The 72,089-nt window shown below is 34.7% G+C and overlaps 7 protein-coding genes and 1 long non-coding RNA gene across 8 annotated transcripts; 4 read left to right on the top strand and 4 right to left on the bottom strand.

Moving 5' to 3' along the window:
- The first annotated feature begins 5,634 nt into the window (after positions 1-5,634).
- Positions 5,635-8,922, top strand: LOC131804219 (luciferin sulfotransferase-like). Its single transcript, XM_059126731.1, has 3 exons — positions 5,635-6,256; positions 8,077-8,191; positions 8,253-8,922. The coding sequence occupies exons 1-3, from the start codon at positions 5,922-5,924 to the stop codon at positions 8,793-8,795; spliced, it is 993 nt and encodes a 330-aa protein (XP_058982714.1). The 5' UTR covers positions 5,635-5,921; the 3' UTR covers positions 8,796-8,922.
- Positions 8,923-16,480: 7,558 nt separating this feature from the next.
- caspase-1 (caspase) lies at positions 16,481-17,763 on the top strand. Its single transcript, NM_001309059.1, is given in 1 exon segment — positions 16,481-17,763. A coding segment is annotated over 1 exon segment (870 nt). The 5' UTR covers positions 16,481-16,640; the 3' UTR covers positions 17,511-17,763.
- Positions 17,764-26,463: 8,700 nt separating this feature from the next.
- On the bottom strand, positions 26,464-27,618 carry LOC131804230 (electron transfer flavoprotein subunit beta-like). Its single transcript, XM_059126797.1, has 2 exons — positions 27,445-27,618; positions 26,464-27,321 (listed from the first exon to the last, which is right to left on the bottom strand). The coding sequence occupies exons 1-2, from the start codon at positions 27,493-27,495 to the stop codon at positions 26,611-26,613; spliced, it is 762 nt and encodes a 253-aa protein (XP_058982780.1). The 5' UTR covers positions 27,496-27,618; the 3' UTR covers positions 26,464-26,610.
- Positions 27,619-34,602: 6,984 nt separating this feature from the next.
- On the top strand, positions 34,603-35,745 carry LOC101889594 (3'(2'),5'-bisphosphate nucleotidase 1). The gene is made up of 2 exons (XM_011295361.3): positions 34,603-34,822; positions 34,880-35,745. Exons 1-2 carry the CDS (start codon positions 34,709-34,711, stop codon positions 35,684-35,686), a joined length of 921 nt encoding a protein of 306 aa, XP_011293663.1. The 5' UTR covers positions 34,603-34,708; the 3' UTR covers positions 35,687-35,745.
- Positions 35,746-37,020: 1,275 nt separating this feature from the next.
- On the bottom strand, positions 37,021-39,799 carry LOC101891358 (protein claret segregational). Its single transcript, XM_005186241.4, has 3 exons — positions 39,440-39,799; positions 38,714-39,378; positions 37,021-38,658 (listed from the first exon to the last, which is right to left on the bottom strand). The coding sequence occupies exons 1-3, from the start codon at positions 39,654-39,656 to the stop codon at positions 37,435-37,437; spliced, it is 2,106 nt and encodes a 701-aa protein (XP_005186298.1). The 5' UTR covers positions 39,657-39,799; the 3' UTR covers positions 37,021-37,434.
- A 9,899-nt stretch (positions 39,800-49,698) lies between these two features.
- Positions 49,699-55,789, bottom strand: LOC131804215 (uncharacterized). Its single transcript, XR_009342964.1, has 3 exons — positions 55,672-55,789; positions 55,383-55,595; positions 49,699-51,361 (listed from the first exon to the last, which is right to left on the bottom strand). It is a non-coding gene; the product is annotated as an uncharacterized LOC131804215 (long non-coding RNA).
- Positions 55,790-65,371: 9,582 nt separating this feature from the next.
- On the top strand, positions 65,372-66,353 carry LOC101889764 (vesicle transport through interaction with t-SNAREs homolog 1B). Its single transcript, XM_005186231.4, has 2 exons — positions 65,372-65,613; positions 65,676-66,353. Exons 1-2 carry the CDS (start codon positions 65,497-65,499, stop codon positions 65,883-65,885), a joined length of 327 nt encoding a protein of 108 aa, XP_005186288.1. The 5' UTR covers positions 65,372-65,496; the 3' UTR covers positions 65,886-66,353.
- Positions 66,354-68,428: 2,075 nt separating this feature from the next.
- LOC101889935 (WD repeat-containing protein 37) lies at positions 68,429-70,977 on the bottom strand. Its single transcript, XM_005186232.4, has 5 exons — positions 70,648-70,977; positions 70,037-70,592; positions 68,998-69,372; positions 68,688-68,934; positions 68,429-68,639 (listed from the first exon to the last, which is right to left on the bottom strand). Exons 1-5 carry the CDS (start codon positions 70,784-70,786, stop codon positions 68,514-68,516), a joined length of 1,443 nt encoding a protein of 480 aa, XP_005186289.1. The 5' UTR covers positions 70,787-70,977; the 3' UTR covers positions 68,429-68,513.
- Positions 70,978-72,089: the final 1,112 nt, after the last annotated feature.

Raw genomic sequence — 72,089 nt, 5'->3', positions numbered from 1 at the left:
GCATATGGTATGTGTACCAAGAGTACTATGTAAATGTGCAGGAATAGAACTGGATCACTGTGAATGTGATTTGTTTATATAAGGTGGCAAATTTAAAAATGCGTATTATAACATATACGAAAAGTACTAATAGCCTGTTCGCAGAACTTTTGTTTAAGGCAGACAAGCAACTGCTACCTAGGCAATCAAGTTTTTATTTCAATTCATTTATTTCTTTCGTCTGGGAATAAAGGCTCATTTCACCTATTGTCCTGCTGTCAAAAATTTGTTTATGTTTCCAAAAAGAACATTTCTTTATTATTTTTGTTTAATGATTGCGTCCATAATCATAAGCCCCACGGACATACTCCCCATTGCAATTATGGGGATTATGTCCGGGTTGTTTCTGGTCATAACCCCAATAATAATGTGAGGATTATGTCCGCTTCCAAAACGGACACAACCCTCATGGGGAGTATGACCGTTGGTTGTGTGGACTACTTACAGAAATAATTAATTTTAGAAATCTTTGATTCGCATACTCAGAGAAGAAAATCTCAAGCTCCGCCCAAGGCCGGATATTTACAAAAATTATGAAATGTAAGTGCAGGACATACCCAGAGTAGAAAATCTCAATTTTTTTCGCACACCCAATCGTTTTGGGCATACCGGCATGGGATTATGTCCGCAACTTTCTGGGGATTATGACCGAACCCCCATAATGGAATGGGGATTATGTGCAAGAAAAAAACGGTCACTAACCCCAGAAAGTAGCGGACATAACTCCCATAATAATGGGTCCAAAGGCTTTTTCATCTGGGTATGTCCGGCACCGGCTAACGTGAACTCAAGTTAACTACATTTAAAAATTTTTGTAAGTAGCCCCCACAGCAAACGTTCATACTCCCCACTTTATTATGGGTTATTATTGTAATTTGGGTTAGTTCCGGGTTCCGGTTTTGGCTTTTCCATTTTAAATAAAAGTGTAAATGGGGGTGGCGGAAATATCAACCTAATCAATGAAAGGATGCTACAAACCTCGAAATATTGGTCCTAGACCCACTATTTTACATATGTATCTACCAATCTTGCCGAACTGGGTCGAATAAGCTATGTGTGTCAGTCTGTCCATTTCTATTTGTAATCACGCTACAGGTGACAATTAGGGTTAGGATCAGAATAAAAACTTTTAGGCCTTGAGATGGGCCAACAAAAAATTTTTCTGATTTAGTAGTTTCTCAGGTCATAATTATATACCAACTGGCACCTAATTTTGCGAGGGGTTAGAGTTTAGAAAAGAAGCGCACCTTTTGGGATCGACACAACACAGCGGATTAAATTGACCATACCTTTTGTGTGAAATATCCATTTTCAAACACAATATTTTATTTTGTTTAAATTTTGAGAATGAACGATTGATATTTTTGATTCTCTATTTTGGCATTTCGTTTTGTTTGTGTTGGAGTTAGATGAACCAGAATTTGCCCATATGGAAAAAAGCTCTTTTTGTTTACCTTCGTACGAAAACCAAAAATTCTATTTGTCTGCCATTTTCCTTGCAATTGAAAGAAAAATAAGTTTGCTGAACAGGCTATGAATGGTACTCAATATGGTATTGAGTGTAGGAAAAATAGCTTAAAATGGGAATAACGTTTAGAAAAGAAGATAAATTTGGAATGTCGACTTCAACATTTACGAAAAGTACTAAATTTGATTTTATCGTATCGTCCTAGATTTTATACCATTCGTTTAGAACGACCGGCTATAGCTGCGATTGTGTGCCTACAACGTTGGTTAGTACAACCATAATGATGTACAAAAGGGGTTCTAAACAAGTAAAAAAACATTAAGTTCGGCCGGGCCAAACTTTTAATACCCTCCACCTTAGAGTAAAGGAAACATTAGAAGAAATGTGGCAAAAACCATTAAAATGCTGAATATCGGGAGGTACCGTTATATAGGGGCTATACCAAATCGTGGACCTACACATGCAATGTTTCGCCAAAGGAGCTAGAACCCATTCTGGCCCACAAATACCATTTTTAAGACAAATCAATGAAAAAATGTGGTAAAAACCATCAAAATACCGAATATCGGGAGGTACCGTTATATGGGGGCTATACCAAATCGTGGACCTATGCATGCAATGTTTCGCTACACGAACTAGGGCCCATTATGATCTACAACTACCAATTTTTAGACATATCCGTGAAGAAATGTGTCAAAAATCATCAAAATACCGAACATTGGGAGATACCGTTATGTGGGGACTATAGCAAAACGTTGACATACACATACAATGTTTCGCCACACGAAGTAGGACCCATTCTGGCCCACAAATACCATTTTTAAGACAAATTATTGAAAAAATATGGTAAAAACCATAAAAATACCGAATATCGGGAGGTACCGTTATATGGGGGATATACCAAATCGTGGACCCATACATGCAATATTTCGCCACCGGAGCTGGAACCCATTATGACCAACAAATACCAATTTTTAGACAAATCCGTGAAAAATGTGGCAAAAATAATCAAAATACCGAATATCGGGATGTACCTTTATATGGGGGCTATACCAAAACGTGAACCTATGCATGCAATGTTTTGCCACACGCACAGGAACTCGTTATGACCTACAAATACCAATTTTCAGACAAATCCGTGAAAAAATGTGGCATAAATCATCAAAATACCCAATATCGGGAAGTACCGTTATATGGGGACTATACCAGAACGTGGACCGATATATCTCATTTTCAATATATATATATATATATATATATATATATATATATATATATATATATATATATATATATATATATAGGTAATCTAGTAAAAAGTTTTACACTCTTGCAGTTCTGTACCAAAGCAATTGAATTCATACATTTATATAGGGAGACCACATACGTCTGGCATTGATTCGAGGATTTGTTATCTATATCCGTTTGCAATAGTTTAAATATTACGTTCACCAACATCATATCATCACTCAGGACGTCCAATAAACAGATTTTACATATTTAGCAGTGTGTCTTTATCTTAATTATTTTGATTTTACTATATGTCCGGTCTAGCTGCTCCCTTTTTCTCGAAGAAAAATAATATTCCTTTAAAATCATTAAAAGTTTAATTTTAATATCTTAACATGGCAAAACGAAAGATGTAGAATCATTTCCTAAATCGATTAAGTCATTTTTAAAGTACTCAACATTGTCGATTTTCAAATAAAATTTGTTTTCATTTCTGAAATAATGACCTGTGACGAGTGGCTATTTTACAAAAATAATATATAATGTATTACTTCCGACTGAAAAACGACAACGACAAAATCTTCGCAATACATGTTATATGGATTCGTAATAAAATTATATCTTAGGCTGACAATTTTCTGCAATGGAATTAAGGTCAATTTGACTGAAAATTTGGGACGATAATTTCTACCAGTATTATAGCAAAATAATCGATATTGCCGTGCATCATACATGTCCTAACTGTCGCAAAATGATATTTTGAAACAAAATTCGACCATTCTATAATCATGTAAAAAGACTTACAAGACTTATGGGGCTAATATTTTAGATTTTGTTGTGTAGCCTATAAAATAAATAACAAAATATTTGCTTGGAAATAAATTAAAAAAAAATATTAAAAAAATGGTAATCACATAATTTTACCTTGGTAATTGAGTCATAATATTGAATACAAAGCTGCAGCTTTTATTTTTGAGGTGCCTTTGATGAAAAAACTGCAACAAACTTCGGCAAATATTGAAAAATGAGATCGGGGTAAAGCCATTGAAATTCCAACAAATGCAAGAACTTACACAGCAACAGAAGGAAAATAAACTCAAAAGAGCTAAAGAGTTGCTTCGCTTGGCAGAGAGTGGTGAACTGTCGAATATGGGCAGTGTTTTCTCTGATGAGAAAAAATTCGTTGTCCAGCAATTTATTAACAAACAAAATGATCGTGTTTACTTGCCAAAGAAGTCAGCTGAAAATGTGCATCTTCGGTTGGCCACCAGAACTCAAGCGCCGGCCATAGTGATGGTGTGGGCCGCCATAACAGCCTATGGTCGCTCTCCGCTCGTATTAATCCACCGTGGCATCAGAATGAATGCCGAATATTATCGCGAAAATATTCTGGAGAGTGTATTTAAGACTTGGGCACGCAAACATTTTGGCCGCAGACCTTGGACATTCCAACCGGACTCAGCACCATCAGCAATCCGTTGGACTATTGTATATGGAGTATTTTGGAAAGCAAGGTTGGCACTAAAAAATACCAAAGTGTCGATCACCTCAAGCAAGCGCTTTGTCGGGATGGGCCAAAATACCGCAGAGCAACATTCAGGCAGCGTATGACAGTTTTATTGGCCATAATTCGTGCCAAAGGTGACCAATTCGAAAAAATGTAAACTTATTCTTAAATTTTATGCTATTTCCGACATTTTTTGCTTTCATTCAATAAAATTAAAAAAAAAAAGCGTAAAAATAATGGCGTTTGACTTTGTTGCAGTTTTTTTTTAGCGACGGCTGAGTTCTTGTGGCTGTAACACCTGACCAAGGTTTTAATACACCCTCCAGAATATTTTCGCGATAATATTCGGCATTTATTTTGATGCCACGGTCGATTAATAGGAGCGGAGAGCGACCATCGTCTGTTGTTGTGGGTCGCCATAACAGCCGATGGTCGCTCTCGGCTTGAATTCCATCACGAATAACTTTTTTTCTGGAAAATTCTCATCAAAATGCTTTTGTACGCTTGTAAACAATATAATGAGCTGTCACTGGCATAATTTTAACAGCTGTCGGACGAGTGGGTTAGAAATGACAACAGTCTGAAGTTGGTTGCAGTTTTTTCATCTCACCCTGTATAGCTCCCATATATATATCCTCAACCGATTTCCGCTTAATTGTGCACCAAATAGCCAATATCAAATCCAAGTGACCTGAATTTTGGCATATCCGACCGAATTCAGTCTAGTCAGCAAGTACATTAAATTTGTTGAAAATCGATTCAGATATAGCTTTAGCTCCCATATATATGTTTCATCTGATTTGGTGTTTAAGCCCCGCACATTCGTAACATGAATTCGACAACAAAGATATTTTCTCCCAATTATCTTATAAAGCTCGGTAATACCTTTCCCAGATTTTATCGAACATATATCCCATAAATATCCCTAATCCGATTTCAGGTTTATTGTGCAAATAATGGCTAATCTCAGCCCACATGAAGTGAATTTCGGTACGTACGTTTGGTATCGCGAGTATTTACTTGAAATAAATTCTTTTGTTACGGTAGCTCCACTAAATATGCATAGTGGTGTAGGGTATCATATAGTCGGCCCGCCCGACTTTTGACTTTTCCTTACTGGTTTTGATTTTTATTTGTTATAGTTTACCTTTTATAAGTTCAACCATGCTCTATTATTGAAAAATATTTTCCAACTTCATTTCACTAAATACACTTCTTGATTCGAAAGCATGTGGATTTGGCTGAGTGCCTTTAAAAAATAAACCAGTAGCGTAACCTTAGACCCACCATCAAAGCACCGAAGACCATATATCATAATAAAAAGGTGTATTGGTTTTGCATATCTATTCGTTCATATGCCAGTGCAAAATAGAATAAAACTATAATTACACAAAATTATTTGTTGGTTTTGAGTGAAGTATTTATGACAGGACCAAACCGGTGGCCAATCCAACATTCCAGTTTTTTCTGTTGCTAATGCTTTCAACAACTGGAAATTCAAACTTTCACTGAACGATATGAAAGCGTGTGGTCATACTGAAGTTACCCAGCAATAGCCAAGGCGGACGATGTAGTTTTCCGCACATCGTTCACATAAACGGTTGTTTGCTGTAAAGCTGCTCTCAGATAAACATTGAAGGAGAAATAAACTACAACTACGTACAAAATCTATAAAATATGTCGTTGATTTTCAAAGAATTGGAAACAGAAATTGCGAAGCGTGTAGATGCATTCTATGTCGATAAAAATTGTTTTATTGAGGTGTTACCGGGGAATGTTATAGTGCCAAGAAAGTTTAAAGATATCGGAGAATCAATAAGACACTTGAAGACGTATCCCGATGACGTTTGGCTAGTGTCATATCCTAGGACTGGATCCACATGGGCCCAAGAAATGATCTGGCTGTTGGGCAATCGTTTGGACTTTGAAGGAGCCAAGCAAATGCAACAGATACGATCCCCCATAGTAGAGCTCTCTGCTCTATTCAGTGTTGATCATCACGAATGGGTTTCGTAAGTATATACATACGTGATTAGACCCATGGTACAATAAAAAGATATTGTAGAGGTACCAGCTGATTACAATAGTTTCGAATTTTTACCGAATGCGAAAGAAACAGGAAAATGCAACTCTGTAGTGGAATCTTATTCTGTCATGTCTGAAATGTTAAGTTCTTTTTCGAAAATTAAATGTCTGATGAGAGGAATTATGACACCAGGAATATAAGCTAGTGTAAACTTGACTACTGCGTAAAAAATGTAATCTGACTTAGTCATAGTTAAGAAATAGTAACAATTCGGTTTGTTTGTTAAGCTAGGAATACATAAAGCGCTTATCTGGCTTGGCCGGCTTCTTCGAAAATGAACAAAGTAGCCTAGGGCCAAAATCGAGCTAAGTCAACCTTAAACTCCTTTGTTCATCTACGAAGAAGTCAGCCCAAGCCAGATAAGCGCTTTATGTATTCCAGCCAAGTATGCTCTTTATCTATAAAAAAATGTAACTAGGACCATCAAAATACCGAATATCGGGAGGTTACGATATAAGGGGACTATAAAAAACGTAGACCTTTACATACAATGTTTCGCCACCGGAGCTAGGACCCATTATGACCTAAAAATACCAATTTTTAGACAAGTCCGTGAAATAAATGTGGCGAAAATCATCAAAATGCCAAATATCAGAGGTACCGTTATATGGCATCTATACCAAAACCAACCATCCTAGACACAATGCCAAATTTTGAAGCTCTACGTCAAATAATGTGGGCTGCATCGTGCTTTCAACAGACGGACGAACGTCGTCAAATCGACATAGAATTTTATGCTAATCATGAATATATACACTTTATGGGGTCTACGACGAATATTTAGGATTGTTAAAAACGGAATGACAAAATTAATATACCCTCCTTTTCAAAAGCAGCAAATACGGCCGTACTTTTAATACCCTCCACCATTGGGAAGGAACTTTAAAAATTAAAAAAATACATTTTAAATGAAAACCGTTATAAGTTAGCTATACGAAGACTTGGACCTGTACAAGTAATTTGCCATAAGCTCTTGTATCAATTCCGAAATTCAAATTCTGGTCTATAATGTCGCTAAAATTCTCAAAATACTGAAGTTTGAAGGATTGAACTACAATTCTGAAAATACAGGGTAGGATGAAAAAACTTCAACCAACTTCAGACTGCTGTCATTTCTAAGACACTCGTCCGACAGCTGTTAAAATTATTCCAGTGACAGTTCATTATATTGTTTACAAGCAAACGAAAGCATTTTGGTGAGAATTTTCCAGAAAAAGATTTATTCGTGATGGAATTCAAGCGTGAAAGTGTGATTTCTCTATATTTGGCTGGAAACCCTCATGTGGCTATCGTTAGAGCACTCCAGCATTTAAATGTGAATAAATCTTTTGTGTCTCGTGCCATCACTCGTTACCGTGATACTGGTAGCGTTGCCCGACGTCGAGGAAGTGGACGGAAGAAAACAGCAACATCAGCAGAAATGGTTCGAAAAGTAAAGAAGCGACTTGATCGAAGCCCGCGTCGCAATTGCGGAAAAATGGCTCGTGAGCTGACAATATCGTAATATTCCATTCGGCATATTGAAAAATAGGCTCGGGGTAAAACCACCGAAGTTCCAAAAATTGGAAGAACTTACACCGCAACAAAAAGAAAATAGACTCAAAAGAGCTAAAGAGTTGCTTCGCTTTTCATGTTATGTATGTTTTTGCTCAAGTTTGAGATTTTTATTATTTGATGCGCTCAGAGGTCAGTAAGCTAAACACATCAAATAATAAAATGTTTTTCTTTTCTCCTTCTCCTGGACAGGAATACTCTGGGAAGCACTGTTGAAACGGTACACAACTTGCCGCGACCCCGGTTTGCACGTTCACACTTGCCATGGCATTTATTGCCACAAGATTTGGAGGAATCCAATGCCAAGGTTGGTTAAATTTATTGCTATTCAAAATTCTTTTTAAATACTATAATTTAACCCTTTTCAGATTGTATATACTTCCCGAAATCCTAAAGATCTTTGCGTCTCATTTTATCACTACTGTAAACTAATGCACGGCTTACAGGGCTCTTTCGAGGAGTTTTTAGAATTATTTATCGATGAACTAACACCAATTGGTTCTTATTGGAAACATGTGTTGCCCTTTTGGGAGCGAAGACTTAATCCAAATGTCCTATTTCTAAAATATGAGGATATGAAGCGCGATTTGCCAGCAACAATTCGAAAATGTGCTGCGTTCTTAAATGTCGATTATGAACTAACAGAGGAAGATATGAAGAAAATATGTGAACATCTTAAATTTGATAAAATGCAATCAAATCCAGCAGTTAATTTGGATGCAATTCTAAACAACTTCGATTCGAATGGCAATCCAAGCACTGAAGATAAATCAAATGATCAAATAAAATTTATTCGTAAGGGCCAAATTGGCGATTGGAAAAATTACATATCAAACGAAATGTCCGAAAATTTTGATGAATGGATAGTAAAAAATTCCAGTGGCACGGGACTGTTATTTGAATATGAATAATCCGGATATAGAAACTTGTTACTCCCGGCATTTAATAATGGTATTACATAAAATATGTAACCATGTGCCGCGGTATTTATTAGTTACATAATATACATGTATGTTCAATAAAAAAGAATTGTTTAACACATAATTGCTCTATTCCAGAACCGCAAGAATCTAAATCTTTTTATAACCGATTTTTTTCTTTATGGTATCGAAAATTGTTGCAACACTAATAGATTCTTGCAGGTTTTGGAAAAAAGTAATGTTTTATTTAATAATGTAAGCAAAAGACTAGCAAACCGAATGAAAAGGTCAACTTTTCAAACTCATGTTCTACAAGGTGAGATAAAAAAACTGCAACAAAGTCATACATTTGACATTTTTTTAAAATTTTATTGAATAAAAGCAAAAAAATATCGGAAATGGCATCAAATTTTAGAATAAGTTTAGATTTGTTCGAATTGGTCACCTTTGGAACGAATTATGGCCATCAAACGACCAATGAAACCGTCACACGCTGCCCGAATGTTGCTCTGCGGTATTTTGATCCATTCCCGGCGAAGCGCTTGCTTGAGGCAACTTTGCTTTCCAAAACACTCCAGACATAATATTCCAACGGATTGGTATCCGGAGATTTTGGTGGTCATTGTGCGCTGGAAATGAAGCGCCGAACCTCATTTTGTAACCATTCCTGGGTGGCACGTGCTGAGAGCGATGGTGCTGAGTCCTGTTGGAATGTCCAACGTCTGCGGCCAAAGTGTTTGCGAATATTTTCACGATAATATTCGGCATTTATTTTGATACCACTGTCCATTAATACTAGCGGAGAGCGACCATTGGCTGTTATAACGGCCCACACCATCACCATGGCCGGCGCTTGAGTTTTGGTGGCCAAGCGTAGGTGCACGTTTTCAACTGCCCTCTTTGGCAAGTAAACACGATAATTTTGCTTGTTTACAAACTGCGGGATAACAAATGTTTTATCATCGGAGAAAACCAAATTCGGCAATTCACCACTTTCGGCCAAGCGAAGCAACTCTTTAGCTCTTTTGAGTCTATTTTTTTTTCTGTTGCGATGTAGGTTCTTGCACTTTTTGGAATTTCAATGGCTTTACCTCGAGTTCATCTTTCAATATATACCGAATGGAATATTGCTATATGTTCAGCTCACGAGCCATTTTTGAGCTCTCACTGGAATAATTTTAACAACTGTCGGACGAGTGGCTTGGAAATTACAGCAGTCTGAAGTTGGTTGCAGTTTTTTCATCTCACCCTGTAGAAAATTTGAGGCAAATTGTTTTGCACCTATCAGATCATTTCATTTTGAAATATTTAATAATTTTGTTATGTTATTATTTACATTTAAAAAATATCTATATTTGCAAGGAATTTCGACATGTAGAGTAACTGGAAAATAAGGAAAATTTTCAGTTTTTATACATTTTAACGAACGGACGGACGGCCATACCTAGCTTGATCGACTCAGCTCGGCGAGAGAGTAAGATCCATATATACTTTCCTATGTGAGAAATCAATATTTCGAGATTTTACATTATTTTTGGCCCAATCAAGCTTATAATACCCCCAACACATAGTGTTGTAGGGTATAAAAATATTTATGGTTTCCCAACAAATAAAATCCAACACTGTTTCAGTTACTTTTCCATTTATAAAGTGCCTTATATGGCAGTGCATGTAGATAGAAATTTGAACAACGCCAAATACAGATTAACTTACTATTTTTCATTTGTTTTTTGTTCGCCTCAATGTCAACGTGATTCATTTATGGAAAATAAATTTTCCAGGTATGGTATTCATCAACGATACATTCTGACATATATTATTCGCTTTATTGCGTTGAAAGAACTATTCAATAAATACCCAAATAAATATATATGTACTTTTATTCTTAGATTCTTCAATACTAGATAAATGTGCGTATATAAAGCGAGGACAACATCAATTGTTGTTCATTATATTTGGCTATGGGACATACTTTTCAAAAGACTACAACCATGGTAGAAATACCAGGTAGCAACATAGGCGAAAATTACAACAAAGCAACTTTTTTGGAAACTTGATATGTCAAAGTTGTAAACAGGGTGAATTGATTTGAAGTACAAAATTTGGGGCAAATTGTTTTATAAATTCAAAATATTTAATTAAAAATGTTCAAAAATTTTTTTCTTTTAAAAATTAAAACATTTGAAACTTCCTACTTGATTTTTGCACGTTTAATACAACATTACTGAAAATCGTAGAGACTGGAAATGGAGTGGTCACCCACAATGCGTAGTATCAAGCGTGCCAACGAGAGACATTTGCGATAATAGATGTCCAATCGTTGTTATCTCTTCATCAGTATGCAGTCTTGGTAACGTTGATTTCATATTTAACAGCTAAAAAATTTATTACAAGAAGATATCCGACCAATTAGTTTTGATGCTTTAAAATTTGGTTTGTGGTGGTTCTGTGGTATGCCATTTTTTTCTTTTGCTAAATCGTCAGCATTCTTGTTTTTTTTCAGTAATATAGTGACCTGCTACCTAAAAGGTACTTTATGTTTTTTTTACTCCACAGGCTTACTTAAGATTTGGATCAAAGATTGAAGAAGATACAGGGGCTGAGACTACTGTGAGTCCAGGCATATTGTTTGCTCAGCTATGAAATGTATAGTAGACTTGCAGGAAGTCGTTTATATATAGATAACTTTTATACATTTGGACATTGAGGTCAGTACGGGATGAATGTTTTGTTCCCCAAAGCAATCCAATGCTGTATAGTATAACATAGCTAAAAATCCGAACAAATAAGATGATGAAATTCCATGTATCGGTTTATCTCCTTTATGAAATTGCTTCCACGAGTTTTAGATATCTATATTACCTATGCCTACCATATGTTGAATATACACTTTTTCCCTCATACTCTATAGAAACGCAACATCTCGATTTTCTATTAATTGAATTGTTAAATTTTGAAATCATGCAACAACTTTTTTATGTGTAAATGAAAGACGAATTCAAATTACAACAATTTTTGACATATCAAATTAATACCAGCTGGCCTGAAAGGGCTACCTTGTTATTCTACCATGACTACAACAGTTTAGAAATAAAACAGGATAAAAATACAACAAACAAAAAAAAATGTTTTTATTTGTTGTTTGTTGTTTTATACTATTTGGTTGTGCTTCCTCCTCAGTGTCAAAGGGAGATCTATGTATATGCCCGGTTATACTCTAAGATTTTCAAAATGGTGCTAAGTGTATAAGTTTTGGCTTCCCAGCCAAAACAACAAAAGGGAGGTTGTACTACAAAATAACTCCAACAACTACTAAATTTTTACTAGGTATCCTCTGTGGCAGAGTATAAGCACAAGCCTATACAATAACTATTAACGATATCTTGGCCTAAGTGTAGCGGCTTTATAAATCTGTACAAAAAATAAACTAGATACAGGATTAGAAAGGACATGACAAACTATGAAAAATACAATTCTGTACTAGATCTTATTATCGCGCATTTAGATAAATAAAAATACCCGGCTTAACCCACATTATCAGATTTTAATTCTTAATTCGAATTTGTGCGACCAGATTTACCATACATCTCACGACCGAATTTATTTATTATCCGGTGTACAATCTACTAACAAAAAGCATATTTACAGAAAAACTTAACATTTTATTTGCTCATGAAAATACACATGGAAGAATTAAAAAATTAAAGTAAGGCAATTACAAAATTTTCATTTGACAAAATCTCATGGTCAAAATTTATATTTATAAATCCATTGTATATACACAAATAAGAAATGGAAACCTATTTTCTATGAAGTAAAATTTGACAAGGAAAATTACAGAAAATGCAGAGATGGATACGCTTCTTTGAAATGACTTCACCTTATTAATTTTACCATGATAATACATTGGAAGATACATTATTTTCCTTGCAAAAGTTGAATAAACACTTATTTTCCAACATTAATTGTCTCTGTATTAGATTTTTGATACATCATTTTGGCTATTTTTGCCTTCTCTTTTGGTTGTGTATGGATACGTAAACAAGTAAAAAAACTTTAAGTACGGACGAATTTCTAATACCCTCCAGCATTAGGAAAAAAAACATTTCTTAATAAAAGTTTATGGATTCAACAGTTTTTTTATATTTAATCTACAAATACTGGTGGGATCGGTTGGGAAATACAATTAAAGGACCAGGCTAGGACCATCAAAATATCGAATATCTGTATGCACCCTTATATGGAAACCTTGGACGAATATGGACAATGTGTTGACACCTGTCGTAAAACCTTTAATAAACTACAAATGCCGAACTTTAAATAAATCCGATATGTACCATTATATGGGTGCTATAGTAAAAACCAATATAGACAATGCTTAGCCACAGAAGGTAGAACCCGCTACAAATTTGGAACAAGTCCTCGGAAAATGGGTCTAATATAATTAAAATACCAATTATCGGGAGCTGCTTTATATGGGGGTCATAGGAAAACCGACACCGACACATTCAATCTTCTGGCACCGAGGCTAGAACCCATTACAAAACTAGAAAAAAATGTAGCTAAGACAATCAAAATACCGAATATTGGGAGGTACCGTTATATTGGGGCTAAACCAAAACGTGGGCCGATATACCGCATTTTCAATAATAATCATCTTAGAAACAATAAAAACTATTGAGCCAAATTTTAAAGCTTTACGCCAATAACCGCTAAGTCTACTTAGAATTTTGGAAGTTACCGTTATATGGGGGCTATACCAAAACGTGGAACGATATACCTCATTTTCAATACTAACCATCTTAGACACACTACAAACTAGCTTTACGTCAACAACCGCTAAGTCTACTTAGAATTGATCATGAATATATATACCTCATTTTCAATACTAACCATCTTAGACACAATACAAACTAGCTTTACGTCAATAACAGCTAAGTCTACTTAGAATAGAATAGAGTAGCATAGAATAGAATAGAACAGAATAGAATAGTATAGAATAGAATAGAAAGGTTGTTCAACTTCAACGAAACTAGAAAAATACGACTCTGTGCTGGAGTCTTATAGTGTCAAATAGACTTTTAAATATGCTACAGATGGTTTGGTTTATGTTGGGGTCATAGGAAAACCTACACCGACACATTCAATCTTCTGGCACCGAGGCTAGAACCCATTACAAAACTAGAAAAAAAAAATGTAGCTAAAACAATCAAAATACCGAGTATTGGGAGGTAATCAATAACCGCTAAGTCTACTTAGAATTGATCATGAATATATATACCTTGTGGTATCTAGAACGAATTTTTAGAGGTGTTACAAACGGAATGACACATTTAATTCTATGGTGATGGGTATAAAAATAAGTATGAATTGAGCGAGGACATTTGTGCCCTTTTTGAAGCCCTACAAGTTCCTAAAATACAAACCCAAATGAATTCTTTTTTCAGTTGAAGCCATTAAAAATAGAATAGAATATAATAGAAAAGAATAGAATAGCATAGAATAGAATAGAATAAAATAAAATAGAATAGAATATAATAGAAAGGTTGTTAAACTTCAACGAAACTAGAAAAATACGACTCTGTGCTGGAGTCTTATAGTGTCAAATAGACTTTTAAATATGCTACAGATGGTTTGGTTTATGTTTCATTTTTAACAAAATTCTTAAATTGGGGAAAATACGCGAAAAAAGAAGGGAATTTTGGGGTTATTCCTCAAGATTAAATCTAAATAGCAGGACAATAAAATTTTATGTGAAAATTTTAAAATGTGGGCGTCGAAAATTAAATTAAAAAAATACACACATTTTGCGTAAGTGTGTGTATTGTCTTGAATAAAAAATACAATAATTTGAAATTATTTCAAATTTGGTTGCAAATTAATGGAAATTTTCGATGAAATGTGCAACAAATTGTACAATTTTGTGATAAAACTGTAACTGTATTTAGATTCAATCTTGTGAAATATCCCTGAAATTCCATTCTTGTTTCACGGGTTTTTTCCAATATAAGAAAAGATCAGAAAATATCATTCTCTTGAATGATTTTGGCCCTAATCTCTCCACACTTCAAGCAATTGCTAGAAATCGTGGAAAAGGCAATGTCCCTTTCAAGTTGAAACCAAACAACATACATACAAAAAGTATTCTACATTTTGCAATTTTAGGAAACATGAAATATACGAATATGTTATCCAACGTGGTGTCGCTGCTCCTTAATCGCAAAAAAAAGTTTCAGAACCATCGCCTTTGGCGTTTTGTTTAGTACAGGCAATTTTTTCTATTATTAGACAAAAAAATGTGTTCACATTGCCCTGCAGTTAAATTTTATATCAAAAATGGGTATACCCATGGTACAATAAGGAGGTAGGACAGCTTCGTAAAACTACAAAAATACAGCCCTGAGGCTATGTCCGCTTACTGTCAGACTCATTCAAAATTATTGTTTTAATTTTTCCAAGCGCGAAGAATGAATGAAATTACTGGATTTTTCTCTCAAAAATATGATCCTAACCATTCAATTTCATGGCTATATTGGTCAATAGCTTTAATGCGCGAGCCGCAATTTATGTGTCTTCCAATCATTGCTTGGGAAAATATTTTTTTTTCATTTTTCAAAACAATAAATACATACACAAAATTGGCAGAAGTCGGGCACACTTAGAAAAAAATTGTAATCAGCTGGTAGCTCTACCTTACCTTTTTTATTGTACCATGGGTATACCTATTGTATATCAAGAAATGGAATTAAATAACAAAACGTCTGAATGAGAAAAGAAAACCAAATGAATGGTTTGGCTGTTGATTCAATTCTAATTTTATTATGAAAATATTTTTCTTAAGTACTACTGTACAGTACATTTTGATTGTTTATTGCTAGTTTTTGCCTCAACCGCACTCAAAAGTATGTACAAAGTAATTTGTACAACGTCATATCGAGTTTGACACTAGTATTACTATAGAGTCAAATCAGGTGGGACTTCCTGTTAACTGTAATAATTATACCATGGTTCTCAACTAATAAACAAACGTTGCCTGACCATATAACATTGATATGTCAAAATTTTTGAAATGTTGTATCAAAATTAAGTAGATTATTAAATTTTTTTTTTTTTTTTTTTTTTGATACGATGCAAATTTGAGGTTGTTATAATCGGTTTGACAGTTCATTGTCCCAGCAGCTTTTTCGATGCGACTACCTGTATTCTTCTACCATGGAGTAGCTTTGTTCTACCTTTTGTAAGTGTGCCATTTTTCTGTTGATGGAGAGCAAATAAAAAGAAAAAATGAATGTAAAATAATTATTAAAATTGTCCTTAAAAATGAATTAATAATAAATTATTTTCTTTAATATTTTTATCAATCCTGTGTTTCTTTTAATAATATATTGTTTCATGCAATTCCATTTCTTATTTTGTTTAAATGCTTTTCCAGCCGATTAAGTTTTCAAGTGACACCTCTTATATTTGCAAACCTGTTAAAGCAAAGAAGAGCCGCCGATTGATATAAAAGTTGACGGCGCTCACATTCTACTGCAGCGACATTATGGCTTGATCGAGAACAAAACAATCAACGCAAAATAAATTCACGACAAACGCGTATTTCAAACGGACAAAAGTGCACAAAGGAACAAAGATATTGAGTGCAATTTCCAAAAACAGAAAACTCTAGATATATTATATTGCATTAAAAAAATGGCTCAATCGGAGGAACAAACTGGAGATTTTGTTAATCGCTCTACTAACACAGAGGATTTTCCCGATGCATTCGGATCATTGGGTTCAACATCGACAAGCTATTATGGTGGCGGCTATAACAATGCTGGAAATCAACACCAGATGCAGCAGGGTGCAATAGCCCAATTAGCGAACAAAGGTTTCGGTACATCGTCTACATCAAATTATACTGCCAGGATGCCGACTGACCGTCATGCAGTTGAGTACAATATGCGTCATAAAAACCGGGGGCTTGCCATGATTTTTAATCATGAACATTTCACTGTGCAATCACTCAAATCAAGATCAGGCACAAACGTCGATTGTGATAATTTGGCTCGATGTCTCAAACAACTAGATTTTGATGTTCAGATTTATAAAGATTTTACACTAAAAGAACTTATGCGTCAGGTTGAATGGGCAGCTAGCCAGGATCACACCAATAACGATTGTATTTTGGTGACCATTCTTTCGCACGGAGAATTGGGCTATATTTATGCTAAAGATACGCAGTACAAATTGGACAGTATTTGGAGTTATTTCACAGCACAACACTGTCCCACATTAGCTGGAAAGCCAAAATTATTCTTTATTCAAGCTTGTCAAGGTGATCGTTTGGACCCCGGTGTCACTATGAAACGTGCAGTGACTCAAACTGATGGTGAGTCATCAATGAGTTATAAAATACCGGTGCATGCAGATTTCCTTATTGCATACTCAACGATACCAGGGTTTTACTCATGGCGTAATACAACCAGAGGATCCTGGTTTATGCAATCTTTGTGTGCTGAGCTAACTGCCAACGGTAAACGGTACGATATACTTACATTGCTTACGTTTGTTTGTCAACGTGTTGCCGTTGATTTTGAGTCATGTACCCCAGATACACCAGATATGCACCAACAGAAGCAGATTCCATGTATAACGACAATGCTTACGCGAATACTACGTTTTTCTGAAAAGAATCAATTACCACCAGCAGCAAGAGTTTAAATCCACCGTATACCAGAAATAAAAGTGTGGATTCATTCTGGTAAATGTGATAGAATAGACAACAGTTTTGAAACTCTGGTTTTTATATCATAAAATTTCTTATTACTCATATTTATAACCAAATTTAAAAATTCGCATGTTTTTTATAAATCATAATATTCGTAGGTATATAACATCTTGTGAAATTGTATGACTGATGTCCCACTTTACAAATATCCAATAAATCTTACTTTCTTAAATTATTTCATTTAAATAAACGCTTCCATCCATATCTCTAAAATTCTCAAATTGTGGTACTCGATAAATCTATGCATTCTTTAGAGATCATAACCAATGTATATGTGTTAGACTCTCAATAATTGAAGAATTAGTGTGATAAATCACTAAATATCTATATGCTATTATATTCTTATATTAGTTTCACTTAAAAAAAATAAATAGTTTTTATTAAAATCTATAAAGTTTAATATCCAATTTTTTTTTGTCTTTTAAAATACTTATTATCATAGCCACATATAATGAACCACAAATCATGCTGCCATGTTTTTATATGCGAATCTTTTTTAGTATTGAAGCAATTATAGACTATATGCGCAAATATGTATTAATTTTGGTACTTATGGAATATTTTTACAATACAATAAATAAAATAATATGTATCCCAAAATACCAAATTGTTTATCCTCAATGAGTACCATATATGGAAAATGTAGTTTCCTTTAATGACTCAAGTTGACATTGCGACGATGAAAAAGTTGAATGCAACTAAGGTTATCAGTATTTGGATTTTACATTTTTCATTATCCATATAAGGTCTGTAAGGTGGACAACTAAAACAAAAACAGTGTTAGCATTTATTCTGTTGTGTCAAATTAATCAGGCTAGATATCATTGTTGTTGTTGTTTTAAAACAAATTGTATTTAGTAGCGCAACGCTGCAAATTTGTTAGAAGAGGAACCAAAGGAATTTCTTTGGTATTTCGTCTAAATATTTGACAATTGTCCATTTTCATCCACTATTATTCTTTTGTTGTATAAACCATATTAGCATAACATGCATGTTGGGTTTGTTTGTTACAACAAAATAAATAAACTTCATTGGCGGCGTCTTGTCTGTAAATAGAACAATTTTGACATTTAGGAACCTGCAAGACTAACAGTTTTGCAATTTTTCGGTAAAATGAATGAAAAATCAGTTATCCTGCCGGTTCTGGAACTAAGTATTTGATATTTCAGGCTAATACCACTTTTGTTGTTCTTATAAAAACAATTCTTATCTATTTGTGGAGAAAAATGGCTTCTCTGTTCTATGGAAAGGAAAGGCAACAACAAAGAAGAGTTTTGTTGTAACAAATAATAACTTCTATTACAAAAAACATTTTTTACCCAAGTGACGAGATCGTAAGCTCAATAGAAGAGGAACCAAAGAATTAAATAAAACTAACATTCTTTTGGAAAGTCTTCTAAATCGTACAACCGCACTTATAAACATTTACATCTTTCTCCACTTGTTATGCTTTCGTTCAACCTGAACGAAGTAGCATAACCATGTAAGTTGGTTTTGTCTGTTACAACAAAAACCACTTCGTCGACCGTGGCTTGTCTATTAATAGAACAGTGTTGGTTGTTTGTTCGGGATACCGCAGTATTTTGTTGTTGCAAAATGGTCAGGCTTTATCCCTTTATTGTTGTTTTTATAAAACAACGTTTGTTTATTAGTGGAGAACGATGGTAATGTCTACCAGGTGGTGAAAAATTTTTTTTGTAATAGAAGTTATTTTTTAAAATAATTTGATGGATCCAAAATTAAATTTTAAATAATCATGTAAAAACAATGATAAATAAAGCAAATGGTGTTTTAAGTTCTGTAAAACGAATAGCCAAAGAATTTTCTGATCTATATATAACAAAACATTTATGTTTCTTGTTAGACCTATATTATATCAGTGTAAAAACAATTTTTGCTTTGAGAGATCTGCAATGGTTTAGCTATTTTCTTTTGCCTTCTTATAATAGCAGGCTAAAGTTAGTCAGATTGTCTACACTAAAAAACAGACGTATTATGTTGAACTCAATGAATATTAGAATTAATGTTCGTTTTAGATCTAGTACAGGGTTGCCTATATTCGACGGACCCATGTTTTGTTATGCGACTTGTGTGCGGTGGAGCGCCGTCTTGTTTAAACCAAAACTGCCTCATACGCTTTCGACGAATAATTGGCATCACAAAATTGGTCATCATGTCGCGATAACGCTCCTGATTGATGGTAACAGCATGGCCATTTTCATTTTGGAAAAAAACGGCCCAATGACCGTTTTCGCACTAACGCCGCACGAAACTGTGACTTTTTCGTCATGAAGAGGCACTTCTTGAATCTCCTGAGGATTTTCAGTGGCGTAAAAACGGCAATTTTGCTTATTTACGGTCCCTTAGAAGGCTCACTTCTCACATTTTTTAATGTTTTAAAAGCACGTTGAGTTTTCACAATTGACTTCTTCTGTTGAATGTAAATTTCAACTATTTCAGAGCGGTCGCGTGGCGTGTATAGGTAAATGGTATCTGCTTGGACTGACGCTTCAAACGCGGCGTTGGCAGATGGGTCCGTCGAATATGGGCAACCCTGTAGATACTATCAAATATTATTCACCGATTTTCACCTGACGAATTATTCAATGTGTGTTGATTTTAATTCAGTTCACTATAATGTTGATTTTAGTATGAATTTAGAAATCATAAAATTATTAGAATAATTTTATTTTTAAATGACTAAGATATGTACGTTGTATTGTTTTGTAAATTATCTGATGCAGTAGATTCTGTAGCAGGTTTTCTATTGCCTACTCAATTATTTTCATGATGCGGATCGTGATGAGTACGCGATCCCTACGAAAAGGGAGGACGCCATCTCGGTCAGCAGGGTCTGGACGTACAATTGTCAATGTTGTCGAAATTGATTCAGATATGAATCAAATAGATTTCCCTCTGATTTTATGTTTACTTATTTCACGTAAATTCCCAATATAAAAGTTTATTTGTTTGGGTAGATTTTCTTAATGTTCATTGTGGTCTAGGGTATACAGTTGGCTCGTCCGACTTCTGTCCATTATTTACTAGTTGAAGACTTGGTAACAAATATCCATATTAAAAAGTGAAATTCTATGTTCGAAATGTCAAATATTTAAAGACGATGGATTTTGCAAAAACGTGGTGGTGTCCTTATTGCAATTGACAATATTATTATTGATATAATTGAACTTAAAACTGTAACATATTTTTACATTCCTCCTTTGCAATTATTTGACATGCTGATTATAAGCATTAAACTGTAATGAATTTTATAGTTTTTAGTCATATAATAACAATGGTAAATAAAACAAATGATTTTTTAGGTATTGTAAAACAATTATTCTTATACAAGCATAACAAAACAGCTAATTTCGTTTTTTGTTAGAACAATATGCAAGATATAATTTGATACTTTTTAATTAGACGAGCTTTGGTCGGAGGCTTGTGATTTTATCCTCTGGGTAAGTCCGACAACGACTACGCAAATCAACGTTTTTCAAAAAATTTGATAATATTTAAGTAGCGGACCCCCGGACTGGACTGGAGAATTTCTCCTCTGGGTATGTTTAACATCCGAATAGGGAAAAATACCTACGGAAGATATTGATGACACAGGACAGACCTTCTTTCACTGTGGACGCTGGGCAAATAACAATGAGGTGGTGGAGTTGGCACATTAACATGCGAAAATGTCATTCAAAAAGATTCTTGGAGAGGGTAAAAGTTTTTATCTAAGGAGTGCTAAAAGCCAAGAAGAAATACCTTGACGCAACTACATATATAAGACACAATAGCCGAGGCTGGATGCAAGCTCAATGTGATAAATGGAGTAAGTTAAACCAAACAAGTAAAAAAACATTAAGTTCGGACGGGCCGAACTTTTTTTCCTCATCTTAGGGTATGGAAACATTAGAACTAATTATAACCCACAAATACCAATTTTTAGACATATTCGTGGGAAAATGTGGCAAGAATCATCAAAATACCGAATATCGGGAGGTACCGCTATATATATATATATATATATATATATATATATATATATATATATATATATATATATATATATATATATATATATATATATATATATATATATACAAAAACGTGGACCTATATATACAATGTTTCGCCAACGGAGCTAGAACCTATTATGACCAACTAATTCCAATTTTTAGACAAATCCGCGAAATGTGGGAAAAAAAATCACCAAAATACCGAATATCGGCAAGTACCGTTATATGGAAGCTATACCAAAGCGGGGACCTACAATGTTTCGCCACCGGAGCTAGAACCTATTATGACCAACAAATACCTACTTTTAGACAAATCCCTGAAAAAATGTGGCAAAAATCATCAAAATACCGAATATCGGGAGGTACCGTTACATGGGGACTATACCAAAACGTGGACCGATATATCTTATTTTCAACATCGTAGATACAATAAAAAATGTTCTACTAAATTTTGACGCTCTACGTCAAATAATATGGGCTGTATCGTGTTTTCAACAGACAGACGGACATCGTTAAATTGATTTAGAATTTTATGCTGATTATGAATATATGTACGTAATGGGATCTACCATGGTACAATGATATAAAGGTAGGGCTATGATACCATATGATTTCAATTTTTTTATTTTCTTGGCTTAATATGTCATCTTTATTTGTTTACTAGCTGGCCCGGTCCGCGTTGCCGGCCCGTAGTTTTTGTCTATTATGCATATATTCCCAAGCATAATTATTCACAGATATGACTGATATAAGTGTTCACGTACAGGTCGATTTAAAGTGTTTTAAAATACCTGTACCCATTTTTGACCAGTGGGCTTCAATATTTAAACCGTGGGCTTCAACTGTGTGGATGTGCTAAACAAATTAAGTTCTAAAATTGGTAGATATGTTGAAATTTTAGTGTAAGATTTTCACCCCCCTAATACGCATTATTAGCCAAATTCTTTGAAATGTGGTTAAATTAGGAGGTACCTTCTTTATATGGGCACTACTCCGAAACATCGACCTACATTGAAAACTTTCTTCTACCCCTTATAATCCAAGATGACAAATAGAGGCCAAATCAAAAATATAGCAGAACAATATAGCATGTCATAGCATTTCGCGTGATTTAAATAAGTAAAAATAGTTTTATCCACCTCATAATTGAGGGCAGAATGATAAGATGGGAATTCATTTTATTTGCCATTTAAATTGTAAGTTGGAGACCCCTTAAATTCCATATTTTCATCATAGGATAATTCAATGATGATTAAACAAATATTCGGTCCCGTGCTACTTTCTTATATTTGTAATTTGTTCATGTTTCCACAATTTATTTCATATATATGTACATCCCAAATCTACGTCCCCAACCAATATTCTCTTGGGGGTTAAAAATTCAATAGAATACAAAATTTTCTTTTCTGACCACACATTAGATGTGAAAGTGGACTTGGGGATACTCCAATGTGGGGACTTTACTTAAATAAATTCCTATGTGGCAATTATCTGTATGATGGTTCCCTACCCCAGGGTGGCATAAATAAAATTTTTTAGCCAAATCAATTGATGAATGTGGTCAATACCAATATGGGCCCTACTCTGAAAATTTCAAATTTTATGCGAAGAGGTTATCTACCCCCTTAGAAACAAAAATGTCAAATAAGGGCCAAAAAATGAAAAAAGTGACCGGCCAAGACCCCAAAAATAACTTAAATCATAGATGGTTATATAAATATGAAATCGGGTTGTTCCCTTATCCATGAGTTATGATCGATATAAAGACCTGCAAAAGTGATTTTAGGTATTTTGAATGTTTGGGAAGAATTTCTGGAAGGATATAAAACCTTTTCTTACTAAAAGTCCCATTCGCTCTACTATTTTGCACCTTTTATTTCAATATTGGTATATTACTTATTATTCTCCCAAAGAATTTTGCATTTTGAGCTCTCATTGGACGGATCATTGTCACGCTTTGAAATGAGCCCCATTAAGCTTTTTCGGTCATTTTTGTTTGTTTAAACGTGTTCGCATCTTCCAGCTAACCCACGATGTAGGCCCTGGAGTTGAAAGGTAGATGTCAGTTAACATCCTATTTCGCACTTATTCAATTTTTTTAGTGAAAAATTATTCTTTATTTTGTTCACAAAAAAAATTGACAAAAAAAAGAATAACAAATTGAAAAAGTCTTCAACTTTTTCGCTGATTTTTTACAGCAAATGTTTTAAGATCCTTCCTTACAAAGTTTGTCAATAGAATGTACTATTACTTTAAAATTCGATTCCATTGAAAATGTTTTTTTTTTGATTTTTGCAATGAGATCTCTTTTTCATGATTTTTCAGCGATTTAGAAAAAGTAATTATCTTTTAACTTTGGTGTGACCGCGTTAAATTATTTCGATATCATCTATTCCGTTTCGTCACCTCATAATTCGCTACTACACTTCCATGTAACCCGCCATCAATTTCAGTTCTCAAGAAATCAAGTCAATTAAATAAATTGGTATTAATATTCGAATTCAAAAATAAAATATAAAAAAAACACTACAAATGTACATTAGAAAAAAGTAAGTCAAAATGGAAAAAAATCATGCAAAATAAAACATTACTATTGTACATTTGAAAAGTCAAAATGAAAATGTTAATATATCACATTTTTACGCGATTTTTTTTGGATATTATCCTTTTCGGAGATTAGACAACTCCGAATTTGTGTGAATCGTTAAAATTAATCCAGCGGTTCTTAAGTTATAAGCGTAGTAACTAACACAACTTACATTTATATATATAGATGTATGTGTTTTATTTTCAATAACAAAAAATTTGTTCAGAAAACATGACAGTTCATTGTCACAGCAGCTGTGTCGACGCGTCTACCTATATTCTTCTACCATGGTATGGCTCTTGCGTCTACGTCCTTTGGAACGGAGAAAAAAATAACATTGCCCTTCAAACCTTTTTTTCGTTTGGCAAACCTTGCAGACTTTCATTTTTTACTTGTAATATTTAAAATCACGAGAAGCAAATTGTGCAGAATTAGAAAATCAAATTCGAATTGTGTATACCAATATTCTCAGCATAACTGTAAAAATTCTTTGATGACAGTTTGTCATATTTTGCAGCGAATTCCAGATATAAACAAATGTATTTTGACAGAATGGGTGACATCAGCTGGGCTAATCGGACGACCTAATAATTGGGCCATGTTCAGAAGTTATACTTCTACCATGTTTTCTAATCATGTGTTTTGTTTTGATTCCTCATTTATTTGTTCTTTCATTCCCCTAATATTACCATATTGAATATTTAATGTTGCCATATTAACACTGAATTCGTAGTTCACCAAATCGTACGAAATCTGAAGAAGGCAAAACAAAATCGTACGATTTGAATTGCGAAAATCAAACCATTTCAATACGATTTTGTGATATGCCTGTATATATACTTTTTATTTATGTTTCCCAAATTTTCAGAAAATATTGATATTTTCAATATATTTACAATTTTTAACTATATAGAAGAGAGACATTTCAAAATATGTTACTGATACAGACATTCGCAAAATTCATTATTTTTTGTTCAAATACATATACATTCAAATACATATATACATACACATTTTCATTTACAATTTTTGAGTCTTCCTGAAAAAAATTCAATTCATAACATTTTTCTATTTTAAACTTTTAAATGTCATAATTTATTTTTTCTATAACTGTTCTCATTTGTTAGGGATGGGACATATTTTATTATTGTTGTAAAAATTATATGATTTGAACAATGAACAAATATGAGTGGGGAATTGAGTCGTTTTTCCAGAGAGAGAATCAAGTGCAGTAGAAACGCCACAGAGGTTCATGCAACTGAAAATGTCGAGGTTCGATCAAACCTCTTTAACTCCTGCATTACTAAATAGTAAAACCAGAAACGACATAACAAAATAAGAAAGTTCGGTTCTTGCAGCGTTGCCTAAAATTCGAGATAGCGTACACTAATGTTCAACTTCCCTACTATGGTAAAATTTTTAGTACGTCCGTATTATTTAAATACGCCAGGTCCATATCTATGGTAGAAAAATATATGTATATGCATCAACGCTTGAGAACATTGATATGAGACATTACATTGTCCCAGCAGCTGTGTCGATGCGACTACCTGTATTCTTCTACCATGTCCATATCTTAAAATCTACCAGCATTAATTTTTTTTGATAACTTTAATGCAGGATTTTATTTTCTAATCGCTCAGGTTGTTATGTTGCCTTGCACAAGTGTATTATGCCAAAAAAATAATGCTCAATTTAGTGGCAAAAACGCTAAAATGGTCACACTGCCTCTGCGATCTTGTCTTGTTGCCTTCTAATCCCAACTTAGGAGAGTATCGCATGATTTATCATCATACCATTCACCACATCCTTAGTATTAACCGAGGAACCTAAGGGTTTGTTAGTTTTCCGCATATCGACCTCTCGTGAATTAGATCATGTAGCATCTCCTCTTAGTTGTATCTTAGTTGATTACATAATATTTGCTCTTTAAATTTATTTTTCCTCGCAAATACATTTTATTTTTATTAACCTCATGCTTACAATTTTCAAACAAAATTACACGAATATGTATATATATTTATGTATACATCTTTTGATAAGTATTTCAATGTACTTGTTTAGTATATTTTCTTAAATTGTTAAATATCGTAGAAGATCCAAAAAAACTTAAAAGAAAAAATAGCTTATCATTTTTGAGGAATTACAACATGCGTTGTCCGGATTCCGAAAATTGCAAATGCAATGAATACGGGCATAGGCACATAACGCAGGCACACACATTTTTAACACATGGTTTCAGACAACCCCCCGAAACAACAACAAGATAAACCAATCAACTAGTTAATTTGCTAAAAATTTATTGACACAAAACAGTCACATAAATTTGTTGATATGCTTCGCAAATAGTTTTAAACTGATATATTTTCATAAATGCATAGGTATCAAATAAATTCCACTTATCGATTATATATATCTTTGATTTTTATTTTAGCAATGGCCACCTTCCTTAAGTTTGCTAACTAAAGCATCCACGTCAGGAACAATTGCACCAGCTTGACGAACCGGGGGGTCTTCAACTGAGATTATATCAATGCGTGGATTAGTATCAACTCCCAAATCACTAGCTCCCACCTTTTTCAGGGGCTTTTTCTTTGCCTTCATTATGTTAGGTAAAGTAGCATAACGTGGAGTATTCAAACGCAAATCAGCACTGAGGACCGCTGGAACTTTTGTTTTAATCGTTTCCAGACCGCCATCAATCTCACGGGTGATGGTTAGACCAGCATCGGTTTTTTCAATTTTATTGCAGAATGTGCCTTGTGGCCAATCAAGTACAGCGGCTGTCATTTGAGCAGTTTGGTTACAATCATCATCAATTGCTTGCTTGCCCAAAATAACTAAATCGGCTTTCTCCTCTAAAGCCAATTTGGCCAGAATTTTAGAAACATGAATTGGCTGCAACAAGTCGTATTCTTTTCCGGATACTTCGACGTGAATACCGCGATCTGCACCCATTGCCAAAGCAGTACGAATTACTTCCTGAGATTGACTAGGACCAATAGAGACGGCAATAACCTCGCTAGCCAATTTCTTTTCCTTCATTTTCACGGCTTCTTCAACGGCGATTTCATCGAAAGGATTCATGGAGTGTTTGACACCCTGTGTAACGACACCAGTCTTTTCAGGATTGACACGGACCTAAATTTATTATTGTGAAAGAATATCATCAGCATTGATTACGCAAATTAAAATAGATCTGATAAGAGTGCTTTCTTCCTTTAGCAATTGGTAAATGAATATTCGTATATTAAAAATACCTACCTTGACCGCATAGTCAACAACACGCTTTACACCAACCAAAATACGTGACATCCTCAATTATTTCACTTTTTAACAACCTGACTGGAAATATATTAACAACAATTAAAATTAATTTTCTTCAATCAAATTCATGAAGACACTAGATTAGTCCATGACAGGTCCAAAGGTTATAGCTCTGACCTAATAAAAAGCATTACGCTTAGCGTTTTTTTATTTCTGTGCGTTGGGCCGTTGCTTGTTTTAACGGCGTCGACAATGTTCGTATATATCAAAGCTATTCACTATAATTCGCAAAAACTAATGTTTTAAATTATTTTTACCATAAAATTATTATCATTGTAATTTGAAAAGTGTATTTATCTCAAATAAATATTAAAACATTTTTTTTCAGTAATAGCATGGTGCAATGAAAACAATGACGGCTAAGTTAGAGAAAGTGGCAAGTAGAGAGACCTTCCTGTATGTATTGTAATGTCATAATAAGTATCAAAACAAATGCAACAAGTTTTTTTGTATGAAACAAACAAAACTTGTTGCATTGATTTTGAATAAATAAACAAAAAAGGGGAAAACGGAATAAACAATCAAAATTTCTTTTCAAAATCATGTTCTATATATTTCTAAAGATTTATTTCGTCATCATAAGTGTAAAATTGGCAAAAACATACGTTGTAACTAGCATTTTAATTTAAACCGGATTTGAATACTTTCTAAACAATTTTCAAATATAGTTTAAAAGAACACATACACAATCAAAGTGATATTTTAAGCCACACAAATAAAGAAATATAATACATAAAACGTACATTACGGTTCGCGCTAGAAGTATATTAAGCAGTTTTGTCATGGAACTGGAAGAAATCCAGGCTTTACATTTATCTTTTGCCCAAACGAATGTGTAATTAATTTCTTGAGATGAGTCTTCAATGCAATTCTTCAATATAAAATAAAATTTTGCTGTTATTGCCATGTTATCAGTATTGACTCGAAGGAACAAACTTAGGCCAGGGGCTAGATCGGGCTCGGTGAGATGCAGCGGATGCATGGGTGGGTGCATTTCCAGAATTGTTCCGGTTTAAACCGGATAGGGACGATAGGGACTACATTGCTTCCTGCTGTGCCAATGTAGGCCCCAGTGAGTCTTCGTCGTCGCAATACGAGACTCCCCCGCTATCAACTGGTCTCCGAGGTAAGATCAACGAAATCGTTATGGGGGTAGCGGTCAAGTGTGGAACCGACGAGGTAGATGTGCTTAACGCCGTTAAATAGCTATGCCCCTCGTAACATGCCCAATATCAGTTCACTTCTTGTAGGCAATAACCGTCTGGTGCTAGGGGATTTCAATGTCCATCATGAATTAATGTATTCCGTCCTAGGTAATGACCAGAGAGGCAAGGCACTGGCTGAGCAAATTGATAGCTCCAAGTTTTGCACAGGGAATGAGGACGCGCCCACCAGAATAAGGGAGACTACCACAGCTCATCGGACATATCCACCGTATCCCCAGGTCTGAGGAATGACGTAACATGGCAATCAGTCATTTCTTTAGGCTCAGACGACCTACACTTTTATCTCACCATCAATAGACCATCCGAAACTGTAAAAACTATACAACATTTCGAATCTGAATAAATTAACTTTGTAATAATTGAATAGTTCCACTCAGAATGGTGAGTGATTAAAAACGCGAAAATCCTAAGACCAAATTTACCAGCATAGGCAGTGGGATTAGCAAATGAGCGAGATGAACTTCGCCGTACTAACCCTAAAGGTGGGAATACATAAAGCGCTTATCTGGCTGGCTTAAGTCATCGGCTGGCTTCTTCGGAAATGAACAAAGAAGCCTAGGGCCAAAATCGAACTATGTCAACCTAAAACTCCTTTGTTCATCTACGAAGAAGGCAGCCAATTATGCGCTTTATGTATTTCCCCCTAATAATCTCAGAGTTAGGGAACTTACTCAGGGGTGAACAGGTTAGTCGGTAAGAAAAAAGTGGCTAAAACACCTGAAGCATGGCAACATAATACCGGATCGAGTAAATTGTGCACAACGCTTAAGTTGCTTTGGAACCGTAAAAAAACGGCGTAGAATTGACAGATCCGACGAGGTGCGTGTGTTATTTCAATCGGCAATTTATAGAGCACCCCGAGAGTGACAAGAAGTATCCTACGCCGTGTACGATCTCTCCCAATCGAAGAGTTACCACCACAATTTACGTTGAAAGATGTTGCACATGTTATCTTAGGCGCTTGGTCCTGACGGAATTGGTATGTTGAAGCAACTGGATGAGCCAGGAGGTCAGTATATCACCAAACTCCTCAATTTGCCGTTAGCCATCCTAATAGTTTACGATGCCTGTAAAATTGGCAGGGTGGTCCCGTTACTGAAACCAGACAAGGATTCCAGCAAAAGTGACTCAAAGGCTGAGGCTTTACTCCTCCCCATCATAAGAGCGTGTTTCCCAGTAGCTGAACATCAAGAGAGATTGCGGAAATTGCATAGCACAACAACAGCTTTACAAGCCCTTTCCACACATGTCAGCAGAGGACTCAACCAAAACAGGCCGTGTGACAGAACAGTTATGGTGGTACTTGATCTATCAAAAGCTTTTGATACAGTCAATCATGCCACACTGTTCTAGGAACTGTTTTGCCTCTACCCATGGCACAATAAGAAAGGTTGCTCAACTTAAAATAAACTAGAAAAAATGCAACTCTGTGCTGGAGTCTTATAGTGTCAAATAGACTTAAACACAGCGAACGAAAATAAACTATTGGAAACGTTTGAAATCGTTTCGTTCTGTATTTTCTCGAAGTTCGAAACGAAACAAAACCGACATTAAGATAACGGGACTTGTTTTTTGTTTTGTATTGTTTGTGTAGATGAGTGAGACAAAAACAAAACTGAAATGTACTCTGCTGGATGACGCAACATTGGAAACGAAACAGTACAATACTCATTGCAAACGTTTCCCTGTATATTAACTCATTACAAATAATGTACAAAGTAATTGTCCCTTTTTATTCATTTATTTGACCACCATACAATGTAAAAAAGTACAAAAAACAATATTAAGAATAACAACTCATAGTGTACCAGTCATCATTTCGTACAACAAACGTTTGGAAACGTTTCCCAGCGATTCGTTCGCATACGATACAGGTCGGCAACTTACAGCCGAAGTACATTAAGGCAGTCGTATTGTTTGTGTACTTCTGTAGTAGGATTCTCTAACTCATTTTTTGAGTTACCGACAAAAAACTTTGAAACCCAAAATTTTGATATAATTTACATTTATATAAGAATTTTTGCTGGATAAGTTTTTTTCGTCATAAGCTGTTGAAACTTAAAACACGAAAGTCGAAACAATTCCGGTGAATAATGCCGCTAATATAATCAAAATACCGAATAAAGAGAGGTACCGTTGTATGGGGGATATACTAAGATGAGGACCTGCACAGACAATTTTCCGTTATCGGTTGTAATATCCATTTACGAAATTTTACGAAATTCCTGTGAACAATGTCGCGGAAATCCTGGAAATACCTATAGACCTATAAAGATAATTCTCTTCCAGGGCGTAAAGTACTCAGAGCGAACTTTTTTTGTGGATTTTCAGACCATTAAATTGAAAAATGTGGCTAAAATCATCAAAATACTCATTTTAGTTTCTGCATGATTAGTTTCTGTTTTTGAGTAATAAATTGTTTAGTATTTATGAATCAGCTGAATGCTTGCTTGATTGATTTTACATATTTTCTTATACGACACCATTCATATGCTATTAAGATATGTGTTTTAATTCATCATTCAAATACTTTGAATTAAAAACAGTTTTGACTGTAAATTATTTTATCATGACACGACCCCTGGTCAACCTATAAAATCCCCTTTCCAAGCCAGCTGACTACCAAACTTAATGTCAATATGCATTATTCTAAGGTAAACAAATAGCTAACAAAGTGTAAACAAATGTTGAAATTTTTACATGGTAGAATTAAGAAGGTAAAGTCATGCAATAATATATATAATATGTTAACAATTTTGTTCAAAATGAAAGAATATTTATAAATCCATTGTACATACACATATCAGAGATGGGAACCCGGGTTCTATGCAGTTAAATTTGACAAAGTAAGTTCCAGAAAACTCAGAGATGGGAATGCTATATATATAAATATGTCTATGTATGTCTATATGGCGCTGGGTGGTGCACATTTCTGCCTGTTTTAAGTTGTGTTCCAGAACCTACAAATTAGTACTAATTCTGCTACAACGCGTTCCCGTACTGCAAAAACTAGCAAAACTTGCAGCTCTCTCGAGAAAAAAATGGCGCTGAGGGGTGCACATTTCTGCTTGTTTAAGCTACATGAATTTGGCCGAGCAGAAATGTGCAAATTGTGAATTTGACATTTAATTGGCAGGGCTAACAAGGTTGAAAAATGTATTGATACATTTCAATGTTCCCGCGTCATAACAAAAATGAAGAAATGATCAACTTAAAAACTAAAGGAAAAACTAATATTTGTAGTGCAAAAAAACAAAAAGAGAAAATATGGAGCACTTTTGGATGATTCCAGTAGTGAAGAGGACTGGCTGAATGATGAATCAGATTATTAATTATTATTATAGATTATTAATTTTAACGTATCGTCTTCAATACTAAATTTTTTAAATTTTGGCGTCCGTTTCAGTAAGGTTTCACGAGTCCGATTTGGACTATTTACTCTTGGAATTTTGGAGCAAAAATGTGCATATTAGTTGTGTTCCAGAACCTACAAATTAGTACTAATTCTGCTACAACGCGTTCCCGTACTCCAAAAACTAGCAAAACTTGCATCTCTCTCGAGAAAAAAATGGTGCTGAGTGGTGCACATTTCTGCTTGTTTTAGCTACATGAATTTGGTCGAGCAGAAATGTGCATATTGTAAATTTGACATTTAATTGGCAGGGCTAACAAGGTTGAAAAATGTATTGATACATTTCAATGTTCGCGCGTCACATGGTAGAAAAATACAGGTAGATGCATCAACGCTTGGGAACATTGATATGTCAAAAAATTTTAAATGTTTATTCAAATATAAGTAGAATTGTATATGTTTTCTTATACGACGTCGTTCGGAGGTTATAGTAATTCGGTATTTTGAGCATTTTTTATAAATGTAAATAATTTTTCATTCAACATTTTCAATTGCAAAATTGGTTTGACAGTTCATTGTCCCAGCAGCTGTGTCGATTCGTCTACCTATATTCTTCTACCATGGCGCGTCACAACAAAAATAAAGAAAATGATCAACTTAAAAGCTAAAGGAAAAACTAATATTTGTCGTGCAAAAACAAAAAGAGAAAATATGGATCAAATAATGTATTCACTTTTGGATGATTCCAGCAGTGAAGAGGACTGGCTGAATGAGGAATCAGATTATTAATTATTATTATAGATTATTAATTTTAACATATCGCCTTCAATACTCATTTTTTTTTTTTAAATTTTGGCGTCCTTTTCAGTAAGGTTTCACCAGTCCGATTTAGACTGTTTACTTTTGGAATTTTGAATGTTGACATTTTATCGCATTTCTGCTAATTTTCCGTTCCCTTATTTTTTGAGCACACCTAAATGAGAATGACATTTCGAACTGTTCTCTCTTCTGCTAGTTTTACTACTAAAAAACTGGAACACAACTAAGGTGTCAACATTTGCCTACACTCTTTTGACTATTGTTTTTTTTTGTTCTGTGATTTCAAAAACAATATGTGTGTCTGGAATTGTCCAGCAACATCTTTCTGAGAGAGTAAGGTAGTTTTTTTCTCTTTTGCAAGGAAAATGCGAAAAGTAAACAGACGGTATTCCTGGAGAAGCTTGCAACTACTTATTTTCTTATTACATATTAATATTTATGTTTTTCACATTTTGTAAAGTTGTTCTTCAAAAACAATTAGTCTTACTAATTCCAATATATTTTCAAATTGAAAGCACAAAAAGAAATAAACAAGCAATAGAAAACATCTGATTGAATGTCGATGAATGAGAAGAAGAAGAATTGCAAGCATGGTAGAAGAATATAGGTAGAACATCCATGGTACAATGAATTCAAGGTAGGGCAGAACTACCATATGATTTTAATTTTTTTATTTTTCTGGCTTAATATGCAAACTTCGTTTGTTTATGTGTGTGTATTCTATAATTCAATAATAAAAAAAATTTTCAGAAAATATTCAAATTCGGGTGTTTTCTAAATGCTTATTGCAACGTATGCATCGACGAAATCTAAGGTTTTTGTCGCGAAATAAAACATAAGAAATATATAGAACATGATTTTGAAAAGAAATGTTGACCTTTCATTCATTTTTCGCGGTTTTAAATTATTTATTCAAAATCAATGCAACAAGTTGTTTGCTTTTTTATTGTTTTGATAGAAATTCTGACATTACAAGCCAAACAGATAGACCTCTATACTTGCAATTTTTTCAAAGTTAGCCTACCTTGTCTTCATTGTACCATGGATACATCAACGCTTGGAAACATTTATATATCAAAAATTTTGAAATGTTTTATCAAAAATAAGTGGATTTTTAAATGCTTTCTCATACGATCCAAATCGGAAGTTGTTATAATATGTATTTTTCAAAATATTTTACACTTTTCAATAATTTTTCATTCAAAATTTTCAATTCCAAAATTAGTTTGACAGTTCATTGTCCCAGCAGCCCATAATTGAAAAACGCGATAACTGAATGAAAAGTCAATACTTCTTTTCAAAATCATGTACTATATATCTCTAAATGATTATTTCGCTACAAAAACTCTAGATTTTGTCGATGCATACGTTGAAATAAACATTTTGAAAACACCCGAATTTGAATATTTTCTGAACAAACTTTTTGTTATTGAAAAGAAAACACATACATAAACAAATAAAAATGACATATTAAGCCAAGAAATCTCACTGAAAGAACTGTTAAAAATTCTCTCACCACTCTCTTTTTCAAATCTTTCGGGTTAACAGCCGACTTCCAGTAACAATTTATAACTATTACTACAAATTTTAGGGTAACCAGACACACCTAATAATTCATTTTGACATTACGTTTGGTAGCCATCTGGCTTGGTAGGGGGACCTTATACTTGGTCCATGATGCGGCGGCTTCAACGCTGTACTATTTATTGGGTGGCTTTGAATTATCTGTAATAAGTTAAAAGTTAAATATGGACTAGATTCCATCTAATCATCAAAACATTCCATTACACAGATAACAACAGAAATGTCTCAACCAACGATCATGCGTTTAATGGCTTTGTCCATTAATACTGCTAAACGTGCTGGAAGTATTATAAGAGATGTTATGCAAAAGGGTAATTTAGGCATTGTCGAAAAGGTTTGTTCGCCAAAATGGAATACTTATTTAGCACTTGATAAATGTTTCCTTTTCTAGGGTAAGGATGACTTGCAGACCGAAGCAGATCGTTCGGCACAACGTTGCATCATAGCGTCCTTGTCCAAATCGTTTCCTGAAATAAAGATTATTGGAGAAGAAGGCGGTTCAGACCTTAACGTCAATAACGATTGGTTGGTTACAAAGGCAGATGAGGATTTTTTAACGAATTCATGTCCGAAACAGTGGCGTGATATAAAGGATGACGAGTTTGTCGTGTGGGTAGATCCTTTGGATGGAACGTCGGAATATACCCAAGGTTTCCTCGATCATGTTACAGTTTTAATTGGAATAGCTGTTAACAATTCCGCTGTAGGCGGCATAATACATCAACCCTACTTCAAAAATCCTGGAGGAGAATTGGGACGAACTATTTGGGGTTTGAAAGGATTGGGAACTGGTGGTTTCGAACGTCTTTCACCACCGAAAGATAAATTCATTGTTACAACAACCAGATCACATTCCAATGCAATAGTGCAGGCTGCATTAGATGCTCTTTCTCCCACTGATATTATTAAAGTAGGAGGCGCCGGGTATAAGGTATTGCAATTACTGGAAGGAAAAGCGCATGCTTATGTCTTTGCTAGCCCAGGCTGCAAAAAGTGGGATACTTGTGCTCCGGAAGCTGTGTTGGAAGCGCAAGGCGGCACACTTACAGATATGTTAGGTAATCATTATTCTTATGGTTCAGATGTCCTCCATCCCAACGCCCAAGGCGTTCTGGCGACAAATGGAGATGTGTCCCATGCTAATATTATTTCAAAGTTACCTTCTAATGTCTTAGAGGCTATGAGAAGCAAATGTTAATACGTTGTATTATATTATCGATGTTATTATAAATAAAAACTAATTCTGAAATAACCGAATTCCATAACACTCTTTTCAATGTTTATCCGAATGCACAAGAAATACATATAATACATCATTAAAAACTTTGAAGTGCGGACGCACAGCACATTTAATATGGTAATATCAAGTAAAGAAAGCAGATCTCTTAAAAACTGGGACTAATTTGAATAAAGAGTGAAACTCGCTGGAATTCGATCGGAAGCGCTCCTGGGAGTAGAAAAAATCGTGCAAAGCTAATTTTTAGATGTCACTTAAAAGGAGAATAAGCATGTTTTCATCGTTTTTGAGATGGATTGCCACCAAATCGTTCTAAATCGAGCAGATTCTAGTCTTGTCGCGCACTCTTTTAGTTTTCGTCATACCGTTGTTGTATTTCTATGTATGTGCAATGTCTACAATTCTGCAAGTTTCGCTCCTAAGTGAAATTGAGCAAATCTGTGCTTTGAATGAAAACCTTAAAAAATCGGGATTCAAACTAGTTCCAATTAAACCGCAAATGCCATCGATATCGGTTGGAGAGTGGAGTCAAATGGGTAACAAATTGTACAATTTTGTGAATAAACTGTATTGTCCTAAAATTTTAGATTCAACCCTGTAGAATAACCCCGAGGTTCCATCCTTTTTTGGGGGTTTTTTCCGAATATAAGAATTTTGTACAAGAATTAAATATAAACAAAACCAACTGTTGCATATTTAAAAGCTTATTTGACACTATAAGACTCCGTTACAGAGTTACATTTTTCTAGTTTCCTTGAAGTTGAGCAACCTTTCTTATTGAGTCGTGTGCCCTACCTTATCTTCATTATACCATAGTTCAGATATGTAATATGTTTAGATATATAATATATTAAGCAGTTTTGCCATGGAATTGAAATATTGAACTATTTGGAGCACAGTTTTCAAAGAAAATCTAGGCATTTCATTCATCTTTCGCGTTTTTAATACTTTAAAAATGAAAAATACAAAATAAATAGATATAACTTGTTGCATATAATTATATATAATTTAATTATATAATATAATTATATATATTTTTGACAGAAAGCGGGCATAGGCTCATGGCTGCATTTCTACAGTTTTACTAAGCTGTACCATAGACTACTAAATCCACTCGATTCCAAATGTCAATTCTACAGCGTATACGTCACGTAAATCGTATTGATAAATCTAGCGTGTATTTTTTGACCTATTATATATATATATATATATATATATATATATATATATATATACTTTTTTTGTTTTTGGTATATTTTCATTGACTGAATGAAAAGTAATAATAAAAAACAATATTGCTGGTTATAACGTAAAAAACTATATATTTGAACAAACTGAAAAAAGATATTCTATAGCCAAATTAACAATAAATTATGACAAAAAAAAAAAAAACATATGAGAGATATGAACCCGAAATTTGCCAAGTTCGAAAATCATTTTTTAATACAAATTATAAATGAATATGCAATTATATATTCTCTCTCACCCACCAATAATTTGTTAGTCAATAACATAACGAGTTGTTTTACTAAGATATATATTTTGCTTTTAATTTGGCATAAGGTGAAAAAGCCAGATCTTTAATACTGTTTTACTGGCCTATTGGGTGACAATTTAAAATAAATGCAAATCTACGAATAAATAAGACTATATTTTTATAAAGGAAAGTAAACAATGAGCAGTGTCTTAGTTCCTCAATAATATACTTTTTACTGATTACCTATTCCACTTGTATTTGCAAGGGAAGTGTTAAGTATACGATTACGTTTGGCCTTAGCCATTTTGCATTGATTTACAGTGGCAGCAAATCGCAGCGATTTCAGAGATTCCACGAAACAGTCTTGAAGCGGAGCAATATTTATAAACATCAGCGTCTTTGAGTTGCCTCCCAAGGAAGGCATTAGTAAATGAGTCAACTTAGAGTTTCGATAAGGTATGTGATCCTGTTTCTGTAATAGTGCCAATATTACGTTTGTCAGTTCAGAGAGCGATCTATTTATATTTTTTGTTTCGTTCATGCGAGTACTTGTTTTTGGCGATTCCGAACCGGCCAAATCGACAAGATTTATGGAACCAATAGATAATTCCTGTTTCTTTGCGTGTGTACCAATGAGTTCTATTTTGGTTACTGCATGTGATCTGGATGATCGTTCATTTCCAACCGTAGCCGCCGTGGCACGATTCATCTTGGCAATTTGCATGAGCTCCCGGAGACGTCCCGCGCTCCCCACTGTCTCGTGTGTTATATTTGATACGTATATATCATTCTTACTGTTTTTTACCATACGAATCTCCATATCTTTTTGTTCATTACTCAGCAGGTCGTAAAGTACCTCGTTGTAAATTTCAAGAAATGTCACCTTTATTTCATATTCCCAGCCTAAGTGCCGATAATTCTTGATTGAATCAAAAAGCAAATCCACTGTCCTTGGTATAACTCCAGGATTTGATGGTATACCATCCATTGTGTATGTTTTTCCGCTACCCGTCTGCCCATATGCGAAAATACAAATGTTATACCCGTCAAGAGCAGACTGTATTAGTGGTGATACCATTTCAAATATTGACTCCTGTTCTGACGAGTGATCAAATACTTGATCAAAAGTAAAAGTATGTGCGATTGATTTTCCCTTCGCTGTAGGTTCAAAACTGGCTATTTCCATAGTTGCTTCATCCAGATAACTCAAATTACATAGCATTTTGTCCCTTTCACAATCCAGTGGTGGACGAACTCGACAAAATACCCGTATATTGCCACGCAAATCTAACACGGTGTTGTGCAGCTCCTTTCGTTCCATATTTGAACGGAATAATAGTTCCTTACATATTGCAATTTCATCCAATAATGTTGCGTTCCTATCGGCCAGTGTTGATGTTCTATCACGCAGCTCTTCAACTTCCGAAAATAATTCCGAATGTTCAAGTTTTATTTCCTAATAAAATTATATTTTTTAATTTACCTAAGGAAACGGAAAATGAATTACTTACTTTATATGCTTTAGTTAATTTTTCCAGTTCTTCTGTGGTTTTGCTCAAGTTTTCAACGATGGAATTATATTTTTCTTGCAGCAATGTTTTCTCGCGCATTAAGCATTCGTTCATGGTTTGAGTGTTTCTGAGTTCTTCTTTCGTTGTTACCAATTGTTTTTCAGTGTCCTCTAATACCTCTGGCAAATTTTCCAGATTGTTCAGTTGTTCCGTTTTTTCTTCTAGCTTATCCTTAAGAATCTTGTGCTTTTCCAAAAGGTCATTGAACCTGGCCTTAAAATCGTATGCGGGAATGCGCTTAGTTGCAGTTTTTGCAGTTATTGCGGAGGAGTTTGAACTAGTATTATTTGCACTTTTTTGATTAGTTAATGCTGGTCGACCTCCTCCGATAGTTTTCGTTGTATTGACAGTCGGAGGTTTTTTTAAACTGGTACTGCTTGCTGCAGTAGCAGACGTACCAATACGTGGTGGTTTATTTGTGTTAGATCCCAGTGTTGTAGATAACGGCATCCGCGAAGTCTTTGCAGGGATTGGGGCAAGAGTAGATTCTGTCCGTTTCAAAGGCCGCATGTCTCGAATATCGCAAGCCGAACGACTTCTTCTCATTTTAGCACGCGACGCTCCGCCGTAATTTGAAGCAGCAGCTTCTGGAGATGCCGCCCGTTCTAAAACCAAAAAAAATAAAATTACTGAAAATTATCTGCGCAATTATACAAAATAAGTTACCTCTACGAGTTGCATTATCATAACTGGAAAAGTTAGTTATATCGCGAGGAAGCTGATTATAGGTATTCAAAGACTGTGCACTCCCGCTGAATAAATGCGTTTTGTTGCCAAAATTGCCGGTAAATGATGTCGCTTTTATTCTTTCCATGGGCAGTATAGTCCTTGAAATAGGCGCAGGCCTCTTCAATGCTGAAGGCTTTGGTAACTTGGATTCCATTTTTGTTCCAATTAATCAGATACATTAACTATTTACTTTTTCCAAATGATCGTGCGTTTCTTTCTTTATAAATTGTGCGCCGTTATTTCGATTTTGAAACTAAACAAGACGCCAAGAGAACGAAGGCTTACGTAGTTCGATTTTCGACTAATCGAAATGATGAAATCGATAATCTATTGGATTTGCTCGATTGATGCAATGCTATATTCTGCTGCCAAAATACACAAATGCATGTCATGTTCTCATTAGCACTTACTTACTTATGCTATGTTCTCATTGCACTCTCAATCACGTTGTTCGCCCTCAGAATTATTTACACGAATTAACTCGTTCATATTATGGTACAATAAAAAGGTAATGCTAGGAACACAATTGGAGCGAACGACGAATTTTTCGAGGCGTATGTTCGTCGTCAAAAATAAAAAACATATGTGTATATGGAAATGCACACATTTCGTCGGGCGCCGCGAACTCAATTAGCTTTATTTCTATTTCATACGCCGGCGAACGGCGAAAAAAACAGTACGAGGTGGCCATACTTGTACGAATTTTATGTGTTTTAGTAAATAAAGTTACTTTTTACTTTAAAATTTGTTATGGTCACTCTACTATTAGTTACTCGTATAAAAAAAACATAATTAATTTGTTTATTTGTTTGTGTACTTGCGCCTGAGTGAAGAAGCAGATAAGCTTTTACTATAATATACATTATGTTAATTATTTTAACAATTTTAATAAACTTTACAATGTTCTGATTCAATGTAGTCAACAAATGAGCAAAAATTAAACAACTTCATCAGCTGTTTTATAATTTCGTCGGTATTGTGTTCCATATGACGAATTTACGCGGCTCATTTTGTCGCCGCGTAGGGCGAAATTCGTCGTTCGCTCCAATTGTGTTCCTAGCATAAGGTAGAGCTTCCAGCAAGGTAGATGTACTAGGTAATCGCATCAGCCCAGCTGACGGCACCATTAAATGTCAAAACAAATTGTTGTAATAAAGAATTCGCCCTAAATGAATGCAACAACAAATTTGTTTATGTTGTCTTCCCTAAAAGTACCTTTTTATAATATTTCAAATAATTTAAGAGCAAGTTTAGAGTGAAACAAGTAAAAAAAAATTAAAAGAAAATGAAGGAAGGAGGTTAGAATGGAGTGCAGCTTTAAGAATTAAGTTAGCCTCAACATCTAAGATTCCCAAAGCACATCACGGGAAGTAGTGCAAGAATTCGACTCTTGCCATTTGCAGTTCCGGAAAACTTTCGGTTTAAACCAGTAAAATATAGTCATTATAAGTTTCTTGGTTTAAAAAATATCGCAATACTACAATGAATACTTATTTTACTCTTATTTGTTTTACAATAAAAACTTTTATTGCGACGTTCGTTTACGACGAGAGGCACACAAAATAAAATGTAAACAAAGACCTCGTTTCTGATTGGTTGAAACAAATTTGCCGCAACCTTTAAATGTCATGGCGAATCTATGTTTTTCGCCTTAGATGCCAATTTTGACATTTGAGGGAACCACAAAAGTTGCTTTGTTGTAGCAAATTCGCCGATGCGGTTACCTGTTAGATCTACCTTGGCTTCCAGATTAAATTTGTTTCTGAGTGTGCCCGACTTCTGCCAATTTTGTGTTTGAAAATTAAAACATTTTTTTTTTTCAAAACCAATGATTGGAAGACACGTATATTACGGCTCGCGCATTAAAGCTATTAACCAGTTTAGACATGAAATTGAAAGATTAATTTATTTCTATGACTTTGTTTTTGAAAATATCCAAATTTCGTTATAATCAGAATGCTTTTTACAACGTATGTATGTACAAAATTTACACTTTTTGTCGCCAAGTAAATCTTTAGAGATTTAAAGATTTTGAAAAGAAAATTTGACCATTCATTAATTTTTCGCGCTTTTTGAAAATAATAATAATATTAATAATAATAATAATAGTAATAGTAATAATAATAATAATAATAATAATAATAATAATAATAATAATAATAATAATAATAATAATAATAATAATTATTATTATTATTTTACCTCCCTGGTTTCTGGTCAAATATCAGCAGCAGCAGGAGCAACTACAACCGTGAAAAAAGCAGTTGGTTTTTTGTTGTTTTGAGATTTTGGCGGACTCGTTTCGGGTTACATGAAAATCGATTTATGATGAGTAGATGGTTGGATGGATGATGGGATGGCAGCAACACGTCCGTCGCCTGACGTATTCATGATTAATGTTGAGCGTTGATTTGAAACAAAAGCGGCAGCAAAAAAAATGAATGAGTTGTATGTTTTTTTCGATTGGATGTTACAAAACTTCTGGTAAGTTCAAAAATCTTATTACTTTTTTTTGCAAAATTGTAACTTGACAGGCGCCATTTGGCAGCGGATGTTTGTGCGATATTAGAATTGTGAGCGATAATATTGTTATGGTATTGTTATGAGATTTTGTTTACTGATCTTAAGTGTCATATTGAAATTTTATTCTGATTATGCGTCAGGTACCAGATATAGCAATACGTTGTCACACTTCATCTAATACAGATAAAATATTGATATGGGCGAAATTACTTAGAGGAGTTACAAACGCAATAACAAAGTTAATATACCCTCCATAGGAAATAAAAATAAAAAAAAAATTAAAGAGGGGAGAAATTCTCCCTATAGTTAGGTTACTTTGCTATGTAACCTTTCAAAATACCTATACAAATGTCTTTTATTTATTTATTTATTTATACTTTCATAATCTGTTGGATTTTTCCTATAAAAATTGTTTGTGTTGCACAGTGTAATTAATGTCATCTCACAGCGGAGTGCTTCAAATTGAATCATCTTTTCGTCAAAACCCCTTTGCAAACTGTAATTATTCTATTACCTCTATGATATTCATTTAAAATATCAATTACATTCAATGTTTACAACTACCTTCCAAGTGGCTAAATAACTAGTTTTGCCTCTTCAACACAAGAATGCTCACGAAATTTATTTAAAGCCTTTCAACGATTTCAACAATTCATCGCAATCGGAGTAATTGAGATGGAAAATTTCAATTTTCTTTTTTAAAAATACCAAACCTTTTTATTTTCAAATTTTATATTTCAACATTCCATCTCCAAACGAATGTTCCACACTCACCGTTAACAATGAACAAATCCTTGTTCAATGTTCAAACTTAATCAAAATTTTCATTGAAGGGTGGTGGTGGTGGTGAGAGGATGGTGAAAGGAAAAATAGCTGGTATGTCGCAAAGCAAACATAAAATTTAATTTAACAAAATGACCACTAAATTGCAATTGACGTTGGAGGAGGATGCAGCGGCCATTTTCCAAAAGCAAATCCACCGTTAACGTTTGGCGGTTTTCTGTAGGACTAAAGAGTAAATCATTTTTACTGGAATGTTCAATCAGGGCCTAGGGGCGAAACGTTAGTGGATTTCGGGGAAGCTGTTAGTGGCCATAGTTGCCAAAATCTACTTAAAGGATTCATGTGTTTTTCCTATAGGGACCTACCAGGCTGTACACATGCAAAATCAATTGCAAGAAATCAAACATTTATCCAATACCACTGCACACAACAACTAGTGGGAAAGGCTTTGCATGAAATAGTAGTTGCATGAAACAGTAGTTTATAAAATGAAAGCTAGAAATGGAAGAAAAGTGTATCAGCGTTTTGAAACTTTCCATCGCAAAATAACGTAAATAGAGGATGCAAGTCGCCCCTTTTCTAATTTTCTTGAAATTTTCGAGTTAAGATTCCTTGGATCATTAAATTCATCCGAATTTTATGTTTTTCAAAAAATTTCCTATAGCTCTTAGAAAATCACAGCAAAAATTGGACATTCATTGAAAGTTTTTGCGAGGATTTCAAGAATCCGTTGAAAAACTGATTCCATACCAAACATCTTAGGAATATTGTAAACATCTATGGCAAATGTTATTCATTTATCGGTCATCGCTAAACCGACTTATAATTATATGCTGATATCGAATATATGAAGTATATGGGGACTCTGTTAAATATTTGGAGGTGTTGCGAACGGAATGACAAAGTTACTTAAAAGAATGGTGGAAGGTATAACAAGTAAACGAATTCTACGTTGGATCCAAATTTTAGATATAATTCGGATGATATAATTATATTAGATATCATTGAAACAAACGGCTGGATATTTGTAATTCTAAAAATGGATCGCCACTCATTCTAGGAGAACTCTTTAGCATATTATAATATTTAAATGACGCGAAGATGGACAATATCGGTCCGCCGCTGTAGTACTTTCCCCACTCAAATTAATTTTGAATTATTTTCAAATTTTGACTGCAAGGGCTGCTAAAATTTCTTCGCACTCAAAATATCTATGGGTCATACACTGGACCATAAATTAAGGTGGACATAAAACGTCGAAGGTACATATATCGCATTACTTCTGACAAATTCCAACAGTAAAAACTGGGAAATAAAGTCAAAATCATTTATTGGATTTTTGTTTCGATGGGTTTTTCCATCTTGACCTATGGAGGTCTAATAGCATGTGCTGGTAGCAAAAAAAAAAAAAACAAATAAAAAGCAGGTAAGTTCGGCCACCATTTGGAAAATTAAAAAAAATCGCAAAAATACCGTCAAAATAAAAACTGTCATATGGGATCTAGAAGACGTGGACTTGCATAAGCTGTAGTACCGATTCCGAAATTCAAATGTGAAATTTGAATCAATTCCGGGTTATCCGGGAGGTGGACCTGCATACGCAACTTTGTCAAATACAATAGTATCCATTAAGACCTTCAAATACGCAATTTGAAACAATTCCTGTGAATAATTTCGCTTAAATCATAAAAGTACCGAATAAAGGGAGGTACCGTTATGAGGCGCTATACGAAAATGTGGGCCGATATGACCCATTTACGAACTTAACCTGCCTACTGACAAAATACACATATGTGTCCAATTTTAGCCCTCTATCTTAATTCGTTCGAAAGATAGCGTGATTACAACGGACGGTCGGACAGACAGGCAGAAGGACATCTTTACTTAAAATTTTACGCTGATCCAGAATATGTATACTTTGTAGGGTGTAACATTTCGAGGAGTTAGAATGGTATCAAAAAAATAAATTAATAAGTGGTCGTCTACCTTATAGACTTCTGGACCTTCAATTCTAGGCAGAGTGGTAAGTCTAATTCCCCAAAGTTTAATTCAACGGTTGGATCCTTCAAACAGCAGGGATTTGTAACATTCTTGTTGGACGTGATAGAATTTGCCGTAAATATTCCCATTTTGAATGCTATTGGATGAATTGAATGAATGAATATTGAATGTTCGAAGTTTCATGAAAATGCGATACTTACTTTGCTTTCTATGAAATAGAAATCTTGCTGTACATCCGATCAATCCATTCGCGTCTGAGCTCAAATAATGTGTGGCAAAATTTTCAATCAATCTTCAAATCTTTAAGAAAAATATTTTAAATGTATTTCTTTCTATTTTCTATTTCTTTTTAATTTTTACAAAATTTTGACAAACAATATTCAATTCTGAAAGCCTTTTGACTAGAATGAACGAGTATCCTAAGCGACTGCTCCCTGCAAAGCAATTGCAAAATCTGAGAAAAATACAGCTTCATCTCCAATAGTATTAGGACTCTACTCTGATAATAGCTATGAGGATTGGACCATAATTGCGACCTCTAGAGTGAGTACAATTGTGAAAAAAAAACAAGTAAGAAAGCAGTAAGTTCGGCCGGGCCGAACTTTGAATACCTTCCACCATTTCGAACGAATTAGAAAATTTTCAAAAAAAAAAAAATATAATATAAAAAGTTCTGTTATAATCTTAAAATACCTAATATCGGATGGTGCTGATATATGGGGGGATATGCGATATTGTGGACCTATATAGACAAATCTATGTCTGGGGGTAAAGTACTCACAAATAACTCCTTGTGTAGAATTTCAGACAATTCCGTTGAAAAATGTTGCTAAAATCATCAAAATACCGAATATCGGGGGTACCGTTATATGGGGGCTATACGATATAGTAGACCTATATAGATAATTCTCTTCCAAGGGATAAGGTACTCCCAATGAATTCCTGGTGTGGACTATAAGACAATTCCAAAAAGTGGCTGAAATCATCAAAATACCGAATATCGGGGGTACCGTTATATGGGGGACATATTATATCGTGGATCTATATGGACAACTCTCTTTCAGGGCGTAAAATACTCACAAAGAACTCCTTGTGTAGAATTTCAGACATCAAAAATACCGAATATCGGGGGTACCGTTGTATGGGGGCTACACGATATCGTGGACCGATATAGCCCATCTTCGAACTTGACCTGACTGCAGACAAAAGAGAGATCTGTGCAAAATTTTAGCTTTCTATCTTAATTCGTTTAGACTGTAGCGTGATTACAACAGACGGGCGGGCGGACAGGGCTAAATCGTCTTTGAATTTTACGCTGATCTAGAATATATATACGTTGTTGGGTCTAAAATGATTATTTCGAAGAGTTACAAACGGAATGACGAACTTAATATACCCTCCTTACTATGTATGGTGGAGGGTTTACAAACGAGGTTGATTTTTTCGCTAGGTTACATGCCAGACACCTTAGGAGTATTATAATGGCAAATTTTATTATTTTACCTTGAAAATTATAAACTTTGTCTTGATTTCAAGAGACTGACATTATAAATCTACTCAGAAATATCGAATATATGAAGTTTACGGGAACTGAAATATTTAAGCATTAAATCGGATGAAACATATGTATATATGGGAGCTATATAAATCGATTTTCCCCAAATGTGAAGTTCTTGTTAATGCGCTGAATTTGGTTGGATTTTCCGAAATACATCCTATTTGGACGAATAATAAACATTTGGTGCACAATAAAATTTAATTCGGACGAAGACATATATGGAAGCTTTATCGACACAGAAAGTGATTCTATGAGGTTTCCTTCTCCACGTTACAAACAAATGTACAAAGACCGTTGGTCTGTTCCAAAACTGCATGTTACTAGGATAACAGATTTTCCCTTTATCATATCAAAACCAGTCGTAAAGTCGGGCGGGGCCTTTATGATACGCTAGACCACTTTGCATATTTGGTAGAGCTTCAACCCCGTCCCCTTTTCAATTCGGGTTTGTATTATACATTTGGTGCACAATTAACTTGAAATCGGATAGATATATATATGAGAGCTATGTCTAAATCTGAACCGATCTCGATAAAATTTGGCAAAGGTATTTCTGAGCTGTATTTGATATATTCGCGAATATCGTTACTACGGAGTTCATATTACGGCTATGCAGGGCAAATTCAACAAATCGGATGAACAATATGTATGGGAGCTGTAGCTATATCTGAACCGATTTCCACCAAATTTGACATACTGGTTTCTAAACTCAATTCGGTCGTAAGTGCCAAATTTCATCCAATTTGGGCAAATCTTAGACGGATGAACAATATATATGGGAGCTGTAGCTATATCTGAACCGATTTCGATACTTATTTTCAGGTCTATTTTGGTTTTATGTGAAAAATTCCATACTATTCGGGCTCATATTACACGTTTGGTGCACAATAAAATGCAAATTGGACGAAGATATATATGTGAGCTATATCTAAATTTTTACCGATTATCTCCAATTTCAATAGGGTTCGTCCTTGGGCCAAACAAATGATTTGTGCAAAATTTCATCTGGATCGGGTAATAAATGCGAACTGTACTTTGTCCACAAAAATACATGGACAGACGGACGGACGGACATGCATAAATCGACTCAGAATGTGATTCTATGCAGGTTCGTCCTTGGGCCAAACAAATGATTTGTGCAAAATTTCATCTGGATCGGGTAATAAATGCGAACTGTACTTTGTCCACAAAAATACATGGACAGACGGACGGACGGACATGCATAAATCGACTCAGAATGTGATTCTATGCAGATCATCAAAAGGAACTATGGGTCTATCTCGTTTCCTTTTGCCTGTTAAAAACAAATGCACAAAGACATAATACCCTGAACACCTTGTGGTGTAGGGTATAAAAATGAGCGCAAGAACTTACACCGCAACGGAAAGAAAATAGACTCAAAAGAGCTAAAGATTTGCTTCGCTTGGCCGATGGTCGCTCTCCGCTCGTATTAATCGACCGTGGCATCAGATTAAATGCCGAATATTATGTCGAAAATATTCTGGAGGGATATTCTGACAGGGCTCAGCACGCGCCACCCAAGAATGGTTACAAAATGAAGTTCCTCGCTTCATTTCCAGCGCAAAATGGCCACCAAAATCTCCGGATACCAATCCGTTGGAGTATTGTTTCTGGAGTATTTTGAAAGCAAGGTTGGCACTGAAAAATTTCAAAGTGCCGATCACTTCTAGCAAGCGCTCCGCCGAGAATGGGCCAAAATCACGCAGAGCAAACTTTCGGACAGCGTGTGGCGGTTTCATTGGCCATTTGAATGCCATAATTCGTGCCAAAGGTGACCAATTCGAACAAATCTAAACTTATTCTAAAATTTGATGCTGTTTCCTACATTTTTTGCCTTCATTCAATAAAATTAAAAAAAATGTCAAAATTACGGCGTTTGACTTTGTTGCAGTTTTTTTATCTTACCCTGTATAGTGCCGAATATCAAGTCGTTTAAAACATATATATGAGAGTTATAACTATATCTGAACTGATTTACACTAAATTCTATAAGTTTATTCCTAGTCTAAATGCTGTCGATTGTGCCGAAATCTTTCCCATTTGTATGGTATGTACAGTAAAACCCGCTTAAGTACTTTGCCTTAATTTGACAGCATTTTGAGTTACTTAAGCGGGTAGTGTACTTAAAAGAACCCGCTTTAGCACCTTAGGTTGGGTACATAAAGAGACCCGTTTTAGTACCTTCTGTTAGGTAGCAAGACATTTTAAGAATATTTTGAGAATATTGAAAATAACTTATTTAACACAAACAAAAAATTTTATTAAAAAAAATTAAATAATTTATTTAAACTCAAACAAAAAGTTAATTTAACAAAAAATATTTTGATTATTAATTAAAAACACATTTCATTTGTCTTTCATTTAAAAAATGTATTTTATGTGCGTGCATAATACATATATTTAAAACAAGGCTAGGCAAAGAGTATCCCTTGGGATATCTGTGTGTTCACCAACACAATTTTAAAAAATAAATTGTTTTGAATTTTCTGTCAAAATGGTTTTGGGAAAATATTTAGTTTTGTTCGAGCAGTCGTTGAGGAAGGTGCTGTCGGATATTTTTATGAATACACCGTAAGAAATATTGGAGCACAAATATATCTTACTACATATTCGGAACAAATATTTCCGAATTTGTAAAAATTACAACTTTTGACATTTATCTTTTCTGATTGAATTCTATTTGACAAAATTTGCATACGAATTCACATGTTAGGAAGAGAAATTCATTTAACATTGATAAATTTATTGTCCTTCCAAATTAGTGGACATTTTCATATCCTTTGATTTCTCTGAAATTATATGTACGTTCTTAGTCAATTTTAGGAAAAATAGCAAGATGCGATGTTTATCATTCTATTTGTAATACATAGAAATAATCTTTTAGAACCCAATGCAGGATATGAGTTTCTGATCAGCATAAAATTCAACGACTATTTGCGTCTGCCAGCCTGTGGAAATCGGAATCGGATTTTTAAAGGGTCAACATAGATGGTTAGCATGTTATGTCCGAAATTATTAAACAAAAATAACATCAAAATTATATAAAATTTCTGAAAATGTCAACTTATATATTTTTTAATTTTAAAATGAATCATAATTGAAATAATTCTACAAATATATCTCCGAATTGTCTGTCAAAACATTAATTTTTTACCAACGAAGTTATTTTAAAAACAGAAAATTTTAAATTGAAAATTTAAAGATAATAAATTATTTCTCACTCTGTAAAGAGAGTCAAATTAACACTTGCAATATTTTGTTATTTTAAAACACATACAATCACAAAAAATTTTTGAGGCTCTCTGCCATGGTAGAATTACAAGGTAACCCTTTCAGGCCAGCTGGTATCAATTTGATATGTCAAAAAATTGTTGTAATTTGAATTCGCCTTCATTTACACATAAGAAAATTGTTGCATGATTTCAAACTTTAACAATGCTATTGATAGAAAATCGAGATTTTACGTTTTTATAGAATATGAGGGAAAAAGTGTATATTCAACATATGGTAGGCATAGGTAATATGGAGATCTAAAATTCGTGGATATTTGAAATAAGTGAAACAGGGAATCAATTTCATTTAGGAAATAAACCGATACATGGAATTTCATCATCTTATTTGTACGGATTTTCAACTATGTTATACACTATAGGGCTTCAACAGTGAAAGGTGAATGATTCCAAAGCATATTGGATTGGTTTGGGGAACAAAATATTGGGAATTTTTGGGGTGTGATTAAATATTGAGATAATTTTTTTATTTCAAATTGTTCGAATGTATTAAAGTTATCTATGCTTAAAAGACTTCCTGTCTGCTATACATTTCATAGCTGAGCAAATAATATGCCTGGACTCACAGTAGACTCAGCCCCCCCTTCTGCAATCTTTGATCCAAATCTTAAGTAAGCCTGAGGAGTAAATATACCCTAAAGTACCTTTTAGGTAGCATGTCACTACAGCGAGAAAGCTGACGATGTAGCAAAAGAAAAAAGGGTACACCCCAGAACCACCACAAAACCTAATTTTAAAGCATCAAAAATAATTTTCCGGATATTTCCTTTAAAGAACATTATCGCAGTTGAATATGAAATCAACGTTGCCAACGTTACCAAGACTGCATGCTGTGTAAGGATGATGAAGAGATAACGATTGGACATCTATTATCGCAAATGTCCTTCGTTGGTGCGCTGGAGACTACAATCACTCCATTTCCAGTCTATGTGATTTTCAAAAATGTTGTATTGAACGTGCTATAATCAAACCAAGATGCAGCGGCTTCAGCATTACTTTCAATCGATGTTGGAAGTTTTGAATATTTGCTTTTGTAATAGAAAAAAACACAATTTTGAAAATTTTTAATTCAATATTTTGATTGGAAAAATAATTTGCCCCAAATTTTGTACTTCAAATCAATTCGCCCTGACTACAACTTTGACATATCAAGTTTCCAAAAAAGTTGCTTTGTTGTAATTTTCGCCTATGTTGCTACCTGGTATTTCTACCATGCTCTCTGCCTTGCCCTGATTTAAAACATATGTATTTTTTATGAGATCATTTAAAATAAAGTTGATTTCAAAAATAGTTTTAAATAGCAAAAAAGTCAGTAATTTTCTTTTGACGCATGTTTTGAAACTTTGTTTTTTAAAAAAACTTTTCTTCTAACATTTCAAGTTCATCAAATTCAAGATTATTGCTCTCCATATATCTCTTCACTGTTTCTAGTGCTGTCAGCGCTTCTGCAAAAGAGGGTGGGTTCACTTCAAAAGTATTTTCCGTAGTATCTTCAGATGGTGACACCTCGCCATCGTTATCTTCCAAAATACCTGACAATATTTCTTCCTCTGTAAGTGGGCCAAAGCATTCAGTATCCTTATCAAAATTTACATATTCCTCAAACTCTTGAGCGTTTATGGGAATGTCTAAAAGTGTTTCTTCATCGCCATTAGGAAAATAATTTTGAACAACAAATCCGGCCTAAAAATAAAATATTAATTAAGAACTGTTAAATTTTGTCAGGTTTATAAAGAAAAAAAATATTGACCACGCCTACTTTTACGCCCACTATCTTGATTTATTTAAAATCTTTATATTTGCCAGATAATGAAGATATCGGTTTGAAAATTATTACACGAGATACTGTTGACTTTCCCTCCAAACTTAGGAATTTATTTGGGCGCCAGGGAACTGAACACGCATACTTCTAATCTGTCTATATATATAAGGAAGTTGTGTTAGTTACTACGCTTATAACTCAAAAACCGTTAGACTTACTATTTAGACTTACTATTTCGGAATTTACACTTGTAGTTTTTTTTTTTTTTTTTGAATTCTAATATGATGTGTACTCTTTTTGGGTAGTAGAGAAAGACGAAAACTATGGAGTGGCGGAACTGAATAGATGATGTCAAAATAATTTAACGTGGTCAAATCAAAATTGCTAAAAAATCAAAAAGGAGCATATTGCCCTGCAAAAACTCTAAAATAGGGAAAAACTGAGAACATTTTTTCAATGGAATCAAATTTCAAAATAATAGTAAGTCCAAACTTCGTAAGGACCTTTAAATATTGGCTGTAAAAAAACAGCGAACAAGTTGAAGATTTTTTTTCAATTTGTTTATTAGTTACTATGCTTATAACTCAAGAACGTTTTGACGGATTTTCACAATTCATACAACTAAAATATGCCAATAAAAATATAAAAGAAACCAGTAAAGAAAGTCTTAAAGTTGGGCGGGACCGACTTTATGATACCCTACACCACTTTGCTAATTTAGTAGAGCTCCACATAACAATTAAAAGTTTTTATGGGAGAATTCAATCATACACGCTATCATTATAATTATATTTTAAAGTTCAAAGGACTAAATATGCCGAAGCATTTGTATCTTTTAAATTCGGAATTGTATTGCCCATTTGGTGCACAATTAATTTGAAATCGGGTAAAGATATATATGGGAGCTATATCCAAATCTGAACCGATCTCTATAAAATTTGGCAAAGATATTTCTGAGCTATATTTGAGGTATTTCCCTGAATAACGTTGTTAGGGAGTGCATATTACGGTTGTGGGTAACAAATATAAAAAAACGGGTGAATAATATATATGGAAGCTATAGCTATATCTGAACCTATCTTCACTAAATTTGACATACTAGCTTCTAGACTCAATTCGGTCGTAAGTGCCAAATTCCATCCCATTTGGACAAATATTAGACGTTTGGTGCACAATAAACGGTAAATCGGACGAAGTTATATATGGGAGCTATATCCAAATCTGAACCGATCTCGATAAAATTTAGCAAATGTATTTTTGAGCTGTATTTGATATATTTCCCCAAATATTGTTGCTGCAGAGTGCATATTACGGCGGCGGTGGACAAAAATAACAAATCGGATGAACAATATATATGGGAGCTATAGCTATATCTGAACCGATTTTAGTCAAAATTGGCAAACATATTTTCAGGTCTAATTTGGGTGTATATGCAAAATTCCATACAATTCGGGCTGATATTACACGTTTGGTGCACAATAAAAGGCAAATCGGATGAACATATATATGGGAGCTATATCTAAATTTTGACCGATTACCTCCAATTTCAATAGGGTTCGTCCTTGGGCCAACAAATGATCTGTGCAAAATTTCATCTGGATCGGGCAATAAATGCGACCTGTACTTTGTTTACAAAAATACATGGACAGACGGAAGGACGGACATGCATAAATCGACTAAGAATGTGATTCTATGCAGATCATCAAAAGGAACTATGGGTCTATCTCTTTTCCTTTTGCCTGTTACAAACAAATGCACAAAGACATAATACCCTGACCACCTTGTGGTGTAGGGTATAAAAATCCTTTTGGCGTAAAATTTTTTCAATTTAAAAACTATATAGAAGTGTACATTTTTTATTGTTTTGAATTCTGAATGAATAATATCAAAAATGAATTAGTACGCAATAAGATGATAAATGGTGATCTTTCATGTCTGAAATTGGCTTTTAGCTTTCAACTCCAGGATCTACATCGTGCTTCAGCTGGAAGATGCGAACAAATTTAAATAAACAAAAATAACCGACAAAACGTTATGGGGCTCATTTCAACACGTGGACCTACCTACTTCTATCACATGACACTAATCCATCCAATGAGAACTCAATATGCAAAATTCATTGGGACTACATTCAGTGAAATACCGAATATAAAGGGCTCATATTACACGTTTGGTGCACAATAAAATGCAAATTGGACGAAGATATATATGGGAGCTATATTTAAATTTTTACCGATTATCTCTAATTTCAATCAAATTCTTTTAAAATAGTTGACCACTAAGACCCTACCATCCAAGCCTTATTTGGATAGTAATAAGGCAATGGAATAGATTTTCCTCTAAAGCATCTGGGATTCTTTAATTTTCCGATAGCAATCAATTTTTTGTAACTCCCGTCAACATTGTTATTTTTATGAACTTAATACTTTCCCGGCGTTTCCATCGCCATTGCCAGCCATTTTTTGGAATAAAATCGGAATGCAATTTTGCAGATAAGTCTCTGGCTTTTTGGAGGATTTGAGCATCGGTTAACAGTGTATTAATAGCTCTCATCTGGTCAAACCATTGAGCAAGAGCTTTTTCAATGTCATTGTGCGGACTCGTACGTAAACGTTTACGTTGTAAAGTTGCGTTTGCAGCCTCCTCCACTTGTTGCCGATTTCTCCAAATTCTATTAACAGTTGATAAATGAAATGCTGCGCAATTTCATTTTTCGTTTTTGCTTTTTCTTCAATCAAGTGCAGAATTTGTATTTTTTGCTTAATTGTCAAACTTGTAAGTCTTCGCCCTTTGCCAGACATTTTTACGAATCACACAAAAATATTTATTTTGACAGATGTGAGTTTTTAAATAACGATTATAAGGAGTTGCCGTCTTAAAAAAGTGTGTAAGTGTTGCCGTCTTCCTGCGTGTACATAACCGGGGGACAACGTACTTAAAATTACATTTAATGCCTAAAAAATTATGGTACTTAGGCGGGTTGAGTATTTATGCGGGGAGGTAACTAAACGGCTAAATTTGTTCGAGTTTTTACAAAAAACCAAAATACAACGACAGACGGACGGACATGCAAAAATCCATTCAAAATATGATTCTATGCCGATCACTTAAAGGAAGTATAGGTCTATCTCGTTTTCTTTTGTAGGTTACAAAAATGCGTTCTACAGTGCGAAAATACATTTCGAAACCAAATCGGGGTGCCCAAAAAGCAAACCAATAACTTTTCCGTATAAAAAGAACAAAAAATACCAGAAAAACAATCATCTGAAAAGGGCCATGGTCCACGGGGCACCCATTTTCAAAGACAGTAAATCAAGTAAGATCAGGAAGCGTAAGGTTGTTGTCTGCAAGGGCTGATATGAAACTTTCTTCGCACTCAAGAAATCTTTGGGTTATACACCGGGCCATGAATTTAGGTGGACATGAAACGTCGAAGGTACATATTTCGCTATACTTCTGACAAATTCCAACAGTAAAAACTGGGAAATAAAGTCAAAATCATTTATTGGATATTTGTTTCGACGGGCTTTGCCATCTTGACCTATGGAGTTCTAATAGCATGTGCCGGAAATCAGATCAATGCAGTGGCAAAAAACAAATAAAAAAGCATCTAAGTTCGGCCGGAACGAGCTTAATACCTCCACCATTTGGAAAATTAAAAAAAAAAAAAAAATCCGCCGAAAAATGCCGTTAAAATAAAAACTGTTATATGGAGGCTAAAGACGTGGGCTTGCATAGGCTGTAGTACCGATTCCGAAATTCAAATGTTAAATTTGAAACAATGCCGGTCTGTCGGACCCGTATACGCAACTTTGCAAAGACTATAGTATCCATTAAGAGCTTCAAATACGGAATTTGAAACAATTCCTGTTAATAATGTCGCTTAAATCATAAAAGTACCGAATAAAGGGAGGTACCGTTATGACCCATTTACGAACTTACTTGAAAAATGGACATTTGTGTCCAATTGTAGGGACTTCAATTCTAGGCATAGTGGTAAGTCTAAGTCCCCAAAGATTAACTCTCCGGTTGGATCCTTCAAACAGCGGGGAATTGCATCATTCTTGTTGGACGTGATAGAATTTGCAATATCGGTAGGGATGACTGTATGGATTTGTAGATATTTGTAGGCCGTAAATATTCCAATTTTGAATGCTATTGGATGAATTGAATGAATGAATGAATGAATGAATATTGAATGTCCGAAGTTTCATGAAAATGTGATACTTACTTTGCTTTCTATGAAATAGAAATCTTGCTGTACAGCCGATGGACCAATTCGTGTCTGAGAAATTAGTGGCAAAATTTTCAACCAATTCAATTCAAGTCTTTAAGAAAAGTATTTTACTTTTTTTTCTATTTTCTATTTCTTTTTAATTTTTACAAAATTTTGACAAACAATATTCAAAATTTTGCTGTTGAAAACATTAACAAGTAAGTAAAGGTTCAAGTAGACCAAGAACAAGTAATAATTTAATATATTACTTGTGGCATATATTTTTCGCCCTGCGCTTTAATTTTTGCTCATTTATTTAAATATGCTTTGCAGAATTATGTTATGACACCGTTAATCGAATGTATTAAATGTGAGTACGGTTACGGGGTTGGTTATGGCTACGGCAATATTGTATGTCACATATGCCGTAAAGGCTACAGTCGGACATGGCCGATCATGTGATACTTATCCACCACTATAAATTGCGATGAAGTTTTTGTAGATCTGAAAGTCTTTTGACTAGAATGAACGAGTATCCTAAGCGACTGCTCCCTGCCAAGCAATTGCAAAATCTGAGAAAAATACAGCTTCATCTCCAATAGTATTAGGACTCTACACTGATGATAGCTATGAGGATTGGACAATAATTGCGATCTCTAGAGTGAGTACAATTGTGAGAACAAAAGTGAGATAAAACAAGTAAAAAAGCAGTCGGCCGGGCCGAACTTTGAATACCCTCCACCAGTTGGAACGAATTAGAAAATTTTCAAAAAAGTAAAATCAATTAAAAAATCTGTTATAATCTTTAAAATACCTAATATCGAAAGGTGCCGATATATGGGGGGATATACGATATTGTGGACCTATATAGACAAATCTATGTCTGGGGGTAAAGTACTCACAAAGAACTCCTTGTATAGAATTTCAGACAATTCCATTGAAAAATGTTGCTAAAATCATCAAAATACCGAATATCGGGGGTACCTTTATATGGAGGCTATACGATATAGTAGACCTATATAGATAATTCTCTTCCAAGAGATAAGGAACTCACAATGAATGCCTGGTGTGGACTATAAGACAATTCCATTGAAAAATGTGGCTGAAATCATCAAAATACCGCATATCGGGGGGTACCGTTATATAAAGGATATATGATATCGTGGATCTATATAGACAACTCTCTTTCGGGGGATAAAATACTCACAAAGAACTCCTTGTGTAGAATTTTAGACATCAAAATACCGAATTTCGCTAGATTGCATACCATATATCTTAGGAGTATTATTAACATCTATGGCAAATTTTATTATTTTATCTTAAAAATTATAAACTCTGAAAAACCTTGATTTCAAGAGACCGACATTATAAATCTACTCAGAACTTATGCTAATATCGAATATATGAAGTTTACGGGAACTGAAGTATTTAAGCATTAAATCGGATGAAACATATGTATATATGGGAGCTATCTAAATCGATTTTCTCCAAATGTGAAGTTCTTGTTTATGTGCTGAATTTGGTTGGATTTGCCGAAATACATCCTATTTGGACGAATACTAAACCGTTGGTCTGTTCCAAAATTGCATGTTACTGGGATAACAGATTTTCCGTTTATCATATCAAAAAGAGTTGCCAATAATACCCTGATTACAGTGTATTGTAGGGTATAAAAATGAAAAATAATACCCCGACATCGGTCCACTGCTGTATTACTTTTGCCACTCAATTTATAAATATCAAATTAGTTTTTAATTTTTTTTTAAATTATCCCAAAATTGTGAAGAAATGCCTGGATCAAATTTGGAGTTTCTCCTATAAGGAGACTATTCAAAATCTTAAATATGTTTGGCCAATTTTCTGTTATAAGAGGTGGTATCCACTACGAACTCAAAATTTGAAACCTTTCGGATACAGAACATCTGGAGGCACTTATATACACTGACAGTTATTAGGAAGGCCAGAAACCTTTCTATATAGGCAATTGGACAATATGGACCGATATGCCCAATCCAATAAAAATAACATGCATATGAGCGGAATAAAATCATCAATATACCCTTCATCAATGGAATATAGCTCATTCGACTCCGAGCTTCATATATAATAAAAAGTTTGACCGCTATTTTAAGTAAGGATCAGGTAAAAGTAAATAGGGAGAGTGGGAATATTATGACATTGATTTATTCTGTGAGACCAGTACCCTAAATTAAATAATATTGGACAGTTATATGCGAGAATGTTCCATCTTCTGGTATTGCGGTTCAAGGTAAAGAGAAAGAAAAGGGCACAAATAGAACAAAAAAGTTAAGTATTGTTCGAATAGATTCCTCAACGATTTAACTAAAGATATATTTTTTCAACTATATGAGCAATCATCGATGATTTCAATCAATAGATCGACTCAAGAAGAATGTGCTCTTCGGGGCTCTTGACATTCCAACAGAGGGTTTCCATCCACAATAGTAATTTTCACTCACCAAACTTTTAACCTATTGCTGGTAGAAAAAGGAACAAAGAACTATTTCCACTAATAAAAAAATTTACTCATGAACTTGTATTTCAAGCAGAATTTCCAGAACTAAACTTCATTAAGTGCAACTCCTTTATAAACACTTAATGTGTCACGAAAAAGTTTGCCCAATGAACAGCAAAAAAAAATCCTCCACAATTTGTAAAAGTCATTCAAAATCAAAGCTGGCGGCAAAAGGACAACCGCGACAACAAACAACAACAACACCAACGACGTAGAAATACTGGTTAACCTCCTACAAAGGAGTAATAAGTAAAGTTTAGAGAGGGAAAGCGTAGCTTAAAGCATGGTTGGTTATTTTTAATAACGAGTTTGGCTGGCAGCAGTGAAATAAGCTTTTTGTTTTTAGACAAGGACATGTGGTTTTGTGATTTAAGCCGCTGAGAATGTTTCCCGGCCGTACACACATGTGTATGTATATACAATTCACTGAACACACTAACATACAAGCAGATATCCAAACCAAACCAAACGACCGACAGACCGACCGACCGAATGTCTGCAGTGCCACCACATTTACAAATGGTCAATGCATCGAGGTTGAACCAAAAAAGAAAAAATATATATGAGGGCATCAACGTCATCATCAACCTCACGGCAACTGACGTTATTCGCAGTTCGTTTGGAATGCACTCTGGTGGCAGGCGGGCAGGCACCTTCCCGGTTCGAAGTATTTGTTGTGTTGCAAACACACTGGGTGTTGTTTGGGGAATGTTGGAGCTTATTTTGGGGCAATGTGTTCATGGGTGTGTGCGTGTAAATCAAGCGGATATGCGCACATTTTGACCACATAAAACATTTCGAATACCACAAAATTCGAATGTGGTTTCAATTGCCTCGCCAAACATATATGTGGGGCATTTCATGGAAAGACCCATAGTTATTTCTGAGGATCTTCATAGAATCCCTTTCAGAGTCGATTTACGCATGTCTGTCAGTCCGTCCAGGTATTTTTGTGAACAAAATGCAGGTCGCATGTATTATTCGATTGAAATTACATTTTTCAGATTTGGATATAACTCCCACATATATCTTCAACCGATTTCGAATTTATGGCCAATATCAGTTCAAATGACCTGCATTTTGGTACAAACGACCGAATTCAGTCTAGAAGCAAGTACATTAAATTTGGTGAAAATTGGTTAAAATATAGCTATAGCTCCCATATATATATTTCATTTGATTTGGGGTTTTAAGACCCTCACATTCACAGGATGAGATGAAAAAACTCCAACCAACTTCAGACTGCTGTCATTTCCAAGCCACTCGTCCGACAGCTGTTAATGTGAGAGCTCATTATATTATTTACAAGCGTGCAAAAGCATTTTGGTGAGAATTTTCCAGAAAAAAAGTTATTCGTGATGGAATTCAAGCGTGATAGTGTGATTTGTTTATATTTGGCTGGAAAACCACAAGTGTCTATCGTTAGAGCACTCCAGCATTTAAATGTCAATAAATCTTCTAAATCGCTCGTTACCGTAATACTGGTAGCGTAGCCCGACGTCACGGAAGTGAACGGAAGAAAACAACAACATCAGCAGAAACGGTTCCAAAAGAAAAGAAGCGATTTGATCGAAACCCGCGTCGCAGTGGCCGACAAATGGCTCATGAGCTGAACAAATCGCAATATTCCATTCGGCAAATATTGAGCTCGGGGTAAAGCCATTGGGATTCCAAAAAGTGCAAGAACTTACACCGCAAGAGAAAGAAAATAGACTCAAAAGAGCTAAAGAGTTGCTTCGCTTGACCGAAAGTGGTGAACTGCCGAACTTGGTTTTCTCCGATGAGAAAACATTCGTTATCCGGCAGTTTGTAAACAAACAAAATAATTGTGTTTAGTTGCCAAAGAGGTCAACTGAAAATGTGCAACTTCGGTTGGCCACCAGAACAAATGCGCCGGCCATGGTGGGCCGCCATTACAACCAATGGTCGCTCTCCGCTCGTATTTATCGACCGTGTCATTAAAATAAATGCCGAAAATTATAGCGAAAATATTCTGGAGGGTGTATTAAAGCCTTGGGCACGCAAAAATTTTGGCCGCAGACGTTGGACATTCCAACAGGACTCAGCACCTTCGCACTCAGAACGCGCCAAACAAGAATGGTTACAAAATGAGGTTCCTAGCTTCATTTCCCGTGCATAATGGCCACAAAAAATCTCCGGATACCAATCCGTTGGACTATTGTGTCTGGAGTATTTTAAAAAGTAAAGTTGGCACTAAAAAATACCAATGTGTCGATCACCTCAAGCAAGCGCTTTGCTGAGAACGAACCGCAGAGCAACATTCGGGCAGCATGTGACGGTTTCATTGGCCGTTTGAAGGCCATAATTCGTGCCAAAGGTGACCAATTCGAATAAATCTAAACTTATTCTAAAATTTGTTGCTATTTCCGACTTATTCTAAAATTTGTTGCTATTTACGGCGCTTGTTGCAGTTTTTGTCTCAACCGTATATGTAATATCAGCCCAAATTCAATCGATTTTTTCATATTCATCCGAATTTTTCCATTTAGTAAAACTCAGTCCGGCATCTATCTATTACTTCAATAAATATTTTTTAATATAATTCTTATAGAAGTCATGTTACTTGGTACTAGAGGTACAAAAACCATATCCAACTCTGAATCTGAAAATCGATTCAGAGTTGGATATAGTTCCCAAATTGTGATTACTCTAAAGCCACGATGCGGATTCCAATAAGGTTTATAGTTGGTATGATCTACCTCACATAAATTTCCAATATACACTTTTTTGGTACGGTAGCTCTACTAAATACGCATATTGGTGCAGGGTATCATATAGTCGGTCCCCCCGACTTTGACCCTTCCTTACTGGTTTTATAAATCGAAACCAAACATAATTTAATCTTTTAACAACATTTATGAAATAACTCATATCCGACTGTTGCTTTGGCATTGCAACTATTCTGTTTTGTTGTATAATTTTAAGTGAGCGTGTGTCTGTGTATATTTAGTATATTTTTTTTAGAAAATCAAACACTTGATTTTGAGACGCGCGCACACACACGCATAGCCAGACTTGGCCAACAGTCGGTCACTGAACACACACACACACACCAAAAGTGTTGTTCACTTTTCATAAAGTTTTGTTAGTTAGTTCTCATACTCGGCAAGAAAACAAATTCCCTGACCGTAAAGTGATCCTCGATGGTGGGTTTGCGTGTGTGGGGATTAAAAATTCTGGTCATATTTATATATTGCAAAGTAGTCTATTAATTTTTTGGTTTGAAGAACTCTAGGGATGCTTTACACCATACGAGACCACGAGGTGAAACAGATCAAATTTGTTGTTAAGTTAAAAGAGACATAAACGATGAAATGTGCGTAGAGGAATAGAGAACACGTATCACGGACTTTACTTGGGGGGAAATAGTTAGATCGTCTTCTAGTAATCGACTTTCCGACCATAAATTTTTATCTCGACTCAAAAATATGCCACAATATACATAAATTTACGAAAAAATGTTGATTTTATTTTTTGGTAGCCATTGTGCGCTGGAAATGAAGTGGGGAATCTCATTTTGTAACCATTCTTGGGTGGTGCGTGCTGAGTGCGATGGTGATGACTCCTATTGGAATGTCCAAGGTCTGCGGCCAAAATGTTTGCGTGCCCAAGGCTTTAATACACCCTCCAGAATATTTTCGCGATAATGTTCGGCATTTATTCTGATACCACGGTCGATTAATAGGAGCGCAGAGCGATCATCGGCTGTTTTCGCGGCCCACACCATCACCATAGCCGGCGCTTGAGTTTTGGTGGCCAACCGAACGGGCACATTATCAGCTGACCTCTTTGGTACGTAAACACAATCATTTTGCTTGTTTACAAAACTACTGGACAACGAATGTTTCCTCATCGGAGCGGAGAAAACCAAATTCGGCAGTTCAGCACATTCGGCGAAACGAAGCATCTCTTTACCTCTTTTGAGTCTATTTTCTTTCTGTTGCGGTGTATGTTCTTGCACTTTTTGGAATTTCAATGGCTTTTCCCCGAGTTCATTTTTTAATAGTTGCCGAATGGAATATTGCGATATGTTCAGTTCACGAGCCATTTTTTGGCCGCTGCGCGCGGTTTTCGATCAAGTCGCTTCCTTACTTTTCGAACCATATCTGCTGATGTTGCTGTTTTCTATATATATATATATATATATATATATATATATATATATATACAAATAGATAAAGCTGAAAATAGATTTGATGAAGGCAGTTGTTGGCCGGCCTCTATATATATATATATATATATATATATATTTCATTCATTCTTCGCGCTTTTTAAATCATTTTAAAAATGAGGAAAAAATGAAAAAAGTGAGTACAATAAGCAGGTTGAATAGCTTCGTAAAACTACAAAAATACAGCCCTGAGGCTATGCCCGCTTCCTGTCAGACTCATTCAAAATTATTGTTTTCACTTTTTTCAATTTTTTCAAAATTATTGTTTTCACTTTTTTCATTTTTTCCTCATTTTTAAAATGATTTAAAAAGCGCGAAGAATGAATAAAATGACTGGATTTTTCTCTCAAAAATATGATCCTAACCATTCAATTTCATGGCTATATTGGTCAATAGCTTTAATGCGCGAGCCGCAATTTATGTGTCTTCCAATCATTGGTTGTGAAAATATTTTTGTTTTAATTTTTTAAAACAATAAATACATACACAAAATTGGCAGAAGTCGGGCACACTTAGAAAAAAATTGTAATCAGCTGTTAGTTCTACCTTACCTTTTTATTATACCATGGTTGAAACTTACTTTGAATTGACTTTTTTCATAAATTGCAGGAGGCATTGAAAACTTTATTACATGGGTTGACACATTTTTTTTAAAAAATTAATTTAATTTTGAATTTTGAAATTCAATATCGAAAGCTTTCTTTTATTGGTGTTACGTATAAGAGGATCCATTAATGGAATACCTTAGAGAAGCGAAGCAATTTAGCTTACAAAATATCAATAACCAGAAAATCCGTGTCCGTAATTGGTTAACCTCTTCAATTCTTTGTATTAGTTCCATGAATGATCTGTTACGATGGGAAGGTGCTGCCGGTGAAAAACAAGAAAAGTGGAAGAATTCAAGGGTTTCTCTTGATTACAAAGTTCTGATCTAGGTAAATATGTAAATTTAATTTTTTCGTTATAAGGTAAATTGACTGATAATTTTGTTGTTCCATACAATATAAACTTCCCCACAATGACGAAAGAATGAGGATACATCATTCGAGTCTTTAGACCTAGGGTTACCGCAACTCGCCACATTCCTTCCTTTTTATACCCTACACCACATAATGGTAAGGGTATTATGTCTTTGTGCATTCGTTTGTAACATGGAGAAGGAAGCGAGATAGACCCACAGTTACTTTTGAGGATCTTCGTAGAATCACATTCTGAGTCGATTTATGCATGTCAGTCCGTCCGTCCATGTATTGTTGTGAACAAAATGCAGGACGCATTTATAATCCGATTGAGATGAAATTTTGCAAACAATATTTGTTTGGCCCAAGGACGAACCCTATTGAAATTGGTGGTAATCGGATTAGGTTTAGATATAGCTCCCATATATCTTAAACCGATGTCGGGTTAATTGTGCACCAAATGGCCTGAATTTCGGCATATCCGACCGAATTCAGACTAGGTGGTGTTTTGTTACGGGGGCTCTACTAAATATGCATAGTGGGGTAGGGTATCATATAGTCATCCCCGCCTATCTTTTGACTTTTCATTACTGGTTTATTATAACCAAAACTGATATATAGAGAGGATATCACATGTTGGATTGGCATACAGTTTCTACCAACACAATTTCCACCACAACTTTTTTGCATGGCAATACCATTCCTATAAGACAGCAATTACTAATTGATATCCCCCCATCCGGAATCCTATCAGCATAATATAGGGAATGAAATGCACCAAAAGCATATTTTCCAGATGTTGATATCGAACTATAATTTGTGTGTAATATATATATATATATATATATATATATATATAGATAAAGCTGAAAATAGATTTGATGATCGTCGTAACAGATCCATCGTAACAGATCATTCATGGAACTAATACAAAGAATTGAAGAGGTTAACCAATTACGGACACGGATTTTCTGGTTATTGATATTTTCTAAGCTAAATTGCTTCGCTTCTCTAAGGTATTCCTTTAATGGATCCTCTTATACGTAACACCAATAAAAGAAAGCTTTCGACATTGAATTTCAAAATTCAAAATTAAATTAATTTAAAAAAAAAAATGTGTCAACCCATGTAATAAAGTTTTCAATGCCTCCTGCAATTTATGAAAAAAGTCAATTCAAAGTAAGTTTCAACCATGGTACAATAAAAAGGTGAGGTAGAGCTAACAGCTGATTACAATTTTTTTCTAAGTGTGCCCGACTTCTGCCAATTTTGTGTATGTATTTATTGTTTTAAAAAATTAAAACAAAAATATTTTCACAACCAATGATTGGAAGACACATAAATTGCGGCTCGCGCATTAAAGCTATTGACCAATATAGCCATGAAATTGAATGGTTAGGATCATATTTTTGAGAGAAAAATCCAGTCATTTCATTCATTCTTCGCGCTTTTTAAATCATTTTAAAAATGAGGAAAAAATGAAAAAGTGAAAACAATAATTTTGAATGAGTCTGACAGGAAGCGGGCATATCCTCAGGGCTGTATTTTTGTAGTTTTACGAAGCTATTCTAAAAGTAGAAAATACACAATCAATATTTACTTTATTTATGACCAACAGTTTATGATTGACACCCATAAATTGGGATTTTCCAGCGTATTTTCCATTTTTTTCTATACATTTGTTGAATTCTATGTATATTTTGTAATTGAATGATAGTCATATTTCTGCCCTTATCTACTTTAATATTTATTTGTACTTTATTCAAATGAGTTAATACACAGGCTATCGCTTGCAATTAGTTTCGTACTGTTTCGTTTTCAATGTTGCGTCATCTAGCAGATTACATTTCAGTTTTGTTTTTCTTTCCACTCGCCTCCACAACAAGCAGTAGATAAAAAAAGTCTCGTTTTGTACTTCGAGAAAATACAGAACGAAACGATTGTCAACGTTTTATGTAGTTTATTTTCGTACGCTGGAGAGGGGCATATGCATTTAGATAACCCTTATTAAAATGTTTTATGTTTTCTTTGTCATTGCATGTTATCAATTAATAGTGAATGTCTTACAATTTTTACTGGAAAACAAGGAAGGGCTTGAGGCAATTTACCTACAAAAACCGATATCAACCAGACGGGCAATAATAGCGTATAAAATGTATAACAACCAGGAACAACTGATAAGAAATACGTACGATGTCATTCAAAGAACTGGAGATAGTTTACAACGATCTAATCAAATTGCGTATGAAACCGAACAAATTGGGACAGAGGTATGTGGGTGACACAATAAAATAAATTTTTGATCGATCCAGTGACACTCTTTATTGTTTAGGTTCTTTCGGAATTAGGAGAACAACGTGAATCGCTACTGCGTTCTTCCCGTCGTCTGGAAAACGCGGATGACAATATCTCGCAATCACGCAAAATCATACGAAAACTTCAACGAGAAGTTCTATATAATAAAATCATTTTAATATTAGTTATAATTATGGAAATAGCGATACTTATAGGACTAGTTGTCATTAAGTTTATTTCGAAATGAGAAATATTAAATTTAGAACTGGTAAATCTGGTGGAAGCTTCAAATGTTTTAAGATACGAATAAGACCTATCAAGACAATGCAGATGTTCAATTAGATAGGAATTATACAGACAATGATACATTGAACACTGCTTGTCAGTGACATTGCGAACTTCAATACTTTACATTTATTTCGGATAGCGTGGTATTGAGAACAACTCTTGCATGGTAAAATTTTTGTTTCCGGGAAAATACCCAAATATTCCACCCGAAATTCCGACTCAACGCCTTGGAGCTATACCGATATGGGCAATATGGGCAATATAATTTTTCCTGGACCCCGATATATGGTTCTTTGAACAGCCTGATTCTGCTAAGTAAATCAAACCAAAGTTTTCTAAATTTGATACTGTTTTATGTAGCGTTAAGATTTTCTCCTTTTAGTTTGGCCGATACCGGCTACGTGAAATAAAGTTTTTGTATATTTGATTCTGTTTGTAAGATAGTCACTAATTTTGTAGCATTTTGGAAAGTTTATAATGTCAACTATAATTTGGCATAAATTTCGTGAACTCCCGTAGGATTTTATAAAAAATGCAGGTCCAAAAAAAATCAAGAATGATATTACTCCCAAACCTTTTGGTATGGTCAACGTCGCTTTATTGGTTCCGGGTATTGGACCCGAAGTTTCAGTTCAAATATCCTCATGTCCCGGCCCGTCCTACATGAAAAAATACTTTCCCGAAATCAGGGTTCAAATTCGTACCTCTGGAAATAATTTCAAAGCAATCCGAGAGTTTCCAATAAAATTGAGTTAAGCTGCGTTTTGAAACATTATAGATATTTTTTTTTATAGAAATTAACGTTTTGGAGGTTAGCCAAACTCCTTTGAAAAAATATGGCTTAAATCATAAAATACGGAGTAAAAGTATGTACCGTTATATGGGAACAAAGGGAAAACGTGGAATTATGAAGACAATGATCCACCACCATAAGAAAGTCCATTATGAATCTAAAAAATCCGTTAAAATATAGGGAGGTACCATTCTATAAGCGCTATACGCAAGAAATGGATCTATATAGACAATGTTGTGCCACCAAAAAAGATACCAATTCGGGCGAAAATGTGGTTTAAATAGTCAAAATACATGATATTCACCCCTACTCTGTAAGACGTCGTCGACAGCTAACGTCGACGCCTTGTGTCGCCGTGTTAATTTTGGCACCCCTGAAGTCGTGTCGACAGCAGACGACGAGTACTTGGTACTCGCTAAGGCGATTATACAACCATGTTGAGTCGACTCGACTTACTTTTGGGCGTTACGGTTTTTCTGCACGCCTTGTGACGCCTTGATACAAACAACTGTGTTTTTATTGATTTGTAAGTTGGTGAAAAAAAAAAAATGGAGAAAAAATTAAAAATTACAAATGGAACGCAATTTGATTGCTTAATAAAAGAACTTGGGAAAAACCCAAGCCTTGCGAAAGGGTTCAGTAGAGGCTCTCTTCCATCCAATTTTAAAAAAAATTGGGAGGATATTACAACAAAACTGAATGCTTTTGGTCCTCCGGCAAGAGACAGTGATGGTTGGCAGAAGGTAAGGAATAACAGTATATGTACACAAATAATTAAACTTTCTTTGTTTTGTTTTAGGTTTGGAGAGATCTAAAATTCAAATGTAAAAAGAAAGTAGCCTTCAACAAGGCAGAATGCAATGCAACAGGTGGAGGCAGATACAAGCAGCTGCAACTTTCCCCGTTGGAAGAGGCAGTTGCGAGTATAATGAAATTTATTGATGCAAAAATGGTTTTGAAACCTGTAGATAAATTATATATTTTATGAATGGCATGTATCATGACCCAAAATATAAAAATTATAAAACTTACTTGATATGTGGTAGGTTAAATATATCTGACCTTTGCCTTATAATTTTTCTTTGTATACGAAGGCTTTTCTTCTGTTCTTCATCACTAGAACTTGAACTTTCATCAAGAAAATAAATCATTTTACCAAACAAATTGAAGAAAATTTTCTTTATTCGTTAGGGATTACACTTTTTGGTGGTAAATTATCGATACGCAGGCGTCACTGGCAAAGTACAAAGTACCAATTTTGCATTCATGTGACAACGCCGACGTCAAAGAGTGACAACGACTTTGAGACGACGACGCCTTTGGCGACGACTTACAGAGTAGGGGTGATTGTGATGTATTAGGACTACTCGATAATGGGGGGCCGATATTGCCTCGAACATCACCTGCCCGTTAAAAGGCACTTCTGTGCAAACAATTAATTTTCTATCTATGGTTACGTAGTACAATATATATATATATATATATATATATATATATATATATATATATATATATATATATATATATATATATATATATATATATAGTGAGGTCTAAAATGGCTATTTCGGCGAGTTACAAACGTGTTGACAAACTTCATATGCCCTCCATTTTATGTTTGGTAGATGGGTTGCCAACAATATTACCAACATAAATGTTATCACTAGAGATTGAACTCATATTGCTTTCGAAACCAAAACACAAAGATATTTAAATGTTATTTTATATCAATTTTAATGAACAAAAAACAATAATACATATTTACGTCAGTTATAAGATTCTTTTTGGAATAACTTAATTATCTTTTGGTAAAATGATGGACCAGCCAAACACACGACGATCAAACCCGCATGAAAACAAATCGCAGTTTAAAAGAGGCTCTTCCGCCCAGGCCACGGATGAAACCATACGCCGGTGACCCTAAATAATTCTCGTTAATATATATATTGTGCAAAAAAATGTACTTACTTGGCGGCTTGTTCGGGGTAAACGGGCAACTCTCTGCCCATTTAAATCAAATAAGCGAATCTGTCGGTTGTCATGGGGAATTGCTATAATACCACCATTAGATACTGCTAGTCTATTCACAGAAGAGTCCGTACGTATTGTAGCCAAAGCCGAACGCATATTTCGCAACTCCCACACTTTAACAGTGCGGTCATCTGACCCTGATACCACTTTGTCGTCTTTGGTTAATACTGTAGATGTCACACTTCTGTAATTAGCGAAAATTTTAAGATAATTGTCACAATCAATAAACAATTTTTCGTTTACGTACTCAGTGTGACCTTGAAATACTGACACGCCAGGAATCGGATCTCTGAAATCCCATAGGCGAAATGTGGAGTCTCGGGACGCAGTCACAACTAGTCTTTGGGTTGGATGAGCCGACACGTGCGTCAACTCGTGATCATGACCCATCAAAGGTTGTAATGGCTCTCTAGTCTCCACATCCCATAAAATAGCAGTACGATCCCAGCTTCCTGTAATAATTTGATCCATATTTACTAGCCAATCCGCGGCTACAACTACAGATAAGTGACCTCCAGGTCCTTGAAATTCACAAAGTGGTGTACGTAAAGTATCAACGCGATCACGATCTTCCACTTGTTCATCGCTGTCATCAAGTTCCTCTTCGGATGAATGACCTTTTCTAGAAATAATAAATTAAACAAAACTTCTATTGTGTAAAACCCCCTTAGAAATGGAAAATGTCATTTAGCGAAATTTGGACAACAAATAGTAGTAGATATTTTATGAATTTTCTTTTTGCTTTGAAGCGGATTTCATAAGTCGAGTTTACTTGCAGCAATTTTTATCATTCTCTCTTAAACTTGCCTCTTGCATTAATACAAGGTAATTCATAAATACAATTAAAAACAATGTAAATTAGATCAAAGCATTGCATCTCAAAATCCAGAAATATACCTACAAGCTAATGTACATCGGTTAGCTTTTCATACTCACGAAATACCTAAACAGTTACATTATCTGATCTGATCGTGTCGTTTTAAAACGCAGTTCGAATTGCCGTGGAAATAACCACGCTATGCGGATACTTGATGGTAATATTCCTAAGTAATATAAGTGGTTTTTAAAACTCTACCTTCATAGGATAGGTTGTACTCATGGGTTGTACTGTTAAATAACGAGTTTTTGTTTATCCGTATCATAGATAATTACACAGAACTGGGAGATATCTGTCAATATATTTCAGACAAAGGGAAACTGTCTACACATAGTATAACGTACGCTTTAGAACCGTTCAAAAACAACTTATATTTGAGACTACCTTCATCATAAAGCCTTTAACTTACTTAGATACATCCCAGTTAACTGCGGCTTGCCATATGTGAGCTGTTCCATCGCCGCTACCTGTCAAAACCAAATCACGATTTTGGTGAAATTTTATAGAATTAACAGATCCAACATGACCAGTGTATTGTAGAAGACATCGACCACTCTCAATGCCCCATATACAAGCTGTGTGATCTGCCGAAGCTGTCCCAATAATAGGCTGACCTACTTTTGCTGCTACTTGCCATACCCCATCTTTATGTCCGCAAAACTCCCTCATAACTGTACTGCTTACTACGGACTGAGCTTTAAAGCTAGATACGATTCGACTAGTTTGCGCTTTGATTTTATGGCTGGCTTTAACCTTGCCTCCACTGTAAGTAAATTTTGACTTGAAACTTTTACTTCCAGAAACAACAGGTCCTCCGCTCGTTGTATCTACTTCCTCAGCACCTGTTACTGCGGTAGGTTGTGGAATGGTTGAGGACGGATTAGCTCCACTCGGATTAGTCGAAGTCGATCTCTCACAAGATTGAAGTGAATCCTTATTGGTGTACCCGTCCAGCTTTTCTTGCACTGTGAGGTCAAAGATATTATATGTATCTGTGCAAGTTAAAATATCGTATCTTACAGCTTAAATTTTCCAAATATAAAAGTTCAAACTCTTTCTCGATTTGAAGGAAAAGATGATGCAGCTTAGCACGATAGGGAGTTTCATGTATCCCTATATCTTCTGCTAGGCTCGTCATTCGCTGCTTCGATGATTTCATTTTTGCCTACAATTTTCATAAATATTAAAAATATCCAATTATATAGTTTTTCTCCTCTTCTTTTTTTCCGTTTCTACTAATTAAATTAACATAACGAAGCCTTCAGTTTTTGTTTTTTTTTTCCTGTTTTATTTATTTCTTATTTCTGTTTGTTCTTGTTAGGATGTGAGCAGAGGGCGAAGCCGAAGTGAAATTTTCGGCGGCGGCTAAAAGTCGAATGTAGCCGAAAGAAAAGCGGCGGCGGCTAAAGCAATATACGACCGGCAGCGTCTAAAAGTCGGCTAGAACCAACGACTTTAATTTAAAACAAGTAAAAAAGCAGTAAGCTCGGGCGGGTCGAATTTTGAATACCCTCCAGCGTTTGGAACGAATTAAAAAACAAAAAAAAAAAACTAAAATCCGGATGGACGTCCGTCTGAGAATTTTACGGTGATCAAGAATACATATATTTTGTTGAGTCTAAAATTATTATTTCGATGAGTTACAAACGGAATGACGGATATGGTGGAGGTTATAAAAATGACAACGACAGCCTTGGTATCATGAACAAACAATTTTTTTATTGTTGCGAGATGCAGGCTGCTTCTCTTTGCATTAACACAATTCCCAGCATGTGAAAATGCTTGCTCTGAACATGTTGATGTGGCTGGATGTGGCATATTTGCTACAGTAGCAACATTTGAAAAAGTCCTTAAAAAAGTAGTCGGTCAAAACACAACATGTTTAATACAAGTTTTAAACGACTTTTTTGCAAAACACATGGTAGAAGAATATAGGTAGACGCGTCGACACAGCTGCTGGGACAATGAACTGTCAAACCAATTTTGGAATTGAAAATGTTGAATGAAAAAATATTTAAATTTGTAAAATTTTGTGAAAAACGCGAAATATAGTAAGCCTCCGAATGACGTAGTATAAGAAAACATATAAAAATCTACTTATATTTGAAAAAACATTTACATTTTTTGACATATCAATGCTCCCAAGCGTTGATGCATCTACCTGTATTCTTCTGCCATGGCAAAACATATGGATCCAACCACGGCCCAATTATAATATATAATTATAATTACCAAAAAATACAACTTTATTACCTACATTTATTGCCCAACATTTGTTAGTGTGGCGAATAACTGAACAATATATATATATATATATATATATATATATATATATATATATATATATATATATACATATACATATATATATATATATATATATATATATATATATATATATATATATCAATTGTTGTTTGTTGGTAATGGAATCAATTAAAAACGGCTGGACCGATTTGCAT

This window comes from Musca domestica, unplaced genomic scaffold (genome assembly GCF_030504385.1).
Source record: "Musca domestica strain aabys unplaced genomic scaffold, Musca_domestica.polishedcontigs.V.1.1 4, whole genome shotgun sequence".
Taxonomy (NCBI): domain Eukaryota; kingdom Metazoa; phylum Arthropoda; class Insecta; order Diptera; family Muscidae; genus Musca; species Musca domestica.
Note: the sequence above shows the minus strand (reverse complement) of the source record. Positions and strands in the feature narration are given on the sequence as shown.

Excerpts from the sequence above, each read along its gene's own strand:
- LOC101889764 (XM_005186231.4), top strand. The coding sequence starts at position 65,497 with ATGTATAACAACCAGGAACAACTGATAAGAAATACGTACGATGTCATT. Across the intron at positions 65,614-65,675 it reads CCGAACAAATTGGGACAGAG|GTTCTTTCGGAATTAGGAGA; the intron begins GTATGTGGGTGA and ends TTTATTGTTTAG.
- LOC131804219 (XM_059126731.1), top strand. The coding sequence starts at position 5,922 with ATGTCGTTGATTTTCAAAGAATTGGAAACAGAAATTGCGAAGCGTGTA. Across the intron at positions 6,257-8,076 it reads GATCATCACGAATGGGTTTC|GAATACTCTGGGAAGCACTG; the intron begins GTAAGTATATAC and ends TCTCCTGGACAG. Across the intron at positions 8,192-8,252 it reads TGGAGGAATCCAATGCCAAG|ATTGTATATACTTCCCGAAA; the intron begins GTTGGTTAAATT and ends AACCCTTTTCAG.
- LOC101889594 (XM_011295361.3), top strand. The coding sequence starts at position 34,709 with ATGTCTCAACCAACGATCATGCGTTTAATGGCTTTGTCCATTAATACT. Across the intron at positions 34,823-34,879 it reads ATTTAGGCATTGTCGAAAAG|GGTAAGGATGACTTGCAGAC; the intron begins GTTTGTTCGCCA and ends TTCCTTTTCTAG.
- LOC101889935 (XM_005186232.4), bottom strand. The coding sequence starts at position 70,786 with ATGAAATCATCGAAGCAGCGAATGACGAGCCTAGCAGAAGATATAGGG. Across the intron at positions 69,373-70,036 it reads GTTAACTGGGATGTATCTAA|AAAAGGTCATTCATCCGAAG; the intron begins GTAAGTTAAAGG and ends TATTATTTCTAG. Across the intron at positions 68,640-68,687 it reads TACCCCGAACAAGCCGCCAA|GGTCACCGGCGTATGGTTTC; the intron begins GTAAGTACATTT and ends AGAATTATTTAG.
- LOC131804230 (XM_059126797.1), bottom strand. The coding sequence starts at position 27,495 with ATGTCACGTATTTTGGTTGGTGTAAAGCGTGTTGTTGACTATGCGGTC. Across the intron at positions 27,322-27,444 it reads TTGTTGACTATGCGGTCAAG|GTCCGTGTCAATCCTGAAAA; the intron begins GTAGGTATTTTT and ends TAATAAATTTAG.
- LOC101891358 (XM_005186241.4), bottom strand. The coding sequence starts at position 39,656 with ATGGAATCCAAGTTACCAAAGCCTTCAGCATTGAAGAGGCCTGCGCCT. Across the intron at positions 39,379-39,439 it reads TGATAATGCAACTCGTAGAG|AACGGGCGGCATCTCCAGAA; the intron begins GTAACTTATTTT and ends TTTTGGTTTTAG. Across the intron at positions 38,659-38,713 it reads AATTAACTAAAGCATATAAA|GAAATAAAACTTGAACATTC; the intron begins GTAAGTAATTCA and ends TAATTTTATTAG.